Source organism: Xyrauchen texanus, chromosome 4, assembly GCF_025860055.1.
Source record: "Xyrauchen texanus isolate HMW12.3.18 chromosome 4, RBS_HiC_50CHRs, whole genome shotgun sequence".
NCBI lineage: Eukaryota > Metazoa > Chordata > Actinopteri > Cypriniformes > Catostomidae > Xyrauchen > Xyrauchen texanus.
Genome location: NC_068279.1, coordinates 20,019,146 through 20,091,234, shown reverse-complemented (window position 1 = coordinate 20,091,234; position 72,089 = coordinate 20,019,146). Strand labels below are relative to the sequence as shown.

The following is a 72,089-nucleotide window of genomic DNA, read 5'->3' as shown; positions in this document are numbered from 1 at the left end:
CAGCCACAGATAGAATGCTTAGCATGTCAACCGGCCCACCTAGAAACAAAACCAATTACAAATACAGAAAAACAAACAACAACCCAATACACTACCTAATATACAGGAACTGGTGGTTTGTCAGACCATGCCAAAAATGACAACTGAAGCTCTGCAATAGATACACTGGCTAAAACAAGAAGAGCAATTGACAATGCTGTACTGCAGCAGAGAAGCACATTTCTAACACACAAACCATTTAAAATACCTGGGGATGGGCAGCCAACACTAATGTTATCAAGATTAAAAACACTTAAGTTTATTACAAGGAGTGAACATGCACTAAACACAGCAGGCCATGCTTTAGCCAAACGGCTAACAGGACATAGCAATCAGGTGATCCATGCAATACTGGTAAGAGGGCAGAGGTGACAGAGACACCTCCAGGTGGCAAAGAGCAGCCCTTAATAGGCCGGCCACAGCACTGATTGGCTGTCAGTGAATGACAGAATTACACACACATTAAAAACAGAAAAGTGACAACCTATCCTACTACTATCGCATCGATACTTTGAACACAGCTCTAGTTTGCATCTGCGCAGAGTGTATAGTTATGTGAGCATTTGCCTGTTTTGGTTTACTTTTGATGTCTATTACATTTTCATTTAGTTTTTAGGTAGAGAGAAAAAAGAACAGGAAAATAAAGGAAAAATTCATGAGTTTAATCCCAGAAAGAAAGAAAGAAAGAAAGAAAGAAGTAGGATGTCAGTCTGACGTAATATACAGTGCATCCGGAAAGTATTCGCAACGCTTCACTTTTTTGTGACAACAACCTACAACATGATTTGGAAAGGCACACACCTGCCTATATAAGGTCCCACTGTTAACAGTGCATGTCAGAGCACAAACCAAGCCATGACGTCCAAGGAATTGTCTGTAGACCTCCGAGACAGGATTGTATCGAGGCACTGATCTGGGGAAGGGTACAGAAACATTTCTGCAGCATTGAAGGTCCCAATGAGCATAGTGGCATCCATCATCCGTAAATGGAAGACGTTTGGAACCACCCGGACTATTCCTAGAGCTGGCCGCCCAGCCAAACTGAGCAATCGGGGGAGAAGGGCCTGAGTCAGGGAGGTGACCAAGAACCCGAAAGTCACTCTGACAGAGCTCCAGCATTTCTCTGTGGAGAGAGGAGAACTTTCCAGAAGAACAACCATCTCTGCAGCACTACACCAATCAGGCCTGAATGGTAGAGTGGCCAGATGGAAGCCACATCCTCAGTAAAAGGCACATGACAGCCCACCTGGAGTTTTCTAAAAGGCACCTGAAGGACTCTCAGACCATGAGAAACAAAATTCTCTGGTCTGATGAAACAAAGATTGAACTCTTTGGCCTGAATGGCAAGCGTCATGTCTGGAGGAAACCAGGCACTGCTCATCACCTGGCCAATACCATCCATACAGTGAAGCATGGTGGCGGCAGCATCATGCTGTGAGGATGTCTTCCAGTGGCAGGAACTGGAAGACTAGTCAGGATCGAGGGAAAGATGAATGCAGCAATGCACAGAGACATCCTTGATGAAAACCTGCTCCAGGCGAAGGTTCATCTTCCAACATGACAACGACCCTAGGCACACAGCCAAGATAACAAAGGAGTGGCTACGGGACAACTCTGTGAATGTCCTTGAGTGGCCTAGCCAGAGTCCAGACTTGAACATCTCTGGAGAGATTTAAAAATGGCTGTGCACCGACGCTCCCCATCAAACCTGATGGAGCTTGAGAGGTCCTGCAAAGAAGAATGGGAGAAACTGCCCAAAAATAGGAGTGCCAAGCTTGTAGCATCATACTCAAAAAGACTTGAGGCTGTAATTGGTGCCAAAGGTGCTTCAACAAAGTATTGAGCAAAGTCTGTGAATACTTATGTACATGTGATTTATTTCGTTTTTTTATTTTAATAAATTTGCAAAGATTTCAAACAAACTTCTTTTACATTGTCATTATGGGGTATTGTTTGTAGAATTTTGAGGAAAATAATTAATTTAATACATTTTGGAATAAGGCTGTAACATAACAAAATGTGGAAAAAGTGAAGCGCTGTCTTTTCGGATGCACTGTATACTTCACAAGATCACATTAACTTAATACTTAAGCTCTTCTAAAGACCCCAAAAGAGAAAGAGAGAGAGAGAGAGGAAGACTTTCTGCTGTATCCTGAATGCCCGGATACAGGCCTTCCTTACCAAGCACAATGTCTTGAGTAAGAGTCAGATTGGATTCCTACCAAACCACCGCACCACCGATCACATTCACACGCTACACGATAGTCAACCAGCATGTTCATCAAAAAAGCAAAGACAAAATGTTTGCATGCTTTGTTGATTTAAAAAAAGCATTTGATTCAATTTGGCATGATGGTCTATATTATAAAATTCTACAATCCGGCATTGGGGGTAAAATGTACGACACTATCAAATCTATGTATTCGGACAACAGGTGCACAGTTAAAATTTGCAATAAAAGAACAGAATTCTTCACTCAAGGGCGTGGAGTGAGACAGGGCTGCAGTCTGAGTCCAACTCTGTTCAACTTTTACATTAATGAGTTAGCAGTGCTACTGGAACAATCTGCAACAGCAGGTCTTACTAAATAATTCTGAAGTTAAATTTTTTCTCTATGCAGATGATCTGGTGCTACTGTCATCTACTGCACAAGGGCTACAGCAGCACCTGGACCTGCTGGAGAACTACTGTCAGAACTGGGCCCTGACATTCAATTTGAAAAAAACTAAAATTATGATCTTCCAGAAAAGAGCCAGATTACAGGACACCAGATACACATTCACTCTGGGAAACACTGCAATAGAACACACCCTACACTACGACTACCTCAGTCTAAAAATCAGTGCTTCAGGGGGTTTTGGTCTGGCAGTGAATGCTCTAAAAGAGAAAGCTAGAAGAGCATTCTATGCTATTAAGGGCAAATTTACCCAAGTAGACATTCCTGTAACAATTTGGTGTAATATCTTTGATAGTGTTATAATGCCTATTGCTCTGTACGGATGTGATGTTTGGGGTCCACTCTGTCTGGCAGACTCAGACAGAGATTACTCTAGATGGGACAAACACCCCATAGAATCCCTGCATGCAGAATTCTGTAGAAACATTCTAAGAGTTCAGAAAAGAACATCTACTAATGCATGCCGGGCCAAACTAGGCAGATGCCCCCTTATTATACATATTGAAAAACGATCCCTCAAATTTTGGACACCTAAATTCAAGTTCCCCTAACACACTGCAACATGAAGCCCTTAAAACCCAAGAGATGAAGCCTAAAACCAGTCCCCTTTGTCAGCTGGCTCTGAAATTAACAAACCCGCTAACAACTTACAAACACCAGTTTCAGACCAACACTGCTGAACTAAACCATATCACAATAATCTAAATCATAAAAGAAAGCAAAAATTTATATTTGGACCACTGGGAAAATGAAAAGCAAATTGTGATGTTATCAGACCCTAAAGAGAACGTATAATCTAGCAGAATATCTCCACACTATAAGAGATCGAAAACAGAAATGGATCCTCACCAAAAATATAGACTAGTCTGACCATAGAAAAAGGCAGACATAGTCAAACATGGCTTCCAAAGGCCATGTGCCCACAGTGACACTGGTGAGGTCGAGACAGAGACACACTTTCTCCGTCACTGTGAGAAATTTACAAAGGTGAGAGAGAAATACCTCCACAAATTCTCAAACCTCATGCCACAGTTTTCCAGTTCAGCTACTGTTAGTTACTGGGGGAGGACAATCACGCATCAGTTGCAGCAAATTCATTTTAATGTTTGAGATGCACACCATCAGAAACATTACATAAAGCCTTAATGTACTTCAGTCACCATACTTTTATTTTCTTATGTTCATAATGTTGTGTTAAAGGCTTATTTTATTTTATATTGTATATAATTTATATTTGGGAGTGGTGGTGGTGTAGTGGTCAAAGCACATAACTGGTAATCTGGTAATCAGAAGGATGCTGGTTCGAGCCCCACAGCCACCACCACCACCATTGTGTCCTTGAGCAAGGCACTTAACTCCAGGTTGCTCCAGGGGGATTGTCCCTGTAATAAGTGCACTGTAAGTCGCTTTGGATAAAAGCATCTGCCAAATGCATAATAATTATTTTAATTATATTTGTATTGTTATTTGAATAACACAATCATGCCAATAAGTACTTTAAAATTGAAATTGAATTGAGAGAGAGCGACAGAGAGAGAGAGAGAGAGAGAGAGAGAGAGAGAGAAAGCATTAGAAACACATTCTTTATACTCATAGGACTGATTCTGCCTGAATTAAGCAGAGTGATAAATATAGTGAAACTTTCATATGTTTTAGGAGAGAAGACTAAATGTACAGATTTAGCAGCAGAGTGTGTGTTCTCCTGTCACTGTCTGAGGGAGAGAGGGTGACCCCTCACTAATTACTGAAATTATCTGTTCATTGTTAGTAATTTATTGTACTGTCCCATACTTTTTTGCACACATTTGCACATGCACTTTATATAGGTATGTTATTAAGTCTGTGTAGTCTCATGTGGTTCTGTGTTTGTCCTATGTTGTTTATGTAGCACCATGGTCCTGGAGGAACGTTGTCTCGTTTCGCTGTGTACTGTACTAACATGTATATGGTTGAAACGACAATAAAAACCACTTGACTTGACTTACATTCCTACATTAATGAGAACCTACAAGAGTTTGGACACACCTGGCTGAATAGGTTTCTCATGATCTTCAAGATTTTTTGACCAGAAGATTTGTGCTCAAATGCTTGAAATTAGTTTGCAGACAAATATAAAGTTCAAGCTGCAATTTTAAATTAACAAATATCCAGCAGAAATCTTCTTCAAGTCTGTTGGAAAACATTTAATTGGCATCTCATGAGGTAGAGTGTGCTGTACATATCCTTTTTATTTATACAAAATAGTTTTTATTTGTTTAAACACTTTTGGCAGGACTACATAATTCCCATACTTCCATTTGTGTTATTTCATAATTTTGATGAATTGTATATTATTCTAAAATGTGAAAAATAGCCATATAGAAAAAGTAGGTATGACCAAACTCTTGACTGATAAAGCATATTATAACATCTACCATACTATTATGATATTGTACCTGTATTAATATCATCAGGAAATATATATTTATAGCAATGCGAGTGTGTCGCAGAATGAATAAGAACATCCTGAACATTGTGTCTGTGTGGCTGAGGGCAATCTAAATGATCTCTGGTGTCTGTCCTAGAAATCCCTCAATCTAATATATCCCACAGCACTGACACCAAGAGCGGATCTGTCTGTACATAATCTCCTCTTTTTTTCCTGACCCACATTTACACACACACACACACACACACACACACACACACACACACACACACACACACACACACACACACACACACACTATGTACATAGCATACATTCAATCCATTTACACCAGATAAGGCACACAATGTATCACAGCTTCTGTCATAACCATGCATCCATCTCAGAACACACAACCTCCATTCAAAGGGCTTTTGATCTGATCAAATCCTCAGTAGGGTCTTTCATCGGGCTGAACAGTCCATGCTTGTTTTAGGCATAAACCATCAGAGTCAAGTCCAGCACTCGATAGAAATCTCAAAGCAATCTGCATCTCAAGATAGAGAGTCGTGCGTCTATTCATTTTTGTATTCCGAGATGTGTGCAAGGCCAGCACCCCTCTATATTTATAGAAATATACAGAGCCATTACTTTTGTCACATGTGAATTTACAGTGCTGTGAAAAAGTATTTGCCCCTTCCTGATTTATTCTATTTTTCATACTAAATTGTTTTAGATCTTCAAACGAGATATCACATAAAAACAAAGGCAACCTGTGTAAACACAAAATACAGTTTTTCAAATATATATTTTGTTAATTGAAGCAAAAAAGTTATCCAACACATATATCATCCATGTGAAAAACTAATTTCCCCCTTAAACTTAATAGCTGGTTGTGCCACCTTTAGCCACAACAACTGCAATCAAACACTTCCGATAACTGGAGATCAGTCTTTCACAACACTGTGGTGGAATTTTGAACCACCCTTCTTTGCAGAACTTCTTTCCTTCAGCCATACTGGAGGGTGCCACAGTATCTCAATCGGTTTCAAGTCAGGACTTTGACTAGGCCACTCCAAAACTTTAATTTTGCATCTTTTGAGCCATTCAAAGATGGACTTACTCCTATGCTTTGGATCATTGTCTTGCTGCATAATCCAGTTATGCTTGGGCTTCAACTCACGGACTGATGACTGGATGTTCTCCTTTAGGGTTTTCTGGTAGAGAGCAGAATTCATGATTCCCTCAATTGTTGCAAGTAGCCCTGGCCCTGAAGCAGCAAAGCATCCTCACGCCATCACACTACCACCACCATGCTTGACCATAGGTATGAACTTTTTTTGTGTGTAATTCTGTGTTTGATTTATGCCAGATGTAAAGGGACACCTCTCTTCCAAATGGTTCCACTTTCGACTCATCAATCTACGGAACATTCTCACAAAACTTTTGAGGATCATCAAGGTGTGTTTTGGCAAAATTCAGATGAGCCTTAATGTTCTTCTGTGTTAGCAGTGGTTTTTGCCTCACCACTCTTCCATGGATGCCATTTTTGGCCAGTGTCTTTCTGATAGTGGAATTTTGAACAGTGGCCTTTGTTGATGCAAGAGAGGCCTGCAGTTCCTCGGATGTTGTCCCTGTCTTTCTTCTGGATGAGACATCGCTGTGCTCTTAGGGGAATTTTGGAAGGTTGGCAACTTCTGGGAAGGTTCACTACAGTGTCAAATTCTCTCCATTTGGAGATAATGGCTCCCACTGTGGTTCTTTGGAGTCCCAGAGCCTTTGAAATAGCTTTGTAACCCTTCCCAGACTAATCTATTTCAATCACCTTTTTACTCATCATTTCAAGAATTTATTTAGACTTTGGCATAGTGTGCTACTAGGTGAGACCTTTTAGCCAACTTCATTCTGCTAAAAAAGTTATATTTAGTTGTTGATTTGATTGAACAGGGCTGGCAGTAATCAGGCCTGTGTGTGTCTAGTCCAGCTGAACCCCATTATGAATGCAGTTTCATAGATTTGTGAATTTTGTAACTAAGGGGGCAAATAATTTTTCAAATAGGTTGGTATTGGATAACTTTTTTGCTTCAATAAATAACATTATCATTTAAAAACTGTATTTTGTGTTTATTCAGATTGCCTTTGTTTTATGTTAGATTTGGTTAGATTTTTTGAAACAATTTATTATGAGATATACACTAAAACAGAAGAAATCACGATGGGGACAAATACTTATTCACAGCACTGTATATAACCCATGGCTGAGAGAGCCTAACTTAGAAAGGCACCGCTGTCCCCAGAAGCAGGCTGCTCTTAAAAATCTATTATGTGTGTATGTGTGGCAGAAAGAAAACTACAGAGTGCTATCTACAAATAGCTCTAGTAATCCAGAGAGTAGACAGAACATTCTGTCTGTGTTTTGTAATATGCTTTGCTGATAGCAATGAGCAGAACACTGAGGACAGCCACAGCAGCAGCTCTAGCAGCATTGACTTGCAGACTCTATGACTAATGCAGTTGGGCTTGGACGGGGTTCTTTGGGTAATGCTATAGTCTGATAATTTGCCAAAATATGTGGTCCAAATAATCAGCCTAAGAAGCTAATTTCTAGTATAAGTGTAAGCTAGGTTAAAATGAAATGTGGTGTGTTTTTTGTTCAAAAGAAATCTATAAGAAAAACCCTGCTGGCCCTGCTGACAAGCTATAGTTTGAGTTCTTTCAAAGTATTCACATTAAAGCCTTGCAAATTCTTAAAATACTCTGAAATGAAATACTCTGACCTCTGAAATGTAGCAAGTGTCACCCAAAGCCTGACAGAAACTATAAACAAGTTGGATTGCTTTTTGCACCATTTATGACAATGCAAGCAATATGAATCAGTAGACTTAATTTCTTAAGTATTAAGTATTTCTTAAGCTGCACAGAAATGTTTTTCCACTCAAAAATCTCAGTTAACTTCGCATTGGACTTGTCAGAAACAGCAAAGACTGCTGAATCTGCATTTACATAAACACTGACCCACCAAATAGTCAACTACTTTACTGGGCAACTAGTCAAAGAGTAGTCATGCAAATGCCCAATGTTTGACTTTTTTTTTCACAAATTGCAAATCTTGGGGAAGATGAGGATAATATAATGATAATGAGTGGAGGAAAAGGAAAATCAGAAACTCCAAATATTTCTTGCATCTCTCCTACGTCACTTTGGATAGCATTTGTTTGATATTAGCAGGTCGGATAGATCCAGGTCAGTAAGATCCTCACTTGAGGATAGACTGCCAACTACGTACACTGCAGCCTATGTAAAATGTTCCAGCTCACTAAAACGTCACTTTGATTTAAATGACAGTTTCCCTTCTGTCACTCACTCGACACTGTGTCGAATGAAGTGACACAAGGGGTCCTCCTTGGGAACCTCGAGTACCTCTGAACTTGAGAAAAGGCCAATGAGAAATTGGCAGACAGAATTTGCATTTCTCGCCCCCAGACATACGAGTATAAAGGTAAGTGGGCGTGCGGGAGGGTTACGTGCAGCCGATACATTTGCTTCTAGCACGCACCTATGAAGCCTGCTTGCACCTGTGTCAGCAGTTCACATAATACGGTCTAGTACATGGCACTTTTGAATGGGACCCCTTGTGTCACTTAATTCGAAACAACGTCAAGTGAGTGACAGAAGGGGAACGTCACGGTTTCTGTTGTAACCTCCGTTCCCTGAGGGAGGGAACAAGACGTTGTGTCCCTTCTGCCACGACACTAGACCTACCACTGTAAACTGTCATACCTAATTCTCGGCTCCTCAGTGCAAAAACCTGACTGACAGATGCACGCCCGCTTCCCTTTATACCCGTATGTCCGGGGGCGGAACATGCCAATTCTGTCTGCCAATTTCTCAATGGCCTTCTCCTCATGTTCAGAGGTACGCAAGGCTCCCAAGGAAGACCCCTTTTTTCACTTCATTTGACACAACAACTCATTCCCTCCCTCAGGGAATGGAGGTTACAACCGTAACCGTGACAATAGTTTAATTTCTTAACAACAATCTATTTTCAGTTGACAAAATGTTCATCGTGTTTCGTGTGCAAACATTATGGGAAAAAGAAGATTAGCATCAACAATTCATTCAGTGCTTTGAAGTGTGTGTGAAAGAGAGACACACACAGTAGGGAACACCTCTTAGACCCCAATGGGCACCCGACTGATACCTAAGGTCAAAGGCCATGAGAAACACATAGAACAAAAGAGCTCTTGTATGTAGTAAGAGAAGAGAGCACTCTTTCTGTGTGTGTACTAGTCTGTGTGTGTGTGGTAAGGACAAAGTGTCAGGTTTTATAGAGGGAAGAGCAGGACTCAAGCGCAGAGTGTTACAATGGGCTTTATTTAATACAAAAAATAAACAAAAACCAACAAAAAACCACCCCAAAGGTGAAAAAACACAGTCCAGGGTGACAAACTAGAAGACGGGCTGGGCTGGAACAGGGAACCAAAATGAATCCAAATGAAACGGAACATGACTGACAGGGGGCATAAACATAAGAAACATCCCACAACAAACTGGCAAAGACAGAGAACAAAGGGTGAATAAACAGGAGAGAAAATAAGGAGGGTGATGAGGAGGGGCAGGTAAAACTAATGAACAAATAACAAGGCAAACATGGCATGGGGTTTCACTTAAGAAAATGACACATGAGTGCACATGGCAATGGGAAAACACAAAGCCATGTGCAGTCACACAACACTAGTGTCAGCATCCAGCCACAAAAACTATAAACAAGACTAACCTAAGTGGCAGGATCCTGACACTAAAATTGAAGTCAGATGTTTACATTAAAACTTAGGTTGAAGTCATTAAAACTCATTTTTTAACCACTCCACAGATTTATTATTAGAAAACTATAGTTTTGGCAAGTCATTTAGGACATCTACTTTGTGCATGACACGAGTCATTTTTCAGACAAATTGTTTCACTATTAATTGACTATAATCACAATTCCAGTGGGACAGAAGTTAACGGTGCCTTTAAGCAGCTCGGAAAATTCAAGAAAATAATATCAAGCCTTTAAACAATTAGCCAATTATCTTCTGATAGGAGGTGTACTGAATTGGAGGTGTACCAGTGGATATATTTTAAGGCCTACCAAAGTGCCTCTTTGCTGGACATTATGGGAAAATCAAAAGAAATCAGCCAAGACCTCAGAAAAAAAATTGTGGCCCTCCACAAGTCTGGATCATTCTTGGGACCAATTTCCAAATGCCTGAAGGTACAAAGTGGAGAAATGGTGGAGAAATGTATTCAGACAAATAATCTAGTTATTTGTAATTTATGTCATTTATAATGGTTGTCGAATGCGACTGATTCCATTATATATTGCCTATAGTAACATAGTAATGTAGAATTAGGACAGTTTAATTTAGTTCATAGCTCAAATATTTCGAGACCCTAAATTCCCTTACATATAATGGTGTGAGAATGAGGGCACTTTAACGGTTCCCTTCTAAATTCATCAGTACCAAATATCCTACAGCAGGCTTCTAGTGGGCACGTAGCTCTGCAAAAATTATTTCAGGTATGCTGAGGAAGACCCAGTGACTGTTCAGCATGCAAGCATCAGAGCCTTGAATTTGATATGTGCATCAACCGGCAGCCAGTGAAGAGAGACAAGGATTGGTGTAACATGTGGTTACTTTGGTTCATTAAAGACCAGACGTGCATTCTGGATCATTTGCAGGGGTCTAATTGCACAAGCAGGGAGGCCTGCAATGAGATCGTTACAGTAGTCCAGTAAAGTTATGACAAGTGACTGAACAAGAAGTTGTGTGGCATGTTCAGAGAGGAAGGGTCTTATCTTCCTGATATTGTATAGTACAAATCTACATGATCTTGCATTCTTTGAGGTGTGGTCTGTGAAATTTTGATTGTTATTGATGGTTACCCTTAGATTTCTGACCATTTTGGAAGTCGTTACTGTAGGTGAACCCAGCTGCATGGTGATGTTATGTTCAACAGCAGGGTTGGCTGGGTTAAGTTGCATGTGGTGTTCCTTCATCCAGGCCGAGATGTCTGCCAAACAGGCAGAGATTCAAGCAATCACTGTGGTGTCGTTGGGATGGAAAGACAAGTAGAGCTGTGTGTCAGTGGTAAGAGAAACCATGTGCCCATGTGGGTCCCAGTGATGTTGTGTATATAGAGAAGAGAAGTGGCCCAAGCACTGAACCCTGAGGTACCCCAGTAAGTAGCTAATGTGGATGGACACCTCACCTCTCCAGGCTACCTTGAAGGACCTGCCTGAGAGGAATTAATACACTCAAGCACAGTTCCTGTGATGCCCAGCGAAGAGAGTGTGGAGAGTAAGAACTGATGGTTGACTGTGTCAAAGGCTGCAGACTACCGTATTCCTCAATCTTTCTCTTATAAACACACACACACAAAAAAAGCCAAAATTAAAAAACAAAAATAATATATATATTTATTAGGGCTGTCAATCGCTAATTTTTTTTTAACTGAATTCATTACATGGTGTCCTGATTAATTAATCACGATTAATCACATTTAATCGCATATACAAATATTTGCTGAGATAAGCCCATCATATAAAATTATTTAATATATAATGATGAAATAATAATACATAGTTATCTTTAAATATTAAAACAATATTATATATATATATATATATATATATATATATATATATATATATATATATATATATATATATATATATATATATATATATATATATTTTTTTTTTTTTTTTTTTTTTTCAGACAATTAAAATGCATTTCATTCTTGTGGCAGAACAGTTAATCATTGATAAGACAATACAAAACGCGGCTAAGCCAATCATTAGCATACAGTTCACAGCAATCCATTTCACAAGTGAATTTGTCAATCTGTTCGAGATTTATTATGAGGGCTTGTTTAAGGACCCGTCAATGTACACCTGCATCAGACATGCTTGTGTAGCGTCTCGGGTGCATTGCGTCATAAACATAAAATGTTTAAGTCACTGTGTCAAGTTAAATATAGTTTAATACTTAACTCCATTAATTATATTTTTCTTAATATTTCATATCTATACAAGTTCACTATCACAGCACATCTATTTCTTTGTTTAGAGAAATGAGTACTATATTCATACAAATAAATATGTCACGTTGATTTTCTGTGCAACAATGGTGAATTATCAGTATCCCATTTGCATGTACATATACTGTACATATTATACATGCTGTTTGTTACTCAAGGGTGTTCCCTATCTGTCACTCACTCGACGTTGTGTCGATGAGTTGACACTAGGGGTCGCTACTGTGTAGCCCAGACATCTCTGATCTTGAGAAAAGGCCAATGGAAATTGGCGTGTGGAATTTGCATGCCACTCCCCCGGACATACGGTATAAAAGTAGTGACGCTGCAAACACACAGCAGATATCTTTTTCGGAGCCGAGCGAGCAAGTCACAGAGCTGAATTCCTCTGCCAGAATGAATAACTTCGTTTATATATATATATATATATATATATATATATATATATATATATATATATATATATAAACACAAAAACAAAAACAAAAAAAAAAAAAAAGTAATATTTCTCTAAAAGAGTGGCGCAAACGGAAAGCGTCTTTTTCAAAATGTCTTTCCGTTTGTGTTTATTTCCTGGTTGCAGTTGATGTCACTCCCCGTCTGATGGCCACGATCGCTACCTTACGTGTCTGGGTGCCTCCCACGCAGAGTCAGCATTCGTTTATGGTTCATCTCCTCACTGCGAGGACATGACCATGGCTACGTTGCGGTCGCGGCTCGCCCTCGTTCTTCTACCTATGGGTATGAGGCGGGGTCGGTTAGCACTGGGGGCAATATGAGGACCTCAGTGGGAGCCGCTCCGCCGGGTATTCCCCCACGGACCTCCCACTCCCCGTCACACTCGCATGTTCCAACAGAGCACTGGGGCGAGGTTACCGGTTCCTTTCACGGCGGATCTGCAATCTCGTTCGGGGAATGACGGCCATACTTGCCCGCCCCCCCCCCCCGAACCCTTGCATCTCGACGATTGGTTCCTGGGGGAAAAGCACCGCTCACGAACAAGCTCTGCCCCCGTTCCTTTCTTCCTGGAGGTGCATGATGAGCTCACGCGCCTTTCACTGCCCATATGCGATCCGTGAGCTCCTCCGCTCTCACTACTCTCGATGGCGGGGTAGCAAGGGGCTACTCGGTGATTCCCCAGGTGGATCAAGCAGTCGCGGTGCACTTATGCCCGCAAATCTCCTCCACCTGGCGGAACCGTCCGAGGCTCCCGTCCAGGCCCTGTAGGCTGACGTTGTCCCTGACGGCTACTGAAAATTTTCCTTCCCCGTCCCAGGCTGTTCCGGGAGCAGTCACAAGGAGCCAGGTAAGTGCTTCAGGACCGTCCGACTCGGCTATGCGATTCAGTTCGACAGGCGCCCGTCCAGGTTCAATGGCATCCACTCCACCGCAGTGAGAGGTGAGAACGCTGCTGCCTTGCGTGCGGAGATCACCTCCAACGAGCGCGCGTAGTCAGTGCTGAGCTCTCTGCATCCATTCAGACAGAACACGTTGGTCCCACTGAAATCCTTTCAGAGGCTCCTGGAGCATATGGCATCCTCAGCGACGGTCACGCCGCTTGGGTTCATGCATATGAGACCACTTCAGCACTGGCTACAGACCCGAGTCAAGAGACGAGCATGGCGCCACAGCACACACTATGTCCTTGTCATGCAGGCTTGTTGCTGATTTCTCAGCCCCTGTTCAGACCAAGCGTTCCTACGGGCAGGAATTCCCCTAGGCCAGGTCCCCAGGCACGTCGTGGTTACGATAGATGCCTCCCAATGGAGCTGGGGCGCCGTATGCAATGGGCACTCAGTCGCCGGCCCTTGGACCGGCCCGTGACTGCGTTGGCACATCAACTGCCTCGAGTTGCTGGTGGTACTACTTGCCCTGAGGAGGCTATTGCCATTGATCCGGGGCCAGCATGTGTTGCAATCCCTTCGAGCATGAAGGGATTGCAACACATCACCACCTGATCCCCGAAAGGGGGATCAGGTGGTGAACCTGCAAGCACTGCCCCAGGAGGAGGCAGACCCAGCATTGGCATTGCTGTGTCCGGTGCGCGCTCTTCGCATCTACTTGGATCGCACGCAGAGCTTTAGAAGCTCTTTTGAGCTCTTTGTTTGCTTCGGTGGACAGCAGAAGGGAAGCGCTGTCTCAAAACAGAGGATCGCCCACTGGGTTGTCGATGCCATCACTATGGCATACAACGCCCTGCATGTGCCGCCCCCTGCTGGCCTACGAGCCCATTCTACCAGGGGTGTTGCGGCTTCTTGGGCGTTGTCCCACGGCGCCTATCTAGCAGACATATGTAGAGCCGCAGGCTGGGAAACACCTTTCCAAGGTTCTATAACCTCAGGGTTGAGCCAGTTTCGTCCAGTGTGTTATCAGGTGACACAAACAGGTAAGTGTGGGTGAGCTGGCCGTGTGTATCACTTGTGCATAGCGCCTTTCCCCTCCCTTGAGGCGAAGACGTGCGCTCTTTCCCAGTTGCGTTCACAAGAAGTGTGAACCCTGGACGTTCTTCCTCCCTAGCCTATCGGCCATTGAGTCTTCGGAGAGGCATGCTGCCGCCCCAGTACGGGGGTAACCCGGGGATAAGGACGGCTAGGCCAGCCAGTCCTTATACTTCTGAGCCGTTCCAGTTAGGTGCAGGGGACCACTTCATGCCTGCCAGTGTGTTGAGGGTTGTTATGCGACAGCTTGCTGCGCTGGCTACGAGGCACACAGAGGTCTGCCTGTCTCGCACCGCCAGTCTGCTTAACTCTGTTCAGCTCTTGTGGCGTTTTCCATTGGGACCCCTAGTGCCAAATCATCGACACAACGTCGAGTGAGTGACAGATAGGTAACATCTCGGTTACTGATGTAACCTCCGTTCCCTGATGGAAGGAACAAGACATTGTGTTCCACCTGCCACAACACTGAACCAACCGCTGAAATGGTCGGGTCTTTGGCTCGGCTCCTCGGTGCGATACCTGATGTGTATTTGCAGCGTCACTCTTTTTATACCCGTATGTCTGGGGGAGTGGCATGCAAATTCCACACGCCAATTTCCATTGGCCTTTTCTCAAGATCAGAGATGTCTGGGCTCCGCAGTAGCGACCCCTAGTATCAACTCATCGACACAACCTCTCGTTCCTTCCATCAGGGAACGGAGGTTACATCAGTAACCGAGACGTTTCAGTGACTGACTTGATTTGCATTTAACATTGCTATTTGAAGAAGAAACAACATGGAAGTAAACTACTGTATTACAAGAGCAACGTATGAACAGTTTGATATGAGGATACTATTGTCATTTGGGTGTACTATTGAATGTAAGTTCTATTTAGTGTGTAGTGCATCTATTTAGACTAAAGTGCCTGAGAAAATACTTATGTGTAGCAAATGTGCTATGTGTAGCTCAATGTGTTTGGCAGCCAGTCTCATGAAATTTCAGTGTGAAAGTAATAAATCCTGTTCTAGATTTTTCCTGATTTGTTGTGACATCTCTTTGATATATGGGGAAGAAAACATTAAAATAAATCTGAAAGTATTCTATTTTTATATTTTCTAATTGTCTTGATAATAATTTGAAAATGTTACATCATTTGGATATTTTGTAGATCCATTTGTGATAGATACTTTCCGGGTCTCTAAAGACCAGAATAAAATATGAAATATGAATAATATTTCATATTTAATATGAGTGTTTGGTGAAATTCCAATGTATTTAAGGGTTAAAAAGGCATACATGTTTCCAGAAGCCAGAAACCAGAAGCTAAAGAATCTGCAGCAGTTCTTTCAATTTTGTTCCCTTAGGGCTTATTAGGATTGGAGTCTTTTTGTGTATTCTTTCTGTCTTCCGATTACTTTCAAATACATTCACCAGTTTGAGAATGAGGGCCTAATTTACAGCACTCAGAAGGCCATGTGACCCAGAGGTATTTCATGGCCATAGGGGCTGCTTGAGCAATTGAGAAGCTTTGATTGGCTAAGCAACCCACCAGTCGACTAAAATTCTGTCATTCAATCAGTATCACCTGACACCCTAGTATTGTTGAGATTCAAGTTGAGAACCAGACAGGAAGGGGTTAAATATGTTTTAGCCCTCTGCACCGCCCCAACACCTTCCCACATTATGGGGTTTTCCACATCATGGCATTTTGTCCTGCTCACATTTAGGTCCAGCTATGTTGATACGTAGTACAGCAGCCTTCTAAGGGCCTGTTCACAATGAACAGGTTTTTGAATCAGTTTGAGCACACTAGACAGATGTGATCATGCGATGCGCGTTGCTGTTTATTCAGCGTTTCGCGTAGAAACATAGCAATATTAGCTAAATAATAAATTTTTATTCTATTCAACTATTTTTATTGATAAATTTTGATATTGAATGACTTGTATGTTTATAATCAGTATTTCTATTTGATGGATACAGTACATTTGATGTTGCCTAGGTATTTGGCCAAAATATCAAAATTTTCTTGGGTGTCTTAAAATGCTGCATACCTAGGCAGTTCATTAGGTTTTGAAACACAGCAATGGTGTAGGATAGATATAGAATAAAAAATATTCCCTGCAAACTTAACATGTTAGGTTTGCCTCAATTTGGTCACCAGTTTAGTAAGTACTGTATATTGGTAAATAATAAATGGTCTGCACTTATATAACGACTTTTTAACCTTAGCGGTATTCAAAGCGCTTTACACTGTGGCTCATTCACCCATTCATACACACATTCACACTCACACACCAACTTTTTGCCCAGGGAGACATTTCTAGGACAGTCCCATTACCATAATATTTCAAATTCACTGAAACATTCCCTAGAAATTCCCAAACTGCATGTAAAAAAACAGTGAGCCAATACTCACTATATTCACTGACCAGAAATGTTGTCATGTCACGTCTCTCAAGTCATGAGAACTGAAGGTCAAGTGCATATTTCATAATGGCACTGTACTTTTTTGAAAGCTACAAAAGAGGTGCATTATAAACAAATGATACAAGAAGAATATTGGTCATAGACAGCGATGCATATCAACCATGTTTCAAAATTCAACCTCAAAATCAGTGTCTCATTGTTTAGTGGATCAAAGTTGCCTGTGCTCAAATTTGTGTTTATAATATACTGGTTCATGTCATAGTTAACTAAGGAGTGGAATCAGCCTGTGATGGCACATTCTCTCTCATGCACTACTGAACTCTAACACCTGTGAAGCGAAACAGTTTTGTCCGCATGAAGATCTAGGATCGGTAACAAAGCAGGAGGCATCTGTAGCATGGTCACTAATAAGAGAGCATTACAGGGGCCTAACCTCTGACATTTCACCTTTCACCATTACATCATAGTCTACTGGTGTGATGGACAATGTTTAGGCCAGTGTTTATTTAGGATGAGCATGCAACCTTTTCAAAGAAATATACAAAAGAGGGTGTCTTGGGAAACATGTCAATGTCAATATAAACTTTGATTCAAAAATGATATTTTGAAGTACTTCAAGCCTCTTTAACACATGAAACATTTAAGGTGTGCAGTTTCAATTTTCCCTATCTCTTTCACCGTTAACTTGCCTCCATTTGTTTTGCATTTCATAATTTTATCTTGTAGTTTTTGAGTATTAGCTGCCACAATCGCTCAAACACTCTTTTGTGGTCTCTGGGTGTCTTAACAGATGCAGATGTCGTCCTGATTTTTTCTCAAACTCTAGTAAGTCTTTGTATTCCTTCTCATTATTCTTGTGTTCAGTTGAGATGCCTGGTTTGGCCCTAGCCTTTTTCTGTAATCTTATTGTATCATTGCAGTACATTAGTGGTGATGAGCCTGTTTGATACTTTGAGCTTTGTTTTGTTTGTTTGTATCTTATTTGTCCCAGTGGTCTTGGACATTACATTGACACTTATCATCATAGATGTATGAAGTTTGGTTTATCTTGACCACTGGAACTGTGCTACATAAAGTAAATATATTAATATAATTATTAATATTATTAGTATTCATGGTATTAGTAATAGTAACAGTAGTACTAGTAGAACAGCAAACTTGAACTGCAAGACATTGCTGGCCATGTGATTTTCACATGGTGGCCCCCATGATGGGGTGGTCAACTCCATGTAAAATAAAACAGCTTTTTCTAAACCACAGTATACTGATCTGATTGGACTCAATTAATTTGCATATCATTTATCAAAAAGGGCTATTGCCAAAAGTGCTATTCATTTCGTTATGGGTAAACGTTTATTTAAAAAAAAAAAAATTATTGTCTAGGAAACAGATCCAAAGGAGAGAGAGGTCTGTCAGCATTTAGGCCCAGTTGTAATCAATTTAGGCTGAATAGAAACTGGAGTCACAGCATGCCATCTAGTGACTGATAAGAGTATTTCTTGCATCGCTACTTAATGGACACTTTAGCCCAGTTGACCAAATTTGAAGTAATTTCCTAATCTTAATATGAATCTACTGGATACAATGGCCCAGGTGAAATATTTACTGTCTGTATAAATTGAGTAAGGCATTATGTTAATCATATATGACCTCTTATATGAAGGAAAAATAGAACTTACTTTAGTCAGAACATGTCCAGTCTGTCTAATTGTGAAGATGCATCTTCAATATCTTAAGTCTTCCAGTCTTTTTCTCCATAGCAAAGACAATAAAAATGTCCTCTCAACTCCATAAAGACCTAAAGTTTAAAAATAATAATAATAATAATAAAAGGCATGAATCTAATCACTTATTGATCTGTATACTGTTCTGAGAAAAAAAAAAGTATTGCACTATTACACACTTAGGCTACATAAATTGGCCAAGTAGCAGATGTGTTTTATATTTAGTAATTGTATATACATTATAAACTACAAATTATGCTGACCAAAACCATGTTTTGATATTTTAGTATGTTAACATGTACATTTTTGATGTTTCGTAATATTTTACGGTATTATGAAACATAATTGTTTATTTGAAATATATTTGCTGGTTGCCGTTGTGACAACTTACCCCATACAGTGTGATAACATGCTGATGAAGTCAATATGTTCAATGAACCATTTCATTTTTCCTTAGCAATAAATGTGGAAATGCTCAGCAGCTTTCTTGTAGCCAAGATAAGGTATCTGTCACACAGTACACAGAAATTGACTTTACACAGGGGAAAACTCTTCCCTAAACAGAAAAAAGTGTAACAAGTAGCCACGGTCATCCCTAATTCAAAACGCTGTAGGCCTATAATCCCATACTACATCTTTGTCTGTGAAGCACATTATCTGAATATCATATACCTCAATAGTCATTTCCATGCCCAAACAAATATCAACCCGTAATATATTTTCCACAATGTGCTCAACAATAACCCCAGCCTTATCAGGGATACAGCACAGGTTACGTACCTCTTCATAAATTTACCTAATTTGTGTCATACTTGTCAGTGTTTTAGTCACACATTTTACTGAGAAAAGGCCATATTCCAAGCATTAGGGCCTACTGAGAGCAGACGTTAGAGGAAAATTAACGTTAATCTCGCGGTTCAGTAGTAAAACAGCTCGCGACTATTTCCATAATTGGCCCAATCTGACTGTTAAGTAGCCAACAGCAACCAACAACGAGTAACTGGTGACAATTGGACACTTGGTTAAAAACAACTAGCTGTATAGCCATAGAAGGATTATGGGAGATTTGGGGCTATTTGCATTGAGAAGCAAACAAACATGCAGGCCCACCCATCTCAACAATTTGAGAAGGTGAGCAGAAACAATTGTTCTTATTTATAATAATTAGAATGTGTCTAGATATCTTATAAAACACAAAGTGTATTAAATCACAAATTCAAAATGCATATTAATAAATGTGTACATAATTTGATTTAACCATTAAATGATGCTTACAGGGCACACCTAAAGAACAGAGTTACTTATCGAGTAGGATTTATTATTTTTACCTATAGTTAGTTAACTTTTTTGTGGAAGATTTCAAGGCATGATTTGACATTAGCTACAACACAGAAATTTTCAACTTTGTTTTGGTGTCCCATATATAAGCCACATTATAGTATTAAATCTGAACAAAATAATTAGATATATTGATAAGAAAAAAAATATTTTTCCAGATTCGATTCCTTTTAGATTCGATTTTTAAAAACAGAACTTTACCTACATAACATTGGAACTACAATCATTGGAACTACAATCATCTGCCATTTGCAATGTTTCTTTGCAATGTACTCAGGAACCATCATGGGTTCCCACTCTTTTCACAATTTTTCCAGGACATTTCATGTGCCCAACAAGAGTAATATTTAAGCAAAAACATGTGTCCATTTAAATCAAGCTTTTATTTTGCCGTTTCTGTGTGTTGTTGACAGAAGTTTCTCACCTTCAGATAAGCAGTATGCTCCATGGCATACTGTGATTATTAATCTCTGTAAAGCAGTCATTTAAATTAAAATAAATACATAGTCTGTATGTGCTGCACACTCCAGAGTGCTTTCTTTCTCTGTCATCTCACACACACAAGTGTACACATGATGAAGTGTTTTCAGTGCATGTGCGGACGGCTCTACAAATTCATTTTGAAGCTTGCATCACTTGCAGATTATTAATTTATTCAATTAAATCAGACACTTTTTTAGATTAATTATCACACTAGGACATATCACAATATTTTATGTACATTCAAACATTCATTTTCGTCATTTCGTATTCTGCGGTTTATTGCTAATACCATTTTTATGACTACATTCCAAGTTTTCTGCATAGTACATGTTGTAACCACGGAATAAGCTGACACCGATCTTTGAATTACTGAAAATGTATTCACATTCTGAGATGTTAAGGCCGAATCATCACACTACAAACCCAGTATGAATAATTTTTTAAATCAGTGGTCCGACTGTCATCATTGTCTAAACTTTATAATTCACAGGGATGCAAACTCATGATGGTCAAAAAAGTTGAGACAATCACTAATCCACAGACATGTTTTCTGGGGTTATTGTTTTTAAAGAATAAGCTAAAAGCACCAACTTAAGCTATTTTAATGATTCGAGTATAGACAATTATCTGCACAGTTGTGCATAATTAGCTGCAAAAATAAAGGGTATTTTGGTGTGGCATTCTTCTGCTTCGCAAATATGTTCGGATTCAGTAACCATGTAACATTTATTTATTTATTTTGTTTCCTGGTTAGTAAGTGTTATTTCCTAACTTCTTATGCCTCAAAATGATAGAAAATTGCTACTATTCCCCACAAACTTTGCTTTTGTGACCAAGACAGTGATATTTTGAAATTGACCTATTTTCCAGAACATTCCAGATAGATTCAGTGCTGAGTAAACTAGACCTTTCCAGTAATATAAATTAAGCCCACCAGTTCAGTTTAGTTCCAGCTAAGTGGATACATATCAAGACCTTGCTGGACGCCTTGAAGTATAATGAGTATGGCTGGGCGGTCATAGGAAACTTAAAAATGGTGGCATTCCTGATGGGTCTCCAAGGCAGATTTACCAAGTTTCCCAGCTATCTTTGCCTTTGGGACAGCAGGGACACCAAGGCGCACTACCACAGGCGGGACTGGCCACAACGGACAGAGTTGTCTGTGGGGAGGAACAACGTCAAGTGGGAGCCACTGTTGGACCCCCGGAAGGTGCCGATGACACCACTGCACATCAAATTGGGCCTTTAGAAACTATTTGTCAGAGCTCTGGATAAGGAGTCGGCAGCCTTCAAGTACCCTCAAGACATCTTCCCTAAGCTGTTGAGGCAAAGGTCAAAGCCGGTGTCTTCGTCAAACCACAGATAAAGAAGATCCTGGTGTGCAATGAATTCCCCAAGAAGCTCACTAGTTAGGAGAAAGTGGCTTGGAACAGCTTTGTTGGAGTGGTTCGGAGCTTCCTGGGCCGAAAACTATGTGGAGCTGGTTGAGATTCTGGTGAAGAACTACGGCACAATGGGCTGTAGGATGTCCCTCAAAGTCCATATCCTTGATGCTCATCTTGATAAATTCATGGAGAACATGGGAGCATACTCGGAGGAGCAAGGCAGGTGCTTCCATCAGCATATACTGGACTTTGAATGCCACTACCAAGGACAGTATAACGAGAGCATGATGTGACACTACATTTGGGGGCAGATTTGTGTAAGTGATTTATAGTATAATTGTAAATCTCAAAAATAACTCATTTTTAAATATTGTGTAGTCATTTTTGTATTACTTTAGTATAAATAAATGTAAATTTGGATTCAAATGTTGTTTGATTCAGACTTTACGTGAACGAAAAGACACAAATTCGCCCGTTTTCTCATGGGTAAATTAAAAATATCACTCTCCTGGACACAAAAGTGAAGTTTGTGGTGAATAATAGCCATTTTCTATACTTTTGATGCATAAGCAATAAGAAAATATAGCTGCAAGCAGCAATGTGGATTCCTCCTCAAAATGGCAAATCGTTTAAAAATTGTTCAGTAGGGTTAAACCCTCCCGATGGAGGAATCCTAAAAAACATGTCTTTCTGTCTGAATCCTAAATGAAATATGATGGCTGTGGCTGGATATGAACCTCTGACCCTTCACTTACCAGCAAAACATCTTAGTCAAGTTGGCAATTCAGATTGCTGAGTATTTCTGCTTTCAGTTTCGGTATAAAAAAAGTTCAAACAGCTGTATTCAGTCATCTTTTGACAAATCAAGGTGACATTTTGCACAGTATTTTAGAGTGATATCATCTTGAAGAATCTTAGGATCGAAAAACCATCAGTCAAAATGACATTTCATTTGACACCTATATATTGAGCCAATGTGGACATTTACAGAAATACCCCCCTTTCAGCCATTTTGTGTTGTATTAGTCAATTGGATGCACGTTTCAAGAGAAGAGGATTTTTGTAGGTTTTCACAAATTTTCACTGTACAGGAAAATCCATCATGAGGCTTTTTTTATTCCCAATGAGAAATGAGGCATGTACACCAAGTTTCAGAAGAATTGGACAAATGCCATCATTTTGAAAATGGGACTTTTGGGCGTGGCCTGTAGCGCACCCTATGGGCAAATGTGGGCATTCTTACCCATTGCCCTGAAGTATTAATGTGCCAAATTAGAAACATTTTGACCAGTGACTTTTTGAGTTATTGGGGCGCAAGTAGAATAATAATAATACTTATATTTATGTACACATTTAAATTCCACAAGTGTTTAAAAAAGAAGATACAGTACATATGAAAATAATAATTTGTCATATTGTCATATTCTGTATATTGCATACATCTACAATATGGAGTATAACTGACATTCTCATATCAGTAAAAACATTTATGAACACTTTCAGCATACAAGTGTTCAGCATATATTAACATTTTCAGATCCGTAAAGCTGCATATTTCAGCAACTACAGCCTGAGTAAAAACAGCATGAAAAAGTAAATTTCTCACAACATCATATTGGAGGTTGACCACACAGCCTGAAGCACGCTAAATAGGTAGCAATACCGAATGGACGGCTAGGCTTAAATGGGAGAGGTTTTGGTGCCTGTGAATCGATGTCAGAGTACAAGGGATAAGAAACAGAATCAAGGAAGCGTTTATGCTTTCTAACTGACTTGGGACCAGTGTGAGAATTGCCAGCCATACCCAAAATAATAAGAGTAACAGTGTAAGTGTTACTGTCATATGAGATATAGAAACAAACAATACATACACATTCATACATACCCAGTTTAGGGCTGCACGATTTTAGCTAAAATCATAATTTTTGATTATTGCACTTGATATTGTAGTCGCGATTATTAATTTGATTAAAATATTCAATTACCGTGATGTCACAAAGTAAGCAACCCTGTGGTTCTTCGAAGTAGATTTCAATGGTAGATATGAGCTGTGCTCCAGTTTCTTTTAAGCATTATATTGTATTGTATTTTATATTGTAATAATGTTTGTTAAGGTAAGGCAAATAAAAATAAAAATTCAATGGATACTTATGGTATGGAATAAATTTAATTATTGATAAATTACTGCTTAAATTATTAGTTCACGTACAGTAAATCATATGGCATATTCAATATAAAAAAAGTTACAAGTTACTCTGTTCAGTAAGACCTTTTATGGAGAGACAGGGGATCATTAATACCGTTAGATCTTCAATGGTGATCTTGTTCATGTAAGATCAACGTTAGATAATTTTTGGCCTCAGTGGTTGCACTATGGAAATTAAAAACAGTTATTTGAGTTTGTGCGATTCGTGAAAATGTTCAATCTGCCAATACCAGCTGCGTGGCAAATGGGTCTTATTAGAGCAGGCGTGATAACAATGACGGTGATTCCTGACATATGCTATTCAGGCAGACTTAGAAGTTAAGCCGAATTACTTTATTGCTATTTTGTACAAATCAAATTAATATTGGCCTACTTAATAACATAACAAAACAAAACTGTTCGAAAAACGCAACAAACTCTCCCATTACAATGATTGCGGTCACTCAATGTTAACACTGTTTGAGACCTGCTTTTCAACGTGAGCTCAGTGACGCTCCACACACTGTTCTGCACTCTCACGAATGCTCTCATTAAAAACAAAGCTGTCTAATTAGTACAATAAATCAATTATTTACACCGAGTCTGTGCCTTGATTAGAAAGGGAGGGAGCGTTTTAGTTTTGTCGTGTTGATGATTTTGAGTCTATTTAACATCTACGTTCAAAGCGAGTGGTGCAATATGCAATGAATCCAAAATAAATACAAAGTGCTTTTCGCTCGTGTTCTACAGCTTATTTCGAGTGTCAGGTGATGTTTCTTCAATTTTAATTTTCGTGTGCCACTACGAACATCTGGGCATTCAGACGGTTTAAAAAACAGCTTAAAAAAATTCTGAACAGCGTCAAATAAAGGTCTGAACGTCTGCTCTCTACCTCACATTTCTTCAGGTGGATTTATCACAAGTGACAACATTGGCCAAAAAAAAAAGTTATTGATATTTAGTTAAAAATGTACATAGTATTTCTAGATTATGTTTATTTAGCAAGTTTCAAAGAAATTTGCTTAATAATAGCTCTAGTTGCCTGTCCGATGAACGCAGACAGTCATGTCACTTTTTCCAGAAATAACTAGCATTACTCGTACAAATAAATGCTTCGTAACTAAAACGTTTTAACAACACATGTTAAATAACGTCTCACCTTGAAAGATCGCCTCAGTTTTCAGACTCCTGGGATATCCCCTCTGTCTCCGCCCAGGCAAATGAAGGATGATGACAAAACATGTATTATTCACGTCCAGTAACCCCGTAACCAATAATTTGTGCCTTTAGCTTATATTGTCATGAGTATCTGGCAGTTTTCAGAAATCAAATCGGTGATTGGACGGCGGAAGACACTGAGACGGGAACCATGGGAATAATTGTTCCCAAATTTGAAGGCTCCGAAACGTTCTAATCCGTCCATATAAACTATATGTTTTATTTAACAAAGATTGCATCCGCACCTCAGTTGATATGTATATTGAGTGGGGACACATTTGTTTGCATTTTTCTATGGGATTTGACTGGAGCTCAAATTTAAACGAATCTTTAGTTGTTTATTTTTCGAAGTTCTCATGCAAGGTTGCCAGATTGCATATATTGAGTAGTACAAATAGGAAATATTTCGCCTTGTATGTCTGCTTGGGTGTTATCTGGCAACCCAGAGCAAGAGCCCAGTGTTTGGAAATAATTTAACAATGGAGTTGGATGTCCTCTATTGGACTTTTTTTTTTTCTTCTATTTTTTCTATTGCCATTCAGATAATTAACAGACAGATGGGTTTTCTTGTGTTTTTACATTTTTTTTATTTAAATAAAATTTAATAAATATGTTTATTAACATTAAAATTAAATTATGCCAAATACCTCAAAACATGTGAATATTCACAAAAAGAAATAAAGACTTTTAATGCAATGACATGCCAGCAGTATTTAAGATATCAATAAACCCTTAAGAATTAAAAACGTGCAATGCTTTGACATTAATCTGTATTTTTTAAGCAACTCAGGCTAACATAATAGGGATTTTTCAACGTTTAAATTGACACACTTCCTTCCCCCAGTTGGTGGCGCTACGATCCTGACCCACAATAGTCACATCAATGTGATCAGCCTGCAAGGACTAACATTTGGCTCAATTTTTATGTTTTTATTTTTCTGCACGCAGAAAAAATGAGACTTTTCCTTATTCCATTTTTTACGTTATTTTATTGCTTCACCATGGCAACACCGTTCGATATATCAAAAATCCCTTCCCAATTTAGCATCGTCAATATCTTGGCATGATGTCACCCACATTTGGTACCTGTACCATTAAATCCTTGGGAGAAGTATTTCAAATTCCTCAGCATGCATTTTTCAAACAATCCAAAATGTCCAACTTTCTTTTGGGCAGAGCCTATAACTGTCAATGTGAAAGTTGTCTGGCTTGATGAGATCTATATGTGTGCAAAGTCTGGTGACAGTACCTCAAAAGAGATGTGCTAGATAGCCCCCCTACATATACAAACTACATATGCAGAAGCTATGAAAACATGTAACAAAACAAAAGGGTTGAAACAAAATAACATAGTAGAAGAACCCTTGAGAAAATCATATGCAGGTATAACAAAAGGACAAAACATCAAAGAACAGACAAAATAATATAAATGTATAATATCTGAAAATACACTGGTAGTCGACAAGGCTAAATGTGTGGCATTTATGGTAAAGGTAAACATTACTGCTAACCAGAAGAGATGATTAGATTGATTTAAGGCCATAGTTGAAACAGTGGCTGAATTTCTGAATATTAAGGATGTGTCAGAAGAAAGCATTCACAACCTGCTTATGCATTCTGCTGAGGAAGCATCTCAGATGGCTAATTAGTATAATGGTGCTAAACATCTACAATGGAACATCAGAAGTATATTTGAAAACGGACAAGAACTTAAAAAGCACATCAAATAAGCAATTAGTAAGTCAGATATAAGTCTACAAGAAACATGGTTGAAACCACAATATGATTTCATAATTAATGGATATAGTGCTGTCAGAAAGGACAGAAGTCAAGGAAGAGATGTGATTACATTTATCAGAAATAATTAGACTATTTGAGAAGAAAGAGTATCAAATGAAATAGAGAAGGAACAGGGCCGGCCCAAGCCTTTATGGGGCCCTAAGCAGAATTTGATTTGGGGGCCCCTCGGTGCCGCCAATATGATTGACTACTGTCAATGCTTGATTATTCGCACAGTATAAATCTTAATATGATCACACCCCTTATCAATTTTATTAGTTGTAGCTGTGTTGCTTACATTATACCAATGTCTGCCTGGCATGATTTTACCCTTCTACATTTTTTAATTGTAACAGTAGCACACCTATATTTACCCAATCTTGTTGTCCCTCTGTTACCAGTTTTATGGACTTCCTAGAGAACAATTTGCAGCAGAAGTGGTAGACTGCATCATTTCTTTTTGAATAAGTGAGCCAGCTCCTCTTTTTTCCCCCCATGAATTAATTGTCTGTAGGTGTAGTGGTGGAAGCTTCTGCCATCAGGTTTTTCAGGGAACGTGAAGTTTTCCTCTATAGGCAGAGGCCCTCTGCTTACCAGATCAGTCCTTTCTGAGTCGGACCGGATAGATGACCACTCAGCTGGGTCAACTGGAGGAGCTGCTGATCCATGGTGTAGGCTGGAAGTTGCTAAGGGAGTAGATGTGACATCAATCCCAATGACCACAGAAGTAGGACCTATAAGGAAATAACATTAATAATTAGAATTAGAAATATTAATCTCAGGATATTCTACAGTAAACTGAGCAAATACAAAGGCTGCTGTGCTATTAACTTGCCACATCCACTGAGGTTGAAACAGACATGGAAGGAACAGCAGGATCAATAGATGCAGGTGCTGGTTAGTGCTCCTCGCCTGCAGAGGATGGACCTGATGAAAGCTAACCATGTTAGATGTCATATTAGAAGGTAATGCAACTGTCTGTCAAAAACAAAACAAGATCTCACAAAAGGCATGGTTTATCCATATAAATATATTGATCTGGGATTATTGAAAACCTGCTATATCATCATCAGCAGTAGCACTGGCACTTGGGGCAGGTGGCGTTGGTTGTGCCCCATCTCCAAACTATTTAAACAGTCTCCTAGGGAAGTTTCATAAGAGTACATAGTTGAAGGAACAGAATGTTATTTTAACAACATAAATTATTATACACAGCAGCAAGCCATCTGTACACCTAAAACAACAACTCTTAATCTATAATAACTAGCTAACTGAGGCAGAATGATATTGGAGTATAATATAAAGACCCCAAAATGGTAGGCTAATGTAAATAATGTTAAGTTGTTATCAGTACCAAGTTTATGGAAGAGAAGCTTATTTGTATTACAAAAATATATACCCAGGAAAGTTGTTTTTACACAGAAGACAAAAACTTTCATCTAAAACTAGCTAAGTAATATGATGTATTATAATACATTATGATGTCAAGTTTATTTACGGATGTTTAATCAAACATGTACTTTCATAAAACAAGAAGATATGCTACCTGTAATGATTACCTTGTCTTGTTTCACCGTTGCCCTTTGTTTACCATTTTTGTCACTTTTGTATTCCTTAGTTTTCACTTTTGTCCCTTGTGTAGCTCCATAGTCTCCCTGTTAGTGTTCGTGTTCTCTGTCATTGTTTTCACCTGTCCTCATTAGTTTGCCATTGGTTTCTGTTCATCACCTTGTTACCTTGTTTGAGTTCTGTTTGTTCATTGGCCCCTTTTTCCCTTGTTCATGTATTTAAACCCTGTCTGTTTGTTCAGTCTCTGTCGGTCGTTGAATGTTGTTGGATGTTCGTGTTCCTATGAATGTTGATGTTCGCTCCCATGCCTGTTCTCTTACAAGAGGTTCTCTCGTATTGCGTAAGCTAGCTTACGCTACGGGAAAGATTCATCTTTTCTGAGATATTGAAGCCAAAAAATTATCCTTAATTTTTAAATCCATTGTCAACGCAGTGCGGCAGCTGCAGACCTTGAGCGGGCTAGCTAGCGAGCTCATAGGTTGCTCTGCGGCAACTGCTGCAGCCTATAGACGAGCTTGGGCGAACTCGCATCCAATGAGAGGTGTCCGCGCGCTCACTGCATCAAAGCCCGCCAAAATGGGCGTGACTTGAGTGCATATAAGCGTAGTTCGTAGGCTGGAACCCTGATTTTCATCTCTTCAGCGAAGCTCTTCGCAGCGCTGACCTGGAAGCCGCGTCGCCGTTCGAGGGGCATCAAGCAAGCGTGGACAGCGCTAGAAGAAGCCGGCCGTCTCAGCCACCTTCAGCCATCCTGCGAGCTACGCCATCCGACGACGTATCCTTTTATTCAGCAAGCTAGTTCTCACGAACTATTCACAAAAGAGTACGAGCGTCTTTTTCAAGATGCCTCGCTCCACTTGCGCCTCATGTCACACCCTTCTCAGCACAGGAGACCGCCACATCATCTGCGCTCTCTGCCTGGGACTGGGGCACGCAGAGCTCGCCCTCACTGAGGGCGGATGCGATTTCTGCGAGGAGCTACCAATGTCGACCCTGCGGGCTCGACTCGAAGCGCTCAAAGCAGAAACCGCCGCGCCGCCTTACCTTCAGCCGCGCAGGAAGAAGCGCCGCTCACAAAGGCTGCCGGAAACTGTGGTTGAAGCGACTGCCTCACCGGAGCCTCTCCCTCGAGCATCGCTTTCACCCTCCCCGCCCCCCCGGGACGCGCAGTTGCCGCCGAGCGGCCGCACTGCTGCCATCTCGGATGTCAAGGCGGAGGATAAGGGCCGCTGTTCCATCATGGCTTCGGACAGCGAGGAGTGGTCAGGCTCCCAAGCCTCCTCCTCGGCCCAGGAATCCAGCAGGACCCGTGCCGGAGTCGAAGGGGAGTTAACACGCCTCCTCACACAGGCCGTCGACCGCCTCGGGCTCGAGTGGTCACCGCCCCCTGAGCAGGCACCCAACAGACTCGACGGCTGCTTTCTTCAAAGCCATCGCCACTCTACACCCGCGGCCCGGGCCGCTCCCTTCCTGCCAGAATTACACACGGAGCTTGCAAAGTCGTGGAACGCTCCTTTTTCAGCCAGGTCCCGTTCCCACGTCTCCACCTCTCTCGCGTCGGTGGACGGCGCCACTGAGAGAGGCTACTCCTCCATCCCCCCGGTCGAGGACTCGGTAGCAGCACACCTTTGTCCGCCCTCCGCGAGATGGCGTTCCAAGCCTGTGCTCCCGTCTAAGAGCGACTTCCGCCTATGTTGGCCGCGCCTATTCCGCCGCCGGCCAAGCCGCATCTGCTCTGCACTCAATGGCCGTTTTACAGATCCTACAAGCAGACCTTCTTCGGGAGTGGGATGAGAAAGGCAGGCACCCAGAGGCTGTTACTGATCTACGAAGCGCGACAGACCTCGCCCTTCGCGCTACCAAAGCTGCAGCCCAAGCTCTAGGGAAGTGCATGGCCTCGCTGACTGTGACCGAGAGACACTTGTGGCTAACACGTGATCGAGTGCTCACGTGATCAGCCTCCTGCACGAGCCTCTTCACAGCGCCCAGTTCAACAAACTCAGACTTCTCAGCGTCGACAGGGCGGCCGCCCTCGATCGCGCTCAGAGAGCCGCCGCAGACCGCCGCCCCCCCGCGGGCCTCGATCTAAGGTAACGCTGAAACCCGAGCAGCCGAAGTCTTCCTAACTGTGTTGAACAAACGACGGCTCAGTCCCGCCGCGGCCGGACCACCGTCAAAGCTTCGCCCCCTGTCAGTCCCCTTCTCTCAGGCTACTGCAGTGGTGAATTTAGCAGCCAACAAGCCGGTGACACTGCCCGCTTGCCTGCACTCAAACGACTTTGCAAGACCCAAATAAATCTTGTAAAGAGCAAACATGTCTTATGTGTAGAAAATGTGCCCACAACCCAGTGTTCACCCCTACACACAAGCATAACACATCCCGTGCCCCTATCAGAGCACGCTCTCATAAAGCGGTTACGAACCGCTCGAGCGTCAGAGTCAATGAAGGCGCCCACAAATGCGTGCGCGCGCCCATTCTCTGGCCGCTCTGTCACACGACCAGCCCTATGTGTAGAAAATGTGCCCACAATCCAGTGTTCACCTCTACACACAAGCACTGCATGTCTCATGTCCCCACCAGAGCACGCTCACATAAAGCGTTTACGAACCGCTCGAGCGCTAGAGTCAATAAATGCGCCCACAAATATGTGCGCACGCCCATTCTCTGCCCGCTCTGTTACACGGCCAGCAAACATTCCTCTGTGTGTAAGTCCCGTGCCCATGACTATGCTTGCGCATCACGTAACAGATGTGACTCTTTCCCCATTCATTCCAATCGGGAAGTCACTCACAAAACAGCCTGTTCATGCTGTCTGCGAGCAATCATGCATAAACACACTAAACGCGCTCACACATTTTGTTCAGCGCTCTGTGTGTGGCAATCAGAGAGAATTGGCCATTCACCCTCTAGCGTTATGCTTCAAAGCATGGGAAGCTATTCCAGGGATATCCAAGTGGGTGTTAAGCACAATACAACAGGGCTATTTGCTACAGTTCGATCGCCGCCCTCCTCGCTTCAGAGCGCGGCTCGAAACCACTGTGAACACGGAAGCAGCGTGCATGCTTCGTTCAGAAATAGCAAGCCTTCTGTGCAAATGGGCCATAGAGAAAGTGCCACCCTCTCTGAGCGAGTCGGGGCTTTACAGCTGTTATTTTCTTGTTCCCAAGAAAGACGGCGGCCTCAGACCCATATTAGATCTCAGGGTTTTGAACAAGGTGCTTGGTGACTTTTCGCTTCAGTCAATGAAAACCAGGGTTCCAGCCTACAAACTATGCTTATATGCACTCAAGTCACGCCCATTTTGGCGGGCTTTGATGCAGTGAGCGCGCGGACGCCTCTCATTGGATGCGAGTTCGCCCAAGCTCGTCTATAGGCTGCAGCAGTTGCCGCAGAGCAACCTATGAGCTCGCTAGCTAGCCCGCTCAAGGTCTGCAGCTGCCGCACTGCGTTGACAATGGATACAAAAATTAAGGATAATTTTTTGGCTTCAATATCTCAGAAAAGATGAATCTTTCCCGTAGCGTAAGCTAGCTTACGCAATACTCGTTCCCTCATCTAGAGAGAACCGAGGTTACGTTAGGTAACCGATACGTTTTCCCGTGTTCCCAGTTCCTGTGTTTTCGTGTCTTGTTTTCATTTTGCCCATCGCGGTAGTTTCATTTGTTTTGTCTGTTTATCTCCTTGGTCAATAAACCCGCGTTTGGATCCTACCTTCTGTCTGCCTTCTCCTGATTACCCACATCGTGACACTACCTAACCAGCTAACGTTAGCTCAAAATATAGCCTAGCTACTTAATATACCTTTATCTTGCGGTTTTTTACTCTTCCTCTGTTGTCTCATTTTTCTTTTTCTCTGCACCAGAGTGATATGTCCTTTTTTGTGACATTGCTGTTTTGCTGCAAAACTGCTGTCTCTTTAGTCTTCTGTCTGACTGTGCTTGCATCCTGCAGACCATTAACATAATATTTGTATTATATTCTTAAATAATTATAATTGTCCATTGACATAATATTATTATTATTTTTTTTTTTACATCAATCTGTCATTTTATGTGCTCTTGGGGGGGGGCCCTGTTGGCCTTAAGCAGCCACTTAGTTCACTTATGCCTTGGGCCAGCTCTGGTTCCCATATATATAGCATATGTTAGATGATATACAGTATATTTAACATGATCACTGCAATGTAAAACATGACCCAAAAAAAAAACTTGAATGCAGTATGACAAAAGATTTATTTGCAAACATGCTTTACAAACATTAAGCATTAAGTCTTAAAATAAATGCCAACAACCATATTTAAAAGGGTAATTTTTCATGGTGGAATGTCACAAGTTTTCAGGATCTTTTATGAGTGTGCATTAAACTCAAACATAAATTCAAACAGTTTGAGTACTGAACTATTACTTATGTTTGTGCAGTCATTTCATGTACAATATTTTACTATTTGGGGTGATTTTTATGCTGCAAATGGCTCAAAACCGAACTTAAATAGCCTTAAATAATTCAGATAACCTGAATAAAAGTAATAAAGAAATTAATATTAAAAACTAAAATAGGGCAGATTTCATGGATGACTGACAAAACAAATAGTAAAAATGCAATCTGTAATTGCAACTGGTTTTTACCCATATTTTTCCATTTTCTTCATTCATTAATTAATTTATTGCCACAGTAATTGATTAATAAAGCTTTATATACTTACACAACCTCATCAGAACAAAAACAAACCTTTATTGCCAAAACTGAGCATGTTTTAAGAACATCCCTAAGAGCATCAGAAAACAATGATTCATTCTGTTTCTCCAAAAAAAATCAGTAAAGCTCTTTGGCTAAGATTAAAGGTTACCCAACACTTCCTTTTCAAATAGTCAGAAGAAATTAGAGGTTTTATACAATATTTCTTCTTTTTACCGGGTAAAACACTGTCTGGATCAACATTTGTCAAGCTGTATTTGTTCAGCACTCCGTAGTAATACGCACTATTGTGTTGTGTGATGGGGCAGTTTTGGAAGAACAACAATCTTTCAAGGTAGGATTGTGTATGGTGGACAAGGGTAATACAATTTTTGTAGGAAAGTTGCATTTTCATCTTCTGGCATATGAACAAACACTCAACCATGCCTGCACACAAACACAATCTGGGTTTCAGGAAGCTTAACTTTAAATATGCCTATAGAATCTTCATAAACCTTCATTAAGTCATCTGAACTGAGATAAATGTCTTGTTTAAATTCATGAGTAGGAAGCATTTAGATGCTAAAATGGAAGGTTGTGTAACTTGTGCTGGAAAACTTATTGAAGTGAGATTTATTTTAGACTCCCTGGACTCTGAAATGTTTTAATTGTTCCAAGAGCCTTCCCCTGACAGAGATCATTTAAGCAAGATATACAATAAAATAAAAAAATCAACTGCAACTTCATACATCTGTCACAAACATATCATGAAAGAGCGGACCTTGTTCCCTCATTCTTGGCACGATTGGTCCAGCCTAATGTCCATATTTATGACAGCATAACTTTATAAACTTTATAAGTAAATGCACTAGATCAACACAAAAGAAAAATCAAATGAACCTCTTCTGTTTATGCAGTGTTTTGCGCACCTCATTGTCATCATTACATGGCAAACCACAGGAGGGCAAAATGATTATGAAGATCAGGCAATACAGATGGTATTTAACAGTAATAGATATGCTTATGTAAGTGCTTAGCGTGGTGAGAAACACTGCGTTATATAGTGATTTATATGGCTATTTGCTATGGCTTCATTTCTCTACTTTTAATAACAGGAAATAATAAAAAAGCAATCTGAAGCACCAACATATTATCTTTACAACTATCTTATGAATACATAAATAAATGCAATTATAAATCTTACATTTAAGGGTGAAACACATCAATTGGTTTTACTATGCAACTTAGTATATACAGACATGTTATGCATTAATGTACAATTCTTTACATTGTTGAAGCATTCCTGTTTAGTTAGATTTTCAAGTGCCCAGAAAGTAAAGTTTGCCTTGCTTGCCTGCAGCAGTACATTCCTTTTTAACAGCTGCAGATAACATTATTCAAGCTGCTTAAGATTCTTAAGATGTTCTAATCATTTGTGGCACTGTCTTTGAAAGTTTGATGATGCCTTACATGTCTCATCATCTTCCATTTTGCAAAAGCAACCATACATGCAAAACCTGTCTCCAAATAAGACCGAACTAAGAGTCCTCCAAAAGTGTCCTAAACTGCAAAGTTTTTAACAGTAGGAGCATGATAGCAAGGCACAGGACAAATGTGCTGTCCTCCAAATCCTTTTCTAAACTAATTTAAAGCTGCTTTGTCTCAGTCTGATTGCCATATTATTCTCTTGTGCTTTCAGGAGGTTGGTGTTTGGGCTTTAACCAGGTCTGAGGAGATCTTATTTTTGGCGCAAGAGGTTGTGCATGTCTACTTTGTTCACAGTGTAAAAGAGAGAATTCATGTTCCCCTACAGTCTAGTTAAATGGAGTTTACAAAGAGTTCAGAGACCCAACCAAGTCCAGCAGCATTCATTTTGGATGTCTTGGATGATGACTTGTCAACTTTGATGAAACTTTGCACACAATTTCCTCCTCAGTGAGGCAGGAAACCTGAGTTTATCACTGTGCATGACATCCTGTGTATGACATGTAATGTGTCTGAAGCGCTCAGATTTTGGTTATGTTTGGGGTACATTTGGAAGCAAGTGTTAAGCTCAACTCTGAAATAACCTGCTGCAGCATTAAGCTTTGATGTTTCATCCTTGACCATGTATGTAGGCCTGCAAATGGTGTTTGAGCACATTATGGTAGCGTATAACAAACATTACAGCTCTTATATATTAAGACATAGTCTAAGTGTACTGAAGTGTACTGCAGCAGTGCAAGAACTTGGCTATGAAATCATGAGCTTTTTATAGTGCTATGGTGCAGGTCTGTGATGATGTGAAAGAGATGTGTGACTGTTAGCACGTCATTGTTGCCTTTGGAGGAAGAGCAATGAAAGTAAAGTTGCAGTGCCTATCAGTCCTGCAGCAGCGCTTCCCTCCAGTTAAAGCTATGATTGGGTCCATGGGTGAGTGGCAGGATCGGAGGGTCCACAAGCTGCCACACACCTGTCTCGCCCATCTCCTCACAGGCACAAAAGCCCAAGTAAGGTATCTGCAAGAGACACATGTAGAAATGGAGACAGAGAGATGAAGAGGGGGACAAAGAAAGGAAGAGGAGAAAAGAGGGATGATGCATGTCCAAAATAATTCATAGAGAAAAAATATTTTCAAAATGCACAAGAGAACTGACCTTTCTGACCACTTGTACAAAGTCTTTTGTGTTCTGTGGAGTGAGTCCCTGTATCTGCCTAGTACACGCCTCCAAAGAGGAAGCATGGGCCACAATCAGCACTGTATTTCCTGTTTGAAGGGCACCATGACATTGTAAGCTTGAAACTTGCAAAACCTCTTTTATGCTAGTACACATAAACAAGTATCAGAAATTTACTTTTTATTTAAATATATTTTATATATTTATTATTTATTGGGAATTTATTTTTGTTTTCAATTAATTGTTTTTCTGGGCAATTTTTTAATTTTTGAGAGTATTTCCACCATTTTTGAACAATTAAATTACAAGTTTTCCAAGACTTTTCTAATCTTTTGTGATTTTGGAAAATTTTAAAAAATAGTTTTGATTCAGATTTCTTAATGAATCATTCAGACTTATTTTAGAACCATTTCGGCCAATAAACTGAGAATAACCTACACAAAGAAGGATTTGCTCACAGATCAGACATCATTATGGTTTGCGAGCAAGTTGTACTCTACCAAAACTCTACCCAAGAGCAATATTTCCATAAAGAAATATTTTAAAATGGAGCGTAACTAGAAAATATATATATTTGCTATCAAAATTTCCATTACTTTTATCCAAGACTTTTATAGGCCTGTAAAACAATATTTTAACTGATACTTCTAGGCTTTCCTGGACTGTGGGAACCCTGATATTTTATGTGTTGTCAATTTATGTAAAATATTTCAATTAAATCAGTTAATTGAAATCCTCACTATGGTGTCGAAACCTGTAACTAGATAAAACTAAAATATTGTGAAATGTCTAATAAAAAAAAAAAAAAAAGGAATTCAGTACAGTGGCATTATTCGCCCTCCACATTTTAAACATCTGGGGCATTTAAATAACTTTTGATGGCATTTTTGCCTAGAGCTCTGGTTCATTTCTGACTCTGACACAAACACAATTATACACATGCTCATGACCTACCCAAATTATTGCACTCTGACAGTATTTCACGTGTCACTTGGAAGCTGCGGCTGATGTATGTTTCATAGGACTCTGACACGGCCAGTTTACTGATGGGTATATGAGGTCTGGATTGGAACAAGACAACTTAGAGGAAATGATTTATTTACTGTAACTGAATAGTGCTGGGAGACATAAAACATTCATACTATCAGACCTATTCACTGTGCAACTTCAGAATCCATTTGCCGTGAGAAATAACTAATTATACAATCCATAAAAAAACATTACAATAAAAAAGTTAAGCAAAAAAAAAAAAAAAAAAGAACATAATTTCAATAAAATATATATAGGGAACACAATAATTTCATGTATACTGTATGTTCTCTATGTATCATGTATATATACACCTGTATGTTGTATCCACACTGAGGTTAGCAGCTGCTAAGTCTGCATGGGGGATCCAGGCAGGTAACGAGGTTCCAGATACCCATTTAGTCCACTCAAACAGACCAGGCTCAACTCGAATCTTAGTCTTTGTATCCTGTTGAAGACCTGAAAGACAGCATCCATAATAGTGAATGAGGCATATATGAAGAAATAGCTTTAGGGTTGAAACTGGCATGGATCCTGTGAAATGATACTGATCACAATCCTTGCCTCATAATGCATTCATATCAGCAAAACTTGTGATTCATGAAGGAACTCAAGATAGATGAAAGAGAGATGGAAGTTTTATTATACCTCTGAGGATATTATAGGCTGTTTGCACGCAGCGCAGAGATGGAGAACAATATACAAAGTCTATCACTGTATGACTCTCCAGCAGGGCCTCCCCTATAAAACAATTACACACAAAAACAAATTAAAAGTGATCGCTTGCATAAAAAGCTAATTAAATGTGAATTTAAAGGTAATGTTTTCTGGTGCTACTTGTGGCAAATAAACGAAATCCTTAATCTTTAATGGCATTAGTAGAGGTTTAACATATGTAAAATAGAAAGGAATTCATGTAATCTTGCTATTAATGGGTATTTAACAGTGACGAGGGACTGACCAACTAATCGAGCTTGTGTGGATCCAAACACAGTGATAGGGCAGTCCTTATCATAGTCCCTGTACCCCCCAGTCCTCGCTGGGAGACTTGGCGGCATATTGAGGTTAGACCGCACATACCGACCTGCTCAGGACGCAGCAAGCACACACAAACGAATGTTAACACATCCCTAAACTACACGTTAATTTTCAGTTACAAAGATTAAAAACGTTTAGACAGAAGAACAAGCAAATCAAAAAGATTTGAACACAGACCTTTGGGATCAAAGCACTGAGTGATCCAGTGTTTCCCAAAAACTACATCCATTCTCTCACCATGGCGACAAACAAACAAAGTTCTCTTAGGCAATCGAGATTGATTGGGTCGTAGCATCTAAAACAGCCCACAAATATTTGAATAAGACATTATGCATTTAAAAAGCTTTTAGATTATGTCAAATCAACAATACAGTCCTCCTCAAGCTTTTACCTGCATAGGCTGGCATATGACACTAAGACTGGTTGGATCAATTGGAAAGGAGTCATCACGACCATCAAAGTGAGCATCAAGAAAAAATCCACCCATAGCACCCCTGCTATTGGAAGGGAGGGTTCCATTTAGGAAAGAGAAAGACCTGAAAAAAGGTACATGAAATGAAGTAATAGAATGTAGAGAGCTAATAAAGAGGTACATTTGGCAGTTATCATCTCAATGGGATGGTTCACCTAAAAATGTAAAATCTGTCAGCATTAATCCAAACCAGTTTTAGTTTCATTCATTCATGTTCTACAAAAGATGTTAGTCAACACTGACTTTTCATTACATCTTTTTCCATCCAATGAAAGTGAATTGTGATTGGTTGTCAGTACTTCCTTACATCACCTTTTGTGTTCCTTGGGAAAAAGTCATACAGGTTTGGAACAACATGTAGGTGAGTGAATGTTGGCAGAATTTTCATTTCTGGGTGAACCATTCCTTTAAATTGTTGCATAATGTTACGATAGTATTGGTAACATGAAAAACCTCTTGTGATCCAACTTACCCATGAAAGACCCAAGTATCACACTCATCTGCCCGACTGACATAATTTTCTGGCAGTAGTCCAGATAACCCTGTACTCATAGAGGTCCCATAGACCCAGCCCTCACTGGCAGTGGCCTGTTCTATGGATGACATGAAGATAAAGTCAGCAGGCACCAGCTCCAGTTCATCATCATTCTGAGGTGCATAAGGGTACATCACCCGCAGGGTCTGAAAACAGAGATGGAGAGAGATAAGTTGTGCTTGTTCCATATGGTTATAGCAGGAGGAAAATTCTTCAGTTTACAAAATGTGCTCTGTGTATATGCCTATAAATACACTTTCAAATATTGCTGGAAGCAGCAATTAATGGGGTTCAAGCATTAAAGGTCCTTTAAGTTTATATATAAAGTAATCTGTTAAAACAGTCCGTTAGCACCTAATATAGAGATACATTGCCATAACGTTCAGACCCATCAGGTTGAGGACCACAGAGATGAGGTATTTAGAACATTATTGACTGCTATTGCACCACCTATTGTCCAATGTCCACCAAATGTTGCATGCTTCTTTACAATCACATGTCCCATATGAGTACTAAACTGGATGAAAATCAGATTTGTCATTTAGTAGTTATAGGCTTTTTGGTGTACTAGGCCACACCCAATTTTTTTAAATTACACTGTTTTAGTCATGCCAAATAAAAAGTTCAGTTATATATATATATACACTCACCTACCACTTTATTAGGTACACCTGTACACCAACTTATTCATGCGATTATCTAATTAGCCAATCTTGTGGCAGCAGTGCAATGCATAAAATCAAGCATGGGTCAAGAGCTTCAGTTAATTTTCACATCAACCATCAGAATGGGGAAAAAATTATCTTAGTAAATTCAACTGTGGCATAATTGTTGGAGCCAGATGGGCTTGTATGAGTATTTCTGTAACTTCTGATCTCCTGGGATTTTCACTCACAACAGTCTCTAGAGTGTATAGAGAATGTTGTGAAAAACCAATAACATCCAGCGAGAGGCAGTTCTGTGGGCGAAAATGGCTTGTTAATAACACAAATCAGAGGAGAATTGCCAGACTGGCCCAAGCTGATAGGAACATGACAGTGACCCAAATAACCACAATTTATAACAGTGCTTTGCAGAAAAGTATTTCTGAACATACAATACATTGAGGTGGATGGGCTACAGCAGCAGAAGACCCCTCTGGGTACTACTACTGTCAGCCAAGAACAGGAAACTGAGGCTACAGTGGGCACAGGCTCACCAAAAATGGATGGTAGATGATTGGAAAAACATGTCTGATGTCTGTGTCAGTGTCTGATGATCATGAAGTCATTTGAGAGACTGGTGTTGTCCCACCTGAAGGACATCACTGGACCCTTTCTGGATCCCCTTCAATTTGCTTATCGAGCAAACAGGTCTGTGGATGATGCAGTCAACATGGGATTGCATCATGTCCTGCAACATCTGGACAGACCGGGGACATACGCAAGGATCCTTTTTGTGGACTTCAGCTCGGCTTTCAACACTATCATCCCAGCTATTCTCAAGATTAAGTTAAACCAACTCCCTGTTCCCATGTCTATCTGTCAGTGGATTACCAGCTTTCTGACAGACAGGCAGCAGCTTGTAAGACAGGGAAAATTAACTTCCACCACCTGTACCATCAGCACTGGTGCCCCCCAGGGATGTGTGCTCTCCCCACTACTCTTCTCCCTCTACACCAATGACTGCAACACCAAGGATCCCTCTGTCAAGCTCCTGAAGTTTGCAGATGACACCACTGTCATCTGCCTCATCCAAGATGATGATGAGTCTGCATATAGAAAGGAGGTTGAACGGCTGGATCACTGGTGCAATCATAACAACCTGGAGCTGAACATGCTCAAAACAGTGGAGATGATTCTGGACTTTAGGAGAAACACTCCAACATTGTCACGCCTCACCATTCTAAACAGCACTGTGACTCCATTGTGAAAAAGGCCCAGCAGAGGTTGTACTTCCTTCACCAGTTGAGGAAGTTCAACTTGCCATAGGTGCTGCTGAAACAGTTCTACTCAGCAGTCATTGAATCTGTCCTCTGCACTTTTATAACTGTCAGGTTTGGTGCAGCTACGAAATCGAACATCAGAACACTACAGAGGACAGTTCGGACTGCTGAGAGGATTATTGGCAATAAAGCTGATTCTGATTCTGAATCTCAATTTCTGCAGAGGTACACAGATGCAGTGTTGGGTGTAATGCGATAAAAGTTACGTGTTACATAAGCAGATTACATTTTCGAGTAACAAGTAAAGTAACACTTTGCTTCTTTACACCTCTCCTTTCCCCGTATTGCGATAAATCAGGAGTAAATGTGTGCAAACTTCAAGGAGGTGCATGATGGGCATTGTAGTTCTAGCAGGTTGGGTATTGTTGTTCTAGAGAGTATGAGCCATGCTTATCAGCGATGATGGGCAGAGCACAACAAGTCTTCTTTTAGCCCATCCTGAGATTAGTGTTTTAAAAATGGCAAAATATTGCTGGTAAAGGAATGCAAATCTGAATGCTTCAGTGGAATCCAGTTGTACTCATCATTTGCAGCAGTGGATTTTTTGGTGCACTGGATCTTAAATGAGCAGCTGTCATAATCTTTGTCATTGTCATGACAATCACAGCAAGAGATAAGAAATGTGTTTTCATAAGGCAACATTTTATAAAAAAATTAACATTCTAGTAAGTGATACTTTGATTCTCTTGACTGATTCACGTAGGCTGCATTTAAAAGTATGTAAACACAAATTCTCGTGGTATAATATAGCACAGGCGTAAGCCAGAGAAGACTTCCTGTGGCCACGGCATGATAATATTTATACAGATACATAGAATGTGGAATGATCGCTGACTGTTTGTGTATCTGAATTTCTTTGTTTTAAAGCTACCCATAACTAATTCTATAGGAACTAATTCTATAAGATAATCTCAGCTCTATAGATCCATACAATGCAAGTGAATAAAAAAATCACAAAGGAAACATAAAAATAATCCATATGACTCCAGTGGTTAAATCTTCAGAAGCAATATAATAGGTGGGTGAGAAACAGAACAGAACACAGAGGCCTTTGCATTTAAAAAGCATGTATGAGGGATCTGCAATCCAAAGCACTAAGGACATTTGAAATGTTCTTTTTCACATTAAATTCTTGTGATGCGCCCTGAAACCAATCAAGAAACTACTGGGACATGACTGTTTTAGCACCATTTCTGACAATGCAAGTAACATAAACCTGTCAAACTACGGCTCCAATCTGCTGTACGCAACTGAAAAGACAAACTGCAACTCAATCTCTGAAACTGAAACAGAGATATATTAATGTGGCTCGTTGGTACTTTTTATTTTGCATAGTTGACAATATATGTTTATTCCAAAGTACTAAGCTTTGAATTAAAATAAGTTTTATTGAGAGTTGAAAAATTATTCCCTTGCACCTCTGTGAATAATTGCTTAAAAAACATTATTACCTTTAAGAAGTTATCAAGAGAAACTGATAATTACATTAATTAGACTACCTCATGATTGGCAAATCGGATGTCCCGTGACAAGAGTACAGCTTGCCAATCACAGCCCAGGGTTATGTCTACACCTTTGGCAAGTTTCTCTAATGATGTTAGATGATTGGATTGGAAGTGGTAGGCCAGAGTTACATGAAGCTGCTTCTTATGGGGCTCCACATGAACATCTGGAGGGAGAGAAAGGAGGAGGAATGGGAAGGCAGTGGGGAAGAAAGGAACAATAAGGTAAAAAAAAAAAAGTACCATTAGTTAAAAAAGGGGTTTGTTGCTCATGACATCATAATTTATAGCCAGGCAAAACAACAAACAACCTCTCACCACACACCTGCTTTGGAAGCCGCTTCAGTTGCAAAGTCTGTGCCAAAGCTCTTGATCACCTCAGCCACCTTCTCTTCAACAAAGAGTCCAATGAAGTTAGAGGATGAGTAGAACTCCAGGGGGAGGGGGGAAGGAAAACGTCCTTTCCACTGGCTTACCACTGTCTGAAGAGCTTCACAGAGGGCATCTACCTTACTGTCTGCACACTAAAATGAGAGAGAAAGAGATACAGTCCTACGGTGAGACTGCCAGGAACACAGAACTTACAGATCAGAGGGCCTGAGATGGTTAGATCAACACACTGTACAGTATACTGCATGACGACCCACATCTGGCCCTATGTTATTGATAAATGCTCTGACCATGAAGAACTGGCAAAGGGTTATGTGAGGAAAGATGTTGTGGGCTTTGTTCTTGCCACAGGTGATGCGACTCTGTTGCCAGAAGTTGGAGAGCTGGTTCAGGAGTGGGCCGCTGGGTTTCAGGTACAGCACATACTCCCTTGGTAGAGGATCATCCAGGAATGGGTCATCTACATGAGAGAACAACCTGCAGAAAATGGATATCCATTTCATATTTGATATATTTTGCCAGGATATTATGAATATATGAGGTAATTACTACAACTTATTATTTGGGTTGGAAATTAATTACAATTGGTTGAATTTCAATCAATAAAATTAAATCAAATCTTAGAACCTGTTCTTTTTAAGGAAATAACATATGAATGATACTATATGGACAAGAGTATGTTGACATCAAAACGCCATATCCATTTGTGCTTGTTGAGCATTTAATTTCAAAAGCATTGCCATTATTATGGAGTTTATCCTCACTAACAGCCTTCTCTCTTCTGGGAAGGCTTTCCACAAGCTTTTGTAACATGGCTGCAGGTTTTTGCCCCATTCAGACACAAAAGCATCAGTGAGGTCATACACTTGTTGGGGCCTGGATTGTAGTTGGCACTCAAATTCACCCCAAAGGTGTTTAGTGGGGTTAAAATCTGGGCCTTGTGCAGGCGAGGATAGGCGTCATGCCCAATTAAATGTTTGAGCAAAGATTTTTTGAACTTCCAAAAACGTATTTGTACCATTGATAATCAAATTAAATAACTGCATGTAAAAACAATTAAATAAATTAAAGGTCTGTGGCAGAAATCTTTTTTTCACATGTCTAAATTCTGTCAGTCCAAGTCCAATCAAGTCACACATGTTCCGTTACACACAGCGTACAGTGGCTGCTTAGGAGAAATCAAGCAGCACTAAGAGAAAGTTTGGCATTATGGTAATAAAATCGAATTAATTGCATCAACTTCAGTGCAGTTAACTTTTGTCTGATCTCTGTGGAACAGTGTAGAAACTCATAATGTAATCAGAAAGCATAATGTAACAAATGCACATTATGTAGCTACTAAGTTAAATTATATAAATGTTCATAATGTAATGAAGTTTTTTGCATAATGTAATAGATTTATTATGGGAAATTAAATACATAATAAACTCACTGTAGCAACTCATAATGTAATCAAAGCACATACAGTAATGTCATATCAGCACATAATGTACAGTATAAAAGAAACAATGTTTATAAAATAATAATTTTCTTTCAAAAATGACATTAGGCGCACAAAACATAATGATATATGATACATTATGAGTTGCTACAAACAGTCAGTAAGGTTTTTTTAGTCAAATATAGATTATTATGTCTATGTTTTTGTTTGATCTGTCACTGTTCATTTACTTTGGTACTGAAATGCATTTGACAGGTTTTGCGCCATCTTTACACTCTCTTGTCTTCAAGTTTAAAGAAAGCAGCAGCTTATAGGGCTCTATTTTCATGAGTACACAAAGCGCAGGGCTACGCGCAACCACCGCTATGTCCATTTTCGCTAATTCTAAGTACAATTTTCATTCCAGGGCAAGTGGGCATGGGTGGGAGTATTTGCGCTATCTGTGGGTGTATGTGTGCAAACTGTGGGTGTATTGTATGGTAATGAAGTGGTGCAAAGCACAATTTGCTGTTTTCCAGAGAAATAGGTCATTGTGATAAGATGTTTCAAAAGCATGTCTGTTTTCAGTGCAACCTAATTGCAATGCAATTCAGTTCCTCCTTTTGCAGTTTGGAAATTCTACCAGCAGGTGGTAATAAAGTTAATGTCCAAAATCTGAAAATGTAGTGGAACATCAAAATATGTCCCTGACGATCAGAGTTGTAGCCGTCTTATGAAATGAAAGTTTATGAGATTTTTGTTGGGATTATCAAAAACAAAATCGACCAGAAGTTTGATTGACAAAATTGACGGACATGTCCGTAAACGATCTCTCTCTCTCTCTCTCTCTCTCTCTCTCTCTCTCCCTCTCTCTCTCGCACAATCCTCCGCAGTCAGACTTTATCCCTCTCGGAGGCTTGATTAGCCTGATAAGGGACCGGGTGTGTAGAATCAAGACCCAGCCCCGCCCTCCGCCCTGCCACAGTTGATTTCATTACAGTGATTTGGTCACGGTGAATATCGGGGGAGTGCAGAGAAGGGTCTGATCCAGAGGTGGGGACTGTCTATCGCACTCATTCCCTCCTGCAGCTCAGCATCACTTGTGTTTAGATTGCATCGCTGTATTACTATAGTAATATTGTAGTAACCATGTTTTTTGGCAGAAACCATAGTTTTAATGCAATTAACCATGGTGTTACTACAGTAATATGGTGGTAATATAGTAACCATGGTTAATTTTGTGGTTACTATAATTTTTGTAATGGTGAAACTGTAGTAAAACTAAGGTTATTTTTTTTAAGGGTAGGTTAGGGTTAGAGGTTGCTGTAGTGTGTTTGTGAGACTCTAAATAAACACGATAAACACACTGTTGTGATGTCCATATCCATGTATGTTAGTATTTAAATATGGGTGCAAATAGTATCTGACACTATTTGCCCCATGGTAAAAATAGTATCTACTATTATTTGCACCAGGGTTGGGGTGCAAATAATATCTGCCACTATTTGCACTGGGGTGTAAATAGAATATACCATTATTAGCACCAGGGCACAAAAGCATCTGCCAAGAAAAAACTAACAAAATAGGTTTATGACGCCCCTGCAGGTGAGTGAAGATCTTGCACACCAGATTCAATTAACTATTTCTTTTTGGTGCACAGGAGCATTCATGAACATGCTATTTCCACAAAGTTGGAAGAACATAGTTCTCTAAGTATTAAGATTTGTCTTCTCTTAAATTAAGGGACCTAGCATAATCTGTTGATTAGGAGGGGGAGTCCTCATACTTTTGGCTATTAAGTGTATATCTCATTGGCCAGCAGAGAGCAGCAGTAAACCATTAAATGTTAAGTACACATTAAGTTAAGATTAGGTAAATGATTACATGTGAACCTGACTTATAGTATAATGTTTCTTTTCAACATGTGTGTGTGGCTTTAAAATGTATCATACTATCACGTCAAGTGTCTGTAGTTCAAAATGCTTCAAATGGAATGAATGGCTGTCAAAAACTACATGGGTCACAGAGCATGTATTTATATATGTGGGTGTGTAGGTATTGTGGGTATATGCAAACTCACCAGTCACAAGCTGCTTGTACATTTCTGCCCCCAGTCGAAACCAGAGCTTTTAACCTATAACAAACATAAAGGACAGAGAGTGAGAGAGAGAGAGAGAGAGAGAGAGAGTTCAATTGCTGCACTGGTCACAAAATCAATGGCCTCCTTTCCGGAGGATGTTTATCTGTACATTAGTGCTGAGGAGTTTGCTCAGAGATCTTAATATGAGATCACTGAGATGCTCTTCTTTTGACTCAGCCTCTATATGTGAAACATTATTTATCACATACAAAATCGCATGAAGGCTAAACAAACTCGGTGTTAAAACTACGTACCACCTCCTTTCCACATGAGCAATCCTGGAAAAGTGAATTTGTGCTGAATAATCACTCGTTTACTGGCAGTTATGAATATTGAGGAGCTTTTTTTTTTAATTACATTTAATATAAAAAAATTATAATGAAATAAATGAATATGGTGGAACAATTATATTTTTTGTTTACAAAAATAATTACAAACATTTAAGCATATGCCTTCAAATCAAAATATTTTTAAGAACACAAGAAACATTTCAGTCAAGTGTTTCAAAACCTTTGACCGGTAGTGCAAACACACACACACGCACACACATATATGTGTATATGTACATACAGTATGTGTATTTATATACTGAATATAATACTGTATGTATATACTGAATATATAGGATGGATGGATGGATATAAAAACATAATAGTTATAGTTAAACTTGTAGATAATTTATTATATTTTTATTCTGTATGATATAAAATGCTTAATACTCCAGTTTATTACCCAATTCTTACTCATTTAGCAGGTGTAAGGGTTAAAGAGTCTGTAGTGGAAAAGTAATTTCATTTGGTCTGTGGTTTGAAAAACTGATGAAAAAGGAAATGTGTGTCATCTCTTTCAGTTCATGAGACACTCGCCACACTTTCCTCCCTCTGTTTCTTTATCTTTCTCTAGCTCACCTTTATTCTCTTTTTCTTTTTCAACATATGAAAGAAAAGATGTAATTAAAAGCAATCTGACACATATGGTGAAATAATTTAGGGCCACACCCACAGGCCAGCACTAATGCACCCTCACACTCAGAGTTAGTAGAAGTCTTCATAATCAGTACGGGTAATTGGACAAAATCTTCTCACGTGTAGAATGATATTATTTTCTCTGCCCACATATGTACTGCTTCACATAATCTAATCTAAGGTCACGCTAAATTTACTATGCCATTTCATTATGAGATGTCAGCTGACATCTCAAAGCTTTTTTCCAAACTGATTAAATTAGCTTTTAAATCCAATTAGGGGCTTTTTATAAAAGCTCTAAAAATCATACACTCACACTGACTCACTGGGGAAATTAGAAAAAAAACAAACAACACTCCCAAAAGGGATCGTTCAACTAAAAAAACTAATTCAGTTATTAATTACTCACTCTCACCTTATTCCAAGCCAGTATGACTTTCTAACGTGGAATACAAAAGGAGATGTTATGCAGAACACACACCCTCAGACACCATTTACTTTTACAAAAAAGATGCAATACGTCTCCTTTTGTGTTCCACGGAAAAAGGTAATATGAGGGTAAGTAAATCATTACATAACATTGATTAGCGAGTGAACTATCCCTTGAAAGAAAAAAAATGGGAAGAGCAATACATTTTCTAGGATGACTGTTAATTAGGGATGTGATCAGGTATGAGTAGTCAAAGGAAATACAATTACAATGTTGATTCAATGTAACCACAGACATTTGATGTCATGTTACTTATGAGTTGAAGTTATATGACGCATTTATGCAGCAATAAAAATGACTCGGAGCAACATTTCACAACAACTGAGAAAAAACCATGACAAGACATAAGAAAAGAGAAGTCACATGTCAAAGATGACGGGAATTATGCAGATTATGCAGATTTATGCAGGTCCCCATTTCACACTTGACAATGTTTCCGTGTATTTAAGCAAACTAAGAATAGGCAAATGTTTAAATATATGTTTTTAGCAGATGAACCAAAGCAAGCTACGATAAAGATTCTACAGACGCCTGGGACCTGTTGGATCGGATGGTGAGGGCATTACCCCCAGAAATGTCCGGGAACTTGCAAGTGCCTTGGTGGAATAGTGGGATAACATCTCACAGCAAGAATGGGCAAATCTGGTGCAGTCAATGAGGAAGAGATGCACTGCAGTACTTAATGCAGCTGGTGGCCACACCAGATACTGACAGTTACTTTTGATTTTGACCCCCTCTTTGTTCAGAGACACATTATTCCATTTATGTTAGTCACATGTCTGTGAAACATGTTCAGTTTATGTCAGTTGTTGAATCTTTTTATGTTCATACAAATATTTACACATGTTAAGTTTGCTGAAAATAAAAGCAGTTGAAAGTGAGAGGATGTTTCTTTTTATACGTTTATATACTGTATATGTGTGTGTGTGTGTGTGTGTTTATGAGCTGTATTGTGTTACAGGCAATCTCCTCCTCTCTTCCCCTCAGGTCAAATCACTTAATGATTTATTTATAACCTGTATTTCCTGTGTAGCATTTGAGAGGGATGAAGAGGCTGGCCCAGATAGTACATTTGTTCCCCTTCTGTCACTCACTCGACGTTGTGTCGATGTAGTGACACTAGGGGTCACTCCTGTGTGCGTTTAGTCTGAATGAGTGGTTGCATTCCAGCTCCTTATATACCCGTATGTCCGGGGAGTGGCATGCAAATTCCACTCGCCAATTTTCATTGGCCTTTTTTCAAAGATCAGAGATGTCTGGGGCTCCCAGGAGCGACCCCTAGTGTCAACTACATCGACACAATGTCTCGTTCCCTCCATCAGGGAATGAAGGTTACATTAGGAACCATGACGTTCTACAGATATACATTTATCTTTATTTTATGCTGTTTGTCGGTTAATAATCTACCCATTTGCCTGAGCCTACCCTTTTCCTGAGAGGGGGAGTTCTTAGTTTGTGATATATGCATAGAAAATAGTGAACAAGCTCTCCTGTGTTAGTGCATATTTGCGCCATCATTCTCACTCCTTTGGCCCGATCTCCAAACTCTATGGGGAAATAGTCACTTCCTGTTTACAGAAGAGTAATTTAGCATGTATACCCATTCAGTATAGCACACACAAACACACACACACAGATGGATAGAGAGAGAAAGAAAAAGTGTGAGTGAGTGAGTGAGTGAGTGAAAAAGTCTGAGAAGACTTAGTGCATGCTGTTATTAAAGCAAAGATATGCTTAAATTATTATCCTGATTGTGAATACTTTTTTTCAATTCAAATATACTTTTCACCCCTACTGTACATACAAACTGGTGTTCCCATAGCCAATTATTACAATTTCATTAAACTATAAGGCCCAATCCACTTCTGAAAAGACATTTGTGTGTTTCTTAGTACTGCTCATATTTTCACACCACAAACCAGTTTAGTGTGTGTTTCCCTTACAATGTCTTTCTCAAAGTATTAAAATTACATCATAATTCTTGTTTCTGACTTACTATCACACCCTCTCTCTCTCTCTCTCTCTCTCTCTCTCTCTCTTTAATTCCCCTCCATCCCACACAGAGAAAACAAGAGATAAGAAAAACGAATGCAGTGTGTGATGTCCCTGATTGTTCTGCCATTCACATATCCTCATGCGCAATTGTTAGTCTCTGACAATAAGCCCTTCTGAGTTTGTAAGTAACAGGGTTGGCTGGCCATGCAGATCTTTTCACACACATCTCGTGTTCTCTCCCCCACTAGTTAACAGTTTATTATTTAAAAGTACAGGGAAGACACTCACAGCTTTTGTGCACGTGTTCTCACTTTGTTAGGGTGCATGAGACTTGGCAGATGGTGACACTGTTTGAGAAAACAGAGCAGGAAAAGACCAACAGGGCATAAACAGAGACTGAATCAGAAGATGCACTAAGAAAATGATGACACCGTTTGGTACCCTTTGTGTGAAAGATGTTTTCTGAATTTGGGTGCACAGGAGCAAACTGCAATCATATTGTGATTCTAACCCAAAAGTACAATGTGAAAAGAACCAGTGGTTCAGAAAAAGCAATGAAGTATGAAAAAATGGCCAACAAGAAAGCAAATCTAATCAATATTTGTTAATATGACCAAAATTCTAAGCTGAGAGTATAAGTACAAACTGTACTTGACATAAAGAGTGTGTGTTTAGGTGTGTGGTGTGTAGGTGTGACCTCAGGTTTGAACATGTATGCATGACTAAAACATTATTCATTGTGACTGAACAGTAAATAACAAATTCAGCCATTCAAAACTGCCACAATAGAAGGAAAGAGACTTGTGAAGGTCAGTGTGGTGATGTGGGCGTGGCCAAGTGACGTCTGTGGAGAGAGAGGCCGGGAGAGGAAGAATAGTAAGGATGGACACCTGTGGTAAATTATCTCTAACAGCTATTCTGTGTTACATTGAGAGCTTGAGAAGGATAAAAAGGGAGTCCAGACTGCCGGAGGGGAGCGAGAGAGCTTTGTGCATCATGAGGGGTCTTCAGCCACGACTCCGGACCCAGCCACGGCTGTACCGCACATCATGCTGATGAAGATGGGACCTCAAGATGACCCGAAGGCATTCCTTAAGCTCTTAGAATGGACAGCGGGAACTGGCCCAGAACTTAGTGGGCAGCCCACCTTATGCCACTGTTGTCCAGGGAAGCCCAACTTGTGGCAAAACAACTACCTGCATCCAAATACCTGGTGTATAAAGATCTGATGAAAGCCATCCTACAATGGGTCAGCCGAAGCCCAGAAATCCTCGTCAATGTCCTGCAGAGCAACAACGGCAACACTTCCGCTCGCTGACACTCGGCAAGCTCGGCCGTCCGATCGCATTCACTCAAAAGAAGTTATGTGGACTGAAGATTGTGACGCCAAGAAGATACTCGATCTGGTGGTACTGGAGCAGTTCATTGCGGAGCAACCAATAGGGACAATGAGTGCGTCCAATGCCATTGACCGGCATCGCTGGATGGGGCAGTCCAGCTGGCTGAGGAACATATGGCGGCATATTTGGGAGCCGGCGATCCCTCTCTCTCTCCTTATCCTGTTCCTATTCCCTGGAAACAGGGAATTCCTACACCGAAACCGGGTAGCTGGTCCCATGGGACATTCAACCCGCTAGGTCCCCCTAACCCTCTCCGCTCTCCCCCACAGGCTGGTGAATCCGCTGCCAAGTGTGTGGGCTTGAAGTCTGGGACGGTCTACTGGATGCTGCAGGAAACCTGGGCATTTTCAGGACCGATACCCCATGATGGAGGTGGAGGTATTGGTACTGGTCCCCGATCCACCACAGGTCACCTCTGATCGAGCAGGTGCATACCGGATACCTGTGAGTATTAAGGGGGGTACATACCAAGCCATGTTGGATTCAGGTTGTAATCAAACCTCCATTCACCAAAGCTTGGTTCAATGCAAGGCTTTAGATACTAGCCAGAACATGAAGATTTTTGCCTGAGAGCAAAAATCCACACACTGAGGCAATTAACAAAGGAGAATTTGCTCCAGGCTCAAGAACGTCAAAGCCAGCTATATAATATGGGTCTCTCCTTCATAAGAGAGCTAGTGAAATGTTACATTTAGACATCATCAGAATCACACTGCAGCTTCTTCCATTACAGCTCATCCGGAAACATTGAGCCTATCTCATGTTCTCAGATTCACTGTTCACTTTGGCTCAAATATGATCAGGACAAGGGTTCTTACCAGAGGAGATGTTATAACAGTAAAAACATATTTTCTTTTTTTAAGCAACAAAAGAATGCTTAAAGGGATAGTTCACCCAAAAATGTTTATTGTTTACTCACGCCTGTGTTGTTATAACCCAATATGACTTTCTTTTTCTTAACACAAAGGGAGAAATTGTGAAAAGAATCAGTGATGTCATACAATGGCAGTTTATGGTGACCACCTCTTCAAGCTTCAAAAGGACACAAAAGTATAATTGAGAAGTCTGATACATTTTCATATCAGACTCATCATTTTTATAAGGATATAGTTTGGTGCAAAACAAACCGAAATCTAATCTATTATTTAGTGAAACTTTTGACAGACCGTTGCTCTCCGCACGTTCCTGAGGCTGCACGAGACCAGTATTTCTCATAGCACGCTAGTGAAATGGGGCGTTCAAGCGAAAACATGATTTGTTTATCTAAAAACATGTCCACCACAGTGATACAAAAGAACAGAACACAACACAAATACAAAATACCATACTTTTTAATTTTTTTTTAATTATTGGTACTAAAATATAACTGGTAAATTAATATGAACCTCCACAGACACCATAAAAGTTAATTAAACGAAACAACAAAAGATTATAAAAGCTTCCATTCCATTAATTGAAGGAAATCACAAATTAATTTATGATGATTTGACAATAATAACAACATATCTAGTAAATATAGTATTTTGATGCAGGGATATTATAGTACACATTATAAAAAATAATTGCATAACTATAATAATTGCATAAATGCATAATAAAATGAAATGTCAGCTGTCTGAACTGTTTGTTTGTTTGTGTTGTTTTTCTATATGTATGTTACATTACCCACAAATTTCAGTACAGATATTTGTTTGGGTGTATGTGGATTCATATTTATTGTGGCTATCAGTGGAGGCTGTGTATACATACCATTATTTGCCACTTGCTCTTTAATATAGTTTCTGTGAACCCCTGCCATGGTATTTCAGATTACCGGTATGCACATATGTCTATGCATGTACCTCGCTTTATTTAAAGTTCTGTGCATGCGTGCATCTTTCCACCCCCACTTCTCTTTGTGTCTTAGCACATATGGGTTCCTTTATGTCCCAGCAGCCATGGTGCTCTCTAAAGGTCACAAACCACTTCCTGAAATGGGGCACTTCCTCTTAGCGGACAAACTTTGCACTGTGAGTTTACAAGAAGCGTAGGAGTACTGTGTGCATGAGCGCTTGAATGTGTGTCCGTTCACAAATAATGTTAAGTTCTAACACATACTCAACCTTCATTGAAGTAAAAATATGATTTTACAATGCTACTAAAAAACCTTGCCAACAGTGAAACGTTTGTGTTCGGTGAGCGTGCTTTACTAACAGTGAAATAACAGCATTTCCTAATCAAATTAACAAAGTGAGACTCTTTAAAGTAATCAATACCCAAGTTATTAAGTAACTGTGGCAACACTGGAAAACTTTCAGCAATCTCTGTTGGGGAAGAGAACTGGGGCTGGGATTTCAGCTCTGTTCTCTTTCTCAGGTCAAAATGACAGAAGGTGATAGACTGAGGGTGGCCAACAACATACAATGGAGGACCATTACACCTTTGACCAGAAGAAACCAACTGTATTGCTCAGTGGTTGCTCTTTTGTAGCTCAGGAGACTTGATGGAGTTCTCAGTTAAGCTGATGGCTTTGATGTTTTTCCAAAAATTCCTTAGGAAAAATTGTTGTTTACATACAGCAAGATTGTAGAGATACACAATTATTATAGATAGCATATAGCTCATCTAATTTTGCATTTGAAAACTTTCAAATTGATCTCTCTGACTTTTGATTGAAGATGGTATTTAAGTTTATCAGAGCCCAGTAGGGCTGGGTATCGTTCAAACACACTCATTGCGGGAACCTCCGCTTTTAATTCTTCTAACACGGAGGAGCGTAAACGAGCCAGTTATGCCCTCCGTAACACTATCAGTGCAGCCAAACGCCAGTACTAGGGATGGGCGATATGGCCTAAAAAATTTATCACGATAATTTCAGGGATTTATTGCGATAACGATACAAATGATGATAAATTATTTTCTTCTGTAAAATATCAGATTATGTTATGTTTAAGTTGTGTTCCAGTGACTGTGCTGAAAAACATCACACAACAACAATTACACAATAATAATAATTCAAATCAATTACAAGTTTAAAATGTAAACACAGATTCTTTATTTATTTATACTCTCATGGTGGAAAAATAGTGCAAAGCAAACAGCAAAAGTAACAATCACCAACCATGTCTTCAGTTGTGTTTCAAAATTACAACAGAGTACAACTGCAAATAAATCCTGATAAAGTAAAGAAGTTCAGAGTGAAATACACTCTTAGAATGTAAATATAATTTCTATAATTTCTTACCCCTAGGTCCACTTGTAGTTTTCGCCTCCGTTGCCTCGCGTATCTTCAGACATTCATCATACTCTGGTTTGTGTTTGTGTTTCAGATGGTGGAACAAATTGGACGTGTTTCCACTCTTTGTAACCACCGTTTTTCTGCAAACTTTGCATATTACGGTAGTTTGCTCCTCATCTGATTTTCTGTAACCAAACCAGTTCCAAATTGTGGAGGTAGCTCCTCGCTTAACAACAAGCTCCTCCTCAGCCTCACGTCCGCCTTCCGCCATGCTTGTTTTCACTCCGCACAGAGAATGTCCGCACGTGAACAGTGAATCGCGCGCACAAAACTACGTCATCAACTAGACTTGTCGTTATTATCGTGAGGAGAATTTTCAACGATATATCGCAAACGATAAGATATCGCCCATCCCTAGCCAGTACAGGCACAAGCTTGAAGATCAGTTCAACACCTCTGACTCCAGAAGTATGTGGCATGGAATTAACACCATCACGGACTACAAACGGAATAAAGACTCCGCCATGAACACCGCTACATCTCTCCCGGACGAACTTAATACATTTTATGCTCGTTTCGAGGACAATAACACCGCCCTCGCAGAGAGAGCACTCGCGGCTGACGCTACAGAGGTTGGTTCACTCTCCGTCTCTGTTGTGGATGTAACCCGATCCTTCCGACGGGTGAACATCCGTAAAGCCGCGGGTCCAGACGACATTCCGGGCCGCGTCATCAGAGCGTGCGCGAATCAACTGGCTGGTGTTTTTACGGACATTTTCAATCTGTCCCTCTCCCTGTCTGTAGTCCCCACATGCTTCAAAACATCAACCATTGTGCCTGTAATGAAGCAAGCTATAATCACTTGCTTAAATGACTGGCGTCCTGTTGCTCTGACCCCCATCATCAGCAAATGCTTCGAGAGGTTAATCAGAGATTACATCTGCTCTGTTCTGCCCACCTCTTTGGACCCATTGCAGTTTGCCTACCGCAACAACCGCTCCACTGATGATGCCATTGCATCTACACTACACACTGCTCTCTCCCACCTGGAAAAAAGGAACACATATGTGAGAATGCTGTTTGTAGACTACAGCTCAGCATTCAACACCATAGTTCCCTCCAAGCTTGATGAGAAACTCCGGGCTCTGGGCTTAAACAGCTCGCTGTGCAGCTAGATCCTGGATTTCCTGTCAGGCAGACGTCAGGTGGTTAGAATGGGCAGCAACATCTCCTCATCACTGACCCTCAACACTGGAGCCCCGCAGGGCTGTGTTCTCAGCCCACTCCTGTATTCCGTATACACGCATGACTGTGTGGCAACACATAGCTCCAATACCATCATTAAGTTTGCTGACGATACGACGGTGGTAGGTCTGATCACTGACAATGATGAAAGAGCCTACAGAGAGGAGGTGCACACTCTGACACGCTGGTGTCAGGAGCACAACCTCTCCCTCAACGTCAGTAAAACCAAGGAGCTTGTAGTGGACTTCAGGAAGAAAGACGGAGAACACAGCCCCATCACCATTAACGGAGCACCGGTAGAGAAAGTCAGCAGTTTCAAGTTCCTCGGTGTCCACATTACTGAGGAACTCACATGGTCCGTCCACACTGAGGCCGTTGTGAAGAAGGCTCACCAGCGCCTCTTCTTCCTGAGACGGCTGAGGAAGTTTGGAATGAACCACCACAGCCTCACACGGTTCTACACTAGTACTTTAGAGAGCATCCTGACTGGCTGCATCACCGCCTGGTAAGGCAATAGCACTGCCCACAACTGCAAAGCCCTGCAAAGGGTGGTGCAAACTGCCAGAAACATCATTGGAGGTGAGCTTCCCTCCCTCCAGGACATATATACAAGGCGGTGTGTGAAAAAAGCTCGCAGGATCATCAGAGACTCCAGCCACCCGAGTCATGGTCTGTTCTCACTGCTACCATCAGGCAGGCGGTATCGCAGCATCAGGACACGCACCAGCCGACTACATGACAGCTTCTTCCCCCAAGCAGTCAGACTGTTGAACACTTGATCTATCAGGATCAATAATTAGCACTGCACTTTATTCATCTATAATCTCACACTGGACTGTCAACATATTCTCCTCAAATCAACTACTTATATACACTCACCTAAAGGATTATTAGGAACACCTGTTCAATTTCTCATTAATGCAATTATCTAATCAACCAATCACATGGCAGTTGCTTCAATGCATTTAGGGGTGTGGTCCTGGTCAAGACAATCTCCTGAACTCCAAACTGAATGTCAGAATGGGAAAGAAAGGTGATTTAAGCAATTTTGAGCGTGGCATGGTTGTTGGTGCCAGACGGGCCGGTCTGAGTATTTCACAATCTGCTCAGTTACTGGGATTTTCACGCACAACCATTTCTAGGGTTTACAAAGAATGGTGTGAAAAGGGAAAAACATCCAGTATGCGGCAGTCCTGTGGGCGAAAATGCCTTGTTGATGCTAGAGGTCAGAGGAGAATGGGCCGACTGATTCAAGCTGATAGAAGAGCAACTTTGCCTGAAATAACCACTCGTTACAACCGAGGTATGCAGCAAAGCATTTGTGAAGCCACAACTCGCACAACCTTGAGGCGGATGGGCTACAACAGCAGAAGACCCCACCGGGTACCACTCATCTCCACTACAAATAGGAAAAAGAGGCTACAATTTGCAAAAGCTCACCAAAATTGGACAGTTGAAGACTGGAAAAATGTTGCCTGGTCTGATGAGACATTCAGATGGTAGAGTCAGAATTTGGCGTTTAACAGAATGAGAACATGGATCCATCATGCCTTGTTACCACTGTGCAGGCTGGTGGTGGTGGTGTAATGGTGTGGGGGATGTTTTCTTGGCACACTTTAGGCCCCTTAGTGCCAATTGGGCATCGTTTAAATGCCACGGCCTACCTGAGCATTGTTTCTGACCATGTCCATCCCTTTATGGCCACCATGTACCCATCCTCTGATGGCTACTTCCAGCAGGATAATGCACCATGTCACAAAGCTCGAATCATTTCAAATTGGTTTCTTGAACATGACAATGAGTTCACTGTACTAAAATGGCCCCCACAGTCACCAGATCTCAACCCAATAGAGCATCTTTGGGATGTGGTGGAACGGGAGCTTCGTGCCCTGGATGTGCATCCCACAAATCTCCATCAACTGCAAGATGCTATCCTATCAATATGGGCCAACATTTCTAAAGAATGCTTTCAGCACCTTGTTGAATCAATGCCACGTAGAATTAAGGCAGTTCTGAAGGCGAAAGGGGGTCAAACACATTATTAGTATGGTGTTCCTAATAATACTTTAGGTGAGTGTATATATATTTCATATACTCTTTACTTATTGTATATTGTGTATTCTATATTGTGTGTATTGTCTACTGTACATTGTATATAATTATTGTGTTGTGTAAGTATGTGTACATTTGATATGTAAATTGTGTTGTGCAAGTATGTTGTTTATTGTAATTGGTATATGTCTCGTCACTGTCATGACTGCTATGTTGCTCAGAACTGCACACAAGAATTTCACCTACTGTTGCACTTGTGTACATGGTAGTGTGACAATAAAGTGATTTGATTTGATTTGATGTTTATCACTGACGTTGACGAGATTAACCCCTTAGGTATCGAAATTTGGTACCGAATGACAAGACATTTTTCGATACTCAATTGTTTAGAGGCAATTCGGACTGTGTCTAAAATGTATCGAACTCGATACCCAGCCCTAGAGCCCAGTGCATTACATTGTTGAGATCTCTTCTGAAACAAGAGACATGTCAGATTACCAGGGTCTTTTTATCAGAGGAAAAATCTGAAGTGCAGGAAACTTCGGCAAGTTTCTTTTTGACCTTCATTTAATCTCATTGCCGTCTGGGAGAATTAATTGATATTTTAAAGAGAACTCATTTGTAATATTTATTTCAAACAAATGAGCATATTATATAAGCCTTATAGCAGGTTTGTACACTTAAAGCCATTTTTTCATCTTTTCTAGATGTAATACTTTTAGCATCAGTGTAAGTGAATAGTCTTTCAGCTCAATGAGGAATATGCATATTTTTTATTTTCTACAGAGTCTGTGAATTATTAAACATGCTCGACACTGTTCTGTTTAACTGTTATATTACAAAACTTACTGGATATGTCAGCTGGTTGCAAAAACTTTGTGGGACAGCAAAGGGTTGACTGGGTTTTGTTGAGTTTAAGCCTAGATACTGCACTATCATTGCCTTCCCACTTCCCATATTTCCTCTGAGAAAAGTTCATCATGTGATAGCTCCAGACACACAAAGCAAAGGCTTTGTTGTCATTAAACATATTGAGTCATAGATGTGTTATTATTAAGTATCCGAGAATAGCCAAATACAATTATGTAGAATAATAAAGAGCAGACAACATTGTTGAGTGGCTGTAAACCCATTTTCAGCACAAGGAACTCTATGCCAGGTAACATGGATCAATGCAACAAAATCCAAAAATGAGAAAGCAAACCCTGCAGGTGAGGGATAACATGAATATGACTACACAAATACATGCACACTAACACACTTTGGCTTTCATTCACTTCAAAACTGATATGGATTTTTCAATGGCCGATAATAATAACTAAAGGGCGTGGTGGCTGATGGCCAATATAATGCCAAAATACACTATATGTGGCTTAGCCTAGGTTAATGCAGTTTCATTAGGCTATAACAAATGAGAGTACACACATAAACTGAAATTAAACACTTTATTACAAATTATTTACTTGAAATTGAGTAAAAGCAGAAATTGCTCTAGGTAGACTTTGGAAAGGACACTAATCATCTTAATTTTTAAATGATTATCTTTAATTACTCTCTTTAATATAGCCAGTCTTTATCTCAATATCTTTTTAAGAAACCCTTAAATGACACATTAACTGAACCTTTTCAGCTTCAAATTAGTAACACAGTTGTGTTCTTTGAACTGAATATTTCCCACATCAAGACAGACTCGCACTCGCCTTTCAAAACTCATGTTTCATACTCCTTTCTCTAGCGGAAAATCTGTGCAACCCCTGCATCAGCAGGCTAAACTGGAAAGAGTCCCTCAGCAGCCGGGACACAGAAACATCAGTGTTTCCACCCTGTGTGAGAGCTTCCCACTCAAACTGACCTTAACACACACTCACACACACAAACACACACACACATACTGTACTGACAGCCTGCTAATAAATATGGCCACCACAATCTGACACGAAAATCTTGAAGAGCAAGGTTTCAAAACTTTTACGTTTAAAGTTACAAAATACACTGTAAACCCTTAAGTTGTCATTACTGTAAAAATTACTGTCTTAATTAAGTATTACTTGAAATGTCAAGTTTTGAATTCCCAACTCAAATATTTAAGTTAATTTAACTTATTTTTCCTAAAAATCCATAGAATTGAAGTGTAAATGAAGTGCTAATAACTCAAACTATGGAGAACAAAATTGAGGATATGGGGAATACCCACAATCCCTTGCTGCTTGAAATATGTTTTTCTTGGTCAGAGGGAACAGATTGGGGAATTTAAATAATTGTTATTAAGAATTCATACATGTTTTAGCTCTTTTGTTGTATTATTTATGCTGTGTTTTGTGTATTGTTATCATTAGGGTGATCTGTGTCTCTTTGGTCAAGATCGGCCCTGGTCTCATTTCTCAGTTCTCTTTGTGCATAAGTAGCTGAAGTGCATATACGCATTTCTGTAAATAATTATTTAATAGATTACTAACAGACTAGAATCAGTTATCATCTTTATTTGTGCTGTTGTTTGATCTAAAATTCAATAAATTAAATTAAAATGTACAAGGGTAGAAACAAAAATATTTAAATTCAAATCTGAGTTAAGTCTACTTGCATGTAGTTAAAACAACTTAAATAGTTAAGTTCACTCTACTTGAAAACCAAGTTAATTGAACTTAAATACTCAAGTTCTGGGAGACCCCATTACTCAATGGAATTGAGGGAACAAGTTTACCCAATCAAATGAGTTCAACTAACTTATTAGGGTTTTCAGCGTACAGTTGAGTCATCAGACACAAAAGTGGCTTCTAGCATACAAACTGTACCATATTTATATTTTAGAACTAAAATAAATTTTCACAGGGTTTCCTATAAGTTCAAATGGTAATTATTTATCCCACAAAAAAGTTATATATTTTTGATATGGAGGTGCTGTTTCTTGTTAGAGACACCAATGAAATCCATTCTTTGATTTGAAAAGCCGATTATGCCATCTCATTTTTTACTAAGCATAGAATTGTAACAGGTAACAGGTGCAAATGAAGCGAATGGCGTGAAGCAAAAACGTGAAATTGATTCATTTGCGTGTTCACGCGTGTTGAAATTTTTCTTTGTCGCGAAAGCCCATCAGCATTGAGATTGTCCGGATGTCACTGACATACTGACATTACTGACATAGTAGCAGAAGAAATCAGGAAAAATGGTTGAGAAAATAGTTGTAGCGGTGTGTGGGCACCCGGAATTGTATGATAAAACGTCAACGTATCTGGGACTTCCACAACAGATACAGATCAGCAATCGTTGTGATATCGGCCATGGTTGATGGTGGAAAGATAAGTTGGGAAGTTGGGAAGAATTCAAATAATTTCACGTTAATCGCTAGACCAACCGTACAACAAACTGGGCACTAGGCACCAAATACCTGCAATCTCTCAAGGGTAGTGTCTCTAGTCTATCACAGGTAGTACAAACCAGGAACACACTGCGGTAGCGCCCATTTATAATCACAGTGATTTTGAGACTTTAACTACTCCCCATTGTAGTAAGACTAAACAAATTACATGAGTAGTGCTCAAACACAAAATAAGCTGTTGTGGTTGGTCAGTTATGTATTTTGTCACATTGTTCAAAGCTAAACCCTGAGACTGTGACAGATTCAGTATAATTAGGAATATGAATTAGTGTATGTTTGATGCAACTCGAAACAAATCAACACTATTCCTATCTATTATAATGTCTCAACTTAATTTCAAGTTAATTATAATTAAAACAATATTATTTTGATTGATGGTGGCATTGTATCCAAATCATATAAGAATTATGAAAAGATTTTACTGTCAAAAACAGGATCGTTAATTTGAATGTGACACCAAATGCCTCAGTATCAGACCAGAGGACAAAAACTGAATGAAATTTATTACAAACATGGTAAAAAATAAAACTTAAATCTTAGTTTATACATTATAGAGATAAACAGAAATGCTACAGGATGTAAGAACCAACCTAAAATAATAATGTGTTAACATTTAAAACAACACATAATTATCCAAATGTATAGGGGAGAACTGGTATGCTATGCTCAATTCATGTAACATCTGTAATCATTTCAGCCTGATCTCATGACATAATTTGATGCAAAATGCACTCCCTGTAGCCATTACTGTATCGGTGTCTGCACACATGCAATTCAATCCTCTACCGCATCCCAAAATAAAAAGAATTAGGGTCGGCATGGACATGTTATGAAAAACATTCTTTTGTAAGTCATTTTCATTTTAGCGTTACTAATTTATTTACAATATATCAAACAACATTATTTTAAACAGTCCTTTAAAAGTTACGTGTTTTTGTGCCGTTTTCTGGCCTGATTTGTTAATATAACAAAAAATACAAAATCTACAAAGTGCCAACTGATGTTTATGTGAAAACATCAATTCCTGTCTATTCTATTAACTTTTTCCTTCTTCTTCAAATGACAAAGTTACATAATTCCTTCCCATGTATCTGAACACAATCTATATTATGGTGATCTTTCATATGGTGTTGCATATAAAATAAACTACCAGCTAGCAAACCCATTGCCACTTGGTTACATCTAGACATTCTGATGTCCTTCAAAAATATTTTGAGCAATTCAAGTGTGGAAGAAACTGACTGACTGAAATTCCAGTATGATAATTTACTATACCACATACAGTAAATGCAAAATGTCAATCACCCAACTGCATATTATCTGATGTCAAATACTTGAGCACAAATCATTCAAAAGTGTAGATGACCTAACCAGAAGGCTAGAAAAGGGTGTACACCACTGCTTCCAATGTCAGCAAATGAAAACTATTTGGCCAAATGATAAGAATACTTATGTTTTATGTCCATAGGCAGCCTTGATCTGCATAAACTCTAGCAATCGAGATTGTATTAAATCCAAAAACAAAATAAAATTTCATGCCCATCACCGTTGTTATGCTCTCCTTGGATTAGTAAATAATGGAAAGTAACATTTGGCCTCTACAATCCCAATCTCATCACAAAAACAAAATATCCGACAATGAGGATTCCACACAGATTATGGAAACTGCAGGATAAAGCCCAAGCTAAAAGTACCAGAAAAGATGAGAGTGAGCGATAGATAGAAAATAAGAGAGAGAAAGAGTGTGTTTAAGAGGTAGAGAAGAACTGTAATTTTGATGAATGATTATCTAGCTCCTCTCTGACAGCAACCCAATGCTGCCTTCATGGTTTGCTGGAGATGCCCTTTTCCAATAGTCTTCCTCAGAGAAAAAAGGTGATGGAAATGTTTAGCATTGGTGATTTTACCATCTAAAACAAAGACACACAATGTAAAAAGTGGTATGTCACAGGGCTTAACAATAAAGATGGCCTGCTGGCACGGGTCTAGTGTCAGAGATTTTCGGGCCATACAGAACGGTCACTTGCCCAACTGGGTTGTGGGCTGTGTTGCCATTAAAATAAAATATTTCTCAATCTTGTAAAAGTGTTTTTATTACCTGTACACTTAAAACTTGTTGCAAATTCGGCTGATGTAAACTTGCCACCAAGAAGAAGAAAAAATCTAAATTCTATGTAATCAGAAACGTTTGGGCTCAGTTTGCCTTGCAAACAATCCCTAATAAATAAAAAAAACGAATTGAGAGAAAAGAACATTTCATTTTTTTGCCAGTTGGGGTCAAAGTAAAAACCTGATCTACTGAAAGAAACAAAAAACTCTTTACTGATGATCACATTTGCTTCAGTGTTTTAAAAATAACTGAATCCTCCTTAAGGAATAATCCGGGTTCAATACAAGTTAAGCTCCATCGATTGAATTTGTGGCATAAAGTTGATTGCCACAAACATTGTTAGTAAGTGATTTTATCATACTAAAATCATGTTTACACGCATATCCTTTATGTCTTGTGGCTATACTTGAAAAACAGTGAGTACTTTAACGTTCAAAAATTGGCCCTCATTTACTTCCATTGTAAGAGCCTCACTGTAACCCAGATTTTTGCTTCTTCTTTTTTTAAGGAAAAAATATATATATTTTTTATAATAAACATTATACCACAAATGCTGTCGATTGAATTCAACTTGTATTGAACCCAGAATATCCATTTTAAATATTGTTTTCTTTGGCAAACTGCTGGTGGTGATTAAATATAATTTCGGTGCCGCATAAAGCCCAGTGTATGTTTAGGACCCATGCCAGGAAAATCTATGCTATGGCTGTGTCTCAACTTTGGATGCGCTGAAACAATGCCAAAAGGATGGACAGCGATGATGTGACCTCGCAGCGGTGCCAACCTCACGCGCGGCTCATCCGCTCGAGGAAGCGCTGGTAGCACAGAAACATGCTGTCGGCTGCAGCGGAGACCATGTATGGCGAGTTAAAGAAAATTACTTGATGAGGTAATGGGGAAAACTTTAAACCCTGCAACCCTTTGACGTTTAAACCCATTTCCCACTTCGACATGTTAATCAATAAAACAACTAGATAGACGCCATTACAAAGGCAACTTGCGTTTAAAATTCTGCCATTGTTATAGCCCAGTTTAATAGGTTTAGCATTTACATGCGCCCATGTTCTTGACATTTCCAGCTGTGATTGCAGCTGCGTGATGCTCACTATACGTGATCAGTCTAACGGGACTGTAGGGAGAGATTAAACTCTGGTACTTACGCCCTGGTTTTTGGGAAGCCCATTGACAGCAAAACGTCCAGACTATTTCCATGTTTGACAGTTCCTGGCCGGTTCTGCCGCTGCATCCGTGGAGCGACTTTGGCATATAGGTCGTCTTTTGCTGCCATGGTGCAGCTTTCCATTTGGTTTCAGAACAACGGTTTGCTTACTTTTGACTTACGACCACGGCACACATTTAAAACAAAATCATAAACAAGCTCTACAATCTACATTAAATGATGATTTAAAATTCTCCATTAGCCCCGCATTTGGACAGACAGAAGTCTTGGCGGACGCGCTCAATGTTTCTAAACAAAATTATTTGAGCTTCCTGCTGGAGCGCTCATCGGCTCATGTCATTACAGATTGAGAAATGGGTCACCAGTCGGAAGTCAATCTCGATTGCACTACGTATCAGCAACAACTGCGTTCGCTGTCTGCAACGGGAAGAAACGTCTGAGCCTCTCGCGGCTGAATATATGTGTAGAAATGTTGAAGCAGGCGCGTCGCGAGCGAAATCTGTAGATACTTGTTACATCGGTTCCTCCTGGAGATGACTTGACGCTTGACTGATGGTGGAAGCAGCCTATCAGTAGACAGCACTCGCTCGGCCCCGCAGTTTTGAAAAATGACGTAGAGCAAATGCGCTCGTAACTCAGAGCCGTTTAGCTAGTCTGGAAGGCCGGACTATGGCGGGAACTCCGTGCCAAAACCAAGCGTCCGATCAAACTTCTTGTGCTTTGAGCGTTTTACAGGGTGGGTGATGTTAACGTCAGTTAACAGGAATGGGAAAATAATGGGAAATAACAACAAGGAATGAGTTCTCTTTTGAGATTCAAGGTAAAAACTGTACAACTGTACAAACCCTAAAAAACATTTTTGTGAGATACCTTCTATTTCAATCAACCAGTCTCTCCAGTAGCATAGCATCCTGCTTTCCTCTTGTCACTGGCCACTCCCAACTATGGACAGCACAGCTGAAATAGTTTAACCATGTCTTCTGCATTTAGTTGCTGTGTGTTGCAGCATATTTAGGGGTTTTAATAAAATGTTCAGTGGTGCTGTGTTATGCTATTAGCTTAGCTGTGCTGTGTTGACAATATGGCTTCGGCAGGTTGCGCATGTGCGGTTAGTAGCCCTGAAAGAGTCTCTTTAGGATTTCCTGTGAACTCTCATTGCCATAGCAACCAACACCAGTGATTTGTGATTTGGATCAACACTAATGAAAACAGTTTCATCAATGCATATGAACGTCAGTGCATTCCACAATGCACAAATAAACAGTATCAATATATGTAGCGAATTTGGTATGATATATGTACACTGCATGGGTTAAAGTGTCTGTATATTACCATTATTTGTAAGGGAAACTGTATGTGTGAGCTAGGAATTACATTAAACGGTCTTATTTCTACATTACTATGTAAGGAACTTTATAATGGAATCGGTCACATCTGACAGCCGTTATAATTTATATCAGGGGTCGGGGAACCCTTTTTTACTACGGAGCCAATTAAAATTTTTTTGGTGATGCATTTTTTCAGAATAATTAGCTTAAAGTTAAGCTAATAAGCTAAAGCTAAAGTTAATACTTAAAACGTTTTTCAATAAAATAAAATTTGTATATTGCCCATATTATATTGACTACTCAAAAACCAACAAATATGCAAATATTCATGGGTAACATGTTACAATATGGAATTGAGTACACATGTTTGTGCGGGTCTCTGTAAAATTACTTCATTTTGCTTCATGAAAAATGTAACTTCCCTTTTGGGCTGGGCGATATGTACAAAACATCTGAATGATAATTGCATTTAAAATATCAATATCCGATTATATGGTCAATCCCTGAGGTCGGTGAATATTTTTTCTTTATTGATTTTACTTTAAAAATGTTATTAATTTATTGAAACATGAAAAACTTGAACAAAAAGACATTTCTAAATTCAAATTGCACTTTAAACAAAATGAAAAAGCAATACAAATACGAAGTGATAAAAAAACTCGTATATATAACCACCTCCCCAAATCCAAACATTTACGGTCTCCAATGGCCCCATTTGCTATCACGCAAGTATCAGTATGCGGCAACAGGTTTACTACTAAAATTACTAGCATACAACTTAAGAATTAAAGACAATTATAAATGTAAATATAATTATAATAATCATCATAATAAATAAGCCTAAAAGATTATTGTGTTCCATAAAAAATGCTGCCAAATGTGTGTTCTTATCAAATGTGTTTTTATTCCGGTTTGGTCATATTTATGCTGCCTAAAGAAAAAATTTGTTTCAAGGTGAACATATCTTGTATTACCTTATGATTTAATCACTTTCGTCTTTGTTTATTTAATACAAAGATACCTGTACAGTGCATCCGGAAAGTATTCACAGCGCTTCATTTTTTCCACATTTTGTTACATTATAGCCTTATTCCAAAATGTATTAAATTCATTATTTTCCTCAAAATTCTACAAACAATACCCCATAATGACAACATGAAAAAAGTTTGTTTGAAATCTTTGCAAATGTATTAAAAATAAAAAATGCCTTTGCTCAATACTTTGTTGAAGCACCTTTGGCACCAATTACAGCCTCAAGTCTTTTTGTGTATGATGCTACAAGCTTGGCACACCTATTTTTGGGCAGTTTCTCCCATTCTTCTTTGCAGGACCTCTCAAGCTCCATCAGGTTGGATGGGGAGCGTCGGTGCACAGCCATTATCACATCTCTCCAGAGATGTTCAATCGGGTTCAAATCTGGGCTCTTGCTGGGCCACTCAAGGACATTCACAGAGTTGTCCCATAGCCACTCCTTTGTTATCTTGGCTGTGTGCTTAGGGTCATTGTCCTGTTGGAAGATGAACCTTCGCCCCAGTCTGAGGTCCAGAGTGCTCTGGAGCAGGGTTTCATCAATGATATCTCAGTACATTGCTGCATTCATCTTTCCCTCAATCCTGACTAGTCTCCCAGTTCCTGCCGCTGAAAAACATCTCCACAGCATGATGCTGCCGCCACCATGCTTCACTTTATGGATGGTATTGGCCAGGTGATGAGTGGTGCCTGGTTTCCTCCAGACATGAGGCTTGCTATTCAAGCCAAAGAGTTCAATATTTGTTTCATCAGACCAGAGAATTTTGTTTCTCATGGTCTGAGAGTCCTTCAGGTGCCTTTTGGCAAACTCCAGGTGGGCTGTCATGTGCCTTTTACTGAGGAGTGACTTCCGTCTGGCCACTCTACCTTCCAGGCGATTGGTGTAGTGCTGCAGAGATGGTTGTTCTTCTGGAAGGTTCTCTCTCTCCACAGAGAAACGCTGGAGCTCTGTCAGAGTAACCAATTATGTTCTTGTTCACCTCCCTGACTAAGGCCCTTCTCCCCCGATCACCCAGTTTGGCAAGGCGGCCAGCTCTAGGAGGAGTCCTGGTGGTTCCAAACTTCTTCCATTTATGGATGATGGAGGCCACTGTGCTCATTGGGACCTTCAATGTTGCAGATATTTTTCTGTACCCTTCCCAGATCTGCGCCTCGATACAATCCTGTCTCGGAGGTCTATAGACAATTCCTTGGACTTCATGGCTTGGTTTGTGCTCTGACATGCACGGTTAACTGTGGGACCTTATATAGACAGGTGTATGCCTTTCCAAATCATGTCCAATCAACTGAATTTACCACAGATGGACTGCAACCAAGTTGTAGAAACATCTCAAGGATGATCAGTGGAAACAGCAGAGCACAATTCATTCAGATCTGCAGACGTTGATCATTGAAACAACACTGACCGCCAAAGTCACACTGAGACACAAGTGTTTGAAGAAGATACAAGTCTTCTACCCTGTAACAAAGTTCAGGTAAAATGTAAACACATTGCAGGTTTCGTTTGAATGTACAAATTCCATGTAGCCTATTCTATCCATATGATGCCATGCATTAACAAAATGACTTGTCATTGCTTGAAATTTCTTGTCAGCTACACATTTTCACAAAATTTGCAACACTGGAACCTAAAATTTTAAATACAATTCCACAATTCTACATATATGTGCTTGTCGTGTGAAAAATAAATAAATAGATAAATAAATAAAAATACAGTCTGTATTGTTTACTGAGGTAAACATTGCGGGAGGTAATATTTCCGGCCAAGCTGAGAATAGATACCAAGGATGTAAATGGAGAATTTACATGTGCCCTGCAAGCACCGACCTTCATAAAGTCAATGGAGTGCCATCGTATTCTTTTAAAAACTGAAATGAAGAGGCATATCCGGGAGGTAATTGGAAGTGTATAAAAATTACTGAGTGTTAGAGGAAATGTCCTGAGTAATTGTGGAGATACAGAGAAACCAGGAAGTCTAAACGTGGCTTCCCAAGGACTGCGGTCTCACTGCTGAAGGTTCGGCGAAACTTTTGCACCTCAGTCACTCCTCCAAGCACCGACCTTCATAAAGTCAATGGAGTGCCATCGTATTCTTTTAAAAAAACGGAAATGAAGCGGCATATCCGGGAGGTAATGTTTCCGGGAGGTAATGTACCCAATTCCGCCCAAGCTGAGAATAGATACTAAGGAAGGAAATAGAGAATTTACATGTGCCCTGCAAGCACCGACCTTCATAAAGTAAATGGAGTGAGTAAGCCATTTGGTGATTTTCATGTAGCCGCCTAGTGGACCTGTCTCACTGAACATAAACTCGACTGTCTGAGGAAACTGATCTGCTTTTTCGTTTCGTGTTGGTTCCACCTAGCGGCTGGAGTTTTTGCATAGAATAATTTCTTCGGAACAGTTGTGGATGAATCTGGTCGTTCTTGGTGCTTAAGCATCCTATAGTCTGGAGTTTGTTTTGTGGAAAATTTCTTGCAGGACATTTGAGTGATTGGGTCATGTGTTACACTAGTGTAATGACAGGCTTACTGAACATTCGTCCGACTGCCCAAAGAAATGAGCGTGCCACCTTTTTTGTGCCGGTTCTGCTAGTGGGTGGAATCTGTTTTGTGGAGGAACACACCTTCGGGGCAGTCTACAAGTTTTTTTCACTTATTGACTGGAGTTTGTTTTATAGAATATTTTCTGTTTGTAATTCGGTCTCACAATATGGGTATAGAAACATCATACTTGAGCAATCCAGTGGCAAAGTTGACGTGGGGGCTCTCGTAAGCATCATGGACTGTTTGTGTTTTGAGGAATGGACTCCAGTTGGAGCTGTCATGTACGGGGTTAATGTGCATGTTGTATTCTCAAATAGATTTATTTTGATAAGTAAGTCCCTAATTTCATCTGTTGTTGATTGCTCAGTTGGAAACATCACACCCTGGTGTTGCCACATGTGGAGAAAAAGATATCATATAGTTGGTGATTTAATGTATCCCTTTTGCAAAATCTTGATTTCCAATAAATGTTAAAGGCTGAAATCAGTGTTTATATGGAGACCAACTGGTCCTCAGTATCCCCTGTGGGCGTGGCTTGGGAGGCACTTAAGGTAGTTCTTAGGGGTCGAATCGTACAGTATATGCCTCATTCATCATGAAATCCAAAGCACGAGAACTTGTGGTGTTGAAAGAGAATATTAAAAGTACAGAGACCTGATGCGCCAAATGTCGTCTAATGGCCTCAAAGTATCGACCTGATTGAAATACAGATAATACTATTTTGTTGTGGAAGGTGGTGTTTTGGTTATTTAGGGCAAGACAGTCATTTTTTTAGTTGGGGACAAAGCAGGGAAGCTTTATAGGCTAGATATATAAAGCAGAGAGAATCGTTTTCTACCATTCCCTCAGTGAAATCTGCTGGTGGGGAAATTTTTACTTCGGCCATTGATATTAATAATGCTTTTAAAGAATTCGTATAGTTCCATGTCTTCATCTACTATTAGAAAATTTTGTGGAACCATTAGATCTCCCTAAACTGATGACTGAGCAAAATTATTTAGATTCTGATATAACCTTGGAGGAGCTTGACAAGGTAATTATGGCCTTGTCTACAGGCAAGTCTCCGGGGCCAGATGGCTTGGCTGCTGAATTTTTTAGATCTTATGCTACATAACTGTTCCACTTATGTTAAAAGTTTATACAGAATCATTAAAAAAAATGGAAAGCTTCAGCCAACCATGACACAAGCCCAGATCAATCTGATTCTTAAAAAGGACAAAGATCCAAGCGAGTGTAAGAGTTACCATCCAATCTCCCTGATCCAGCTAGACATAAACATTTTGTCAAAAATTCTGGCTAACCGATTAAATAAAGTTATGACATCTCTTATACATATAAATCAGGTGGAGTTTATTCGGGGTCGTAGCTCTTCTGATAACATTAGACATTTCATCAATATCATGTGGTCAGTGGCGAATGATCAGATTCCAGTTGCTGCCATCTCACTTGATGCCGAAAAGGCATTTGTTATGGTAGAATGGGATTATCTTTTTAAGATTTTGGAAATGGTCTCCTGAGCAACCAAACTGGCCCAGTTGCTAGGGAGGGTAGAGTCACATGGTCGTAACCTCCTTGTGGTCACTATAATGTTGGTCTCGCTCTCTATGGGGAGGGTGGTGAGTTGTGCATGGATGCCGCGGAGAATAGCATGAAGCCTCCACACATGCTATGTCTCTGCAGTAACGCAGTCAAAAAGCCACAAGATGCGTGGACTGACGGTCTCAGATGTGGAAGCAACTGAGATTCGTCCTCTGCCACCTGGATTGAGGCGAATCACTACGCCACCATGAGGACTTGGAGCACATTGGGAATTGGGTATTCCAAATTGGAGAAAAATGTATTTTGAAAAGATTTTGGAAATGTTCAGGAATATTTTTATTGAATGGATTAAGTTTCTTTATAGACACCCAGTGCAGCGGTACAAACAAATTAATTAATTTCAGATTAAGTCAAGTCAAATAATTTTTATTTGCCTTTCACGCACAGTTTCAAAGCAGCTTTACAGAAGCTCATGCATGCATTCAGAAAATTAAACTGTAATATCTATAAAATCTTAGTCATCATTGTGTAGTTTGATAAAATACGATTGTGAATTGTGTTTAAAAGTAATTAAATAATAATTGAATTTATAATCCCAGTGAGCAAGCCGAAGGTGACTGTGGCAAGGAACACAAAACTCCATAAGATGTTGGTTAATGGAGAAAAATAACCTTGGGAGAAAACACTCGCTGTGGGGGCCAGTTCCCCTCTGTCTAACATCATGAATATAATGCCAAAATTACTTATGTATAGTGGAAGTCATGGTTTAAAAAATGTAGCCCTTCTCATACGATTGTTCTGAAATGTAATATTTATTATAATCGTAAATGTTTGTTTTAGGCGACCTGAGTGCGTTCTTTCTCGAGGGTCCCATTGCTGGGTTGCGGGGAACTTGCTGTCTTCAGGACGCAGCTGTTTTGCTTTCTTCTGTTTTGTTTTACTGTTTAATTTTAGTGTTTTGTTAATTTGGGTAAATTTAGAACACTTCTCAACCACAAATGGAGCTGCCGCTCGTCATCTAAGGCCAGTGTTTCTC

The 72,089-nt window shown here is 39.9% G+C and overlaps 1 protein-coding gene across 1 annotated transcript; it reads right to left on the bottom strand.

Moving 5' to 3' along the window:
- Positions 1-32,956: 32,956 nt before the first annotated feature.
- On the bottom strand, positions 32,957-65,126 carry LOC127639450 (ubiquitin-associated and SH3 domain-containing protein B-like). The gene is made up of 14 exons (XM_052121505.1): positions 64,592-65,126; positions 46,519-46,572; positions 43,309-43,495; positions 42,954-43,152; positions 42,626-42,795; positions 39,080-39,288; positions 38,527-38,671; positions 38,313-38,430; positions 38,059-38,181; positions 37,746-37,838; positions 37,412-37,556; positions 37,023-37,129; positions 36,048-36,157; positions 32,957-35,909 (listed from the first exon to the last, which is right to left on the bottom strand). Exons 1-14 carry the CDS (start codon positions 64,732-64,734, stop codon positions 35,772-35,774), a joined length of 1,941 nt encoding a protein of 646 aa, XP_051977465.1. The 5' UTR covers positions 64,735-65,126; the 3' UTR covers positions 32,957-35,771.
- Between the last annotated feature and the right edge of the window lie 6,963 nt (positions 65,127-72,089).

Coding starts and splice junctions, on each gene's coding strand:
- LOC127639450 (XM_052121505.1), bottom strand. CDS start 64,734: ATGGAAAGCTGCACCATGGCAGCAAAAGACGACCTATATGCCAAAGTC. Junction 42,796..42,953: donor TGAAGCGGCTTCCAAAGCAG/GTGTGTGGTGAG, acceptor CTCTCCCTCCAG/ATGTTCATGTGGAGCCCCAT. Junction 37,130..37,411: donor AGTGTGGATACAACATACAG/GTGTATATATAC, acceptor GTTCCAATCCAG/ACCTCATATACCCATCAGTA.